Genomic DNA, 71,102 nt, shown 5'->3' with positions numbered 1-71,102 from the left:
TTGGGCATATTCTAAAAATATCACACCTGCTGGCATTTTTAGATATTTCCCATCTTAACTTGCATTTTGAACTGCTCAGCAATGAAGATTTTTGATACAAGCCAATCGACAAATTTTTAAAATAACTTTTTTTAAGGCCAAAGTAGCATATTATCTTTCCTAGACTTTTCCCTTAGATATCCGTGCTATTATTTTTATTATTATTATTATTATTATTATTATTATTATTATTATTATTATTATTATTATTCAGATGCTGCAAGTCCTGCTGCTTTCCAAATAAATGAGTACCATATAAAATGATTTACGGGTCAATACATACAGGTTGATTACCTTTGATTCTAGCAATGCATATGCTGAACAAACTGTACCAATGACATTGAGTACATGGGGTGGATGAAAGGATGGAGTGATGAACAAGATGTGTGTGTGTGATCTTCTCTTCTCCTTCTTCATAGTGACGGAGTTCATCGGGGAGGACATCCAGTCGTACCAGTCAGGCTCACACGTGGACAACCAGCCAAACTGAGCTCAGAGCATGCTCGGAGAGCGTTTGATATTCAGCATCATATTCACCATTATGCACTTGGTATTAAGGATGCATCGCTCCAGTAACATGTGATAATGACAGGGGGATTTCATTACCATGACACTGTTGTAATTATGACCACAGGTAACGGTTTTATGTGGTTTTATAAAGGGAAACTAATGTTTTTAACATGTTTTCGATATAAATTATACAAGAAAGTGCTTGGGGTTTGGTGTGTCTCATGTGTTTTTGTGTGTGCAAAAAAACTGAAAAAACTGAACACTCATACAAGGTAAATCCAGAATAGAGGGACTGAAGGAAACAGTCTTAGTCACTATGGAAAACTAAATTGTATGTTATGCAAGATGCGGTATTCTCTACAATCCTATGCCAATCCTACAAAACTAGGCCTTTTCCATTATTTATTTTTTCTTAAAAGTGTCTTTATTTAAGATTGCACCAGCAGAAACTGTAATCCATCCTGCAGTAATAACACAATTGTCTGCTCAGTTCCTGAATGTGATGGGAATCTTCTGATTAATGGCAACAGGATTTAGGATCCTGTGTTGCCAAATAGTGGCAATTATTTCCGAATTTTCTTTCTGCAATGCCAGGTTTTCTTGTAATTTGATGAAATTACTTATTAGCAGAGAAAACAACTAAAAGACTTTTGTGACGCATCAACTTAACATAATCATGCATGTTATCTCAGTAGATGTTAAGCCTGTGGCTGGTGTAAAGGTAAAGTGTTGAGACAAAAGGTAGTTTGACCTCACGAAAGGATGATGTGGCCAAGCTGTGCCTGTAAACGCTGTTTGAAAGCTTGGTATGATAAATAGTTTGTAAAATCCTTTAAAAGCCGAGCAGGTTTCTCTTGAAGAACAGTGCCACCTGGGGGGGGGGTGGGGACTCAGGACCAGGAACGCCTCGACAGTCCTAAATCAGCAACTGTTTGAGATATCACTCACTCTGCTGTAAAACTTCACACATCTTAATTTCTGCCGTGTGTAATTTTTCCACTAAAAGGAGTGTGGCTACAAGAAAGATAGACAAAAATGTTTAATTATTGCAAAACAGCAAGGGCAATAAAAATACACCAACCTAACAAAAAGACACAAAAGTAGCATCATATGTTTTCTTGACAGTTTTATGGGCCTAAATGGTTCAGTGCTACCATAAATGGGCATGTTGGAAGCTTGAGACCAAAAAAAGCTGTAATGGTAAGGGATATACGTATATATATATAGTTGGTGTAGAGCTTTGAACATCTTTTAAGAAGAACTTACTGTTAGAATCTGAAGCCATAATTCCTTCATGACATAAACTATTCCAGTTCCAGCTCCAATTTTTTTTGTTTTTGGCTGTAGTTCAGGAAAGGTAGTTACACGTGGAAAATGTATGAGAGGTAAATGGATATGGCAAAAATAATGGAGGGGAATACTCGAGGGGAAAACGCTGACCGGGATGATTAATAAATTCACCTTTGCTGCTAATATTTTATTTATTAGTCATATTTAGGAATCAAACGTTGGCACTGCCCATCGGATTTTGTGCATCTTCACACTTTGACAGTGTAAAACATTTAAAAAAATACAAACTTTTCCTTTATTTAGATACAGTCCTCTGACAATAGAAATTAAATGGTTGTATTTCATATATTGAAAAAATGTAAAAAAAAGAAAAAAGTTTAAAGACAACAGAAATTTTTTTTAATCAAGAACAACTGTGTAAATATAAAAGACAGAACAGGCATCCTGATGATCTTAACTAGTTTGCCTTGTCCCTTACTTAGGAGAAAATTATTTTCCTAAAACGTTGAGCAATGTGAAGTTTCTGTGACTTTCAATTGGTTCAACATTTCATTAAAGTCTCATAAATTCTGTCACAATCAGCAGTCATATAATAGATTTTGTCTTTAGTGTTCTCTTAATGTAATTTTAAGAAACACAACTTTATTTGTCATTACATTATCTGTGTTGCATAGTTTCACAGCCTATCAATAGACAAGCATGGTCACACTGACTTAAAGAATTTAAGTGGGTCATTTTGCCTTGCTTTCGAATTATTGATTTAAGATAGATAGATAGATTTAATCAGATAGAGCAGGGGTCTTCAACGCTTTTTAAGCCAAGGACCCCTTAACTGAGGGAGACAGACACTCAAATATTTTATAAAATGAAGTTGCATATTAAACTGGGCCTGCAATAAGGTGTAGGGCGGCCTAATGCCTTTATACATGACTTATTTTCATATAATACTAAGCTATTAAAATAGCCTAATAATTGTTGGGATGATTTTATAAATCATCCCAATACATGTGGCACAGTGAATCCTTAGGATGAACTGTATCTGTGGATGGCTCCCTTAGTGACTACAGTACCTTACCTATAGGCCAGTAAACCCTATTATCAGTTATTATATTTGCTAATAATTTGTTAGATTAATGTTAAGACTTTTGAATTTTTTTTTAAAACTTTCATAAATGAACAATAATTTGCATTAACTCAGAGGAACCCCTAGGGGTCCCAGACCCCCTGTTGAAGATCCCTGAGATACAGTAATTAAAATCCTACCTGGAGGTGCCCTTACATCATACCTTCTTCTGTTTGTATCTAGGAATGTATACTCCTCTATCCACGTCTTCTCACATCAAGTCCCTCAGAGTGTCACCAGGGGGAGGTATAATCTCAGAAATCACTCAGTTAGCTCTCTGAATGAAGTCAGCCTGACTGACACATACAGGACACATACAGTACAGCACATGCATCAGCAGCAAGTGGACCCTTTATGGAAATGCCTGCACTAGATCATAAAGAGCCTGTGGGAAAACAGAATGGACCATTATGTGTAAACCTAGCCTGTAATAGTTCTAACGCTGCCCCTACAATGCTGGTACTGACTCTGATAGTTAATGTGCTAACTTATACTAATAGGCCTACAAATAATGCTAAAAATCATATTGATGTTATGTTAACACTAATACCACTAATTCCATTACTGGCTGTGATATCAATGGTACTACTAATAATAGTACTAGTAGTGAATCACTTTAAAATCAATTATGAAATGGAGGTGAATGTAATTTTGTTTGATAAATGACATTTACCTAACCAAGAGTCTCCAGCAGTGCGTGAGGCTATGTGAGGCTTTGCTCTTGGGCCCAACGGTGCTTTGCACTAAAATGCTAATAGACATATTACAAACCTGAGGGCCAATTCAGGGTGGGTTTCGAATCATTTACAATCCCCTAATTGTCTCCATCTGTTGAAAGCCCCACTCAGGTTGACTCGGATTTCGCCCGTTGTCTTTCAGTTGTTGTTCTTTATTTAATTTCCTTCTTTTCTGTGATGTTCCCACCCCAGTATCAGCCATAACAACAACAGATAACTTCTAAAATAAAATTATAATACAATTAGGCCTACAGAAAGACATCTTCTGCTACCTTTTGTGAGAAAACTACCTTAGTAGAGGGAAGATCTCCAGAAGGATCTGCAGAGAGGATATAGAAGTGTCTGTTTTCAGTTTTCCGCCCTGTAAGAAAGGAGTTTATGCGGTTTACGTTTAAACTTCCATAAAGTGTCTCACAGGAGACAGATTAAGTGGATATTATGAGTGGATTATGTCTGTGTATTTTTGGCCAGATGCAGTGACTTCCTCACTGCTGGTTGCCTGGCAACTTCACTGTGACATTGGGAGGAACTTACTGCTCCCAGCCAATAAATAGTCCCGCCCATGACCCCCCACATAAAATCCCACCTTGTTGTCTAACTATTCAATTCAATTTTATTTATAGTATCAAATCATAACAATAGTTATCTCAAGACACTTTACAGATAGAGTAGGTCTAGACCAAACACTATGGTATACAAAGACCCAACAATTCCAGTAATTCCCCCAAGAGCAAGCATTTAGTGGCGAGGAAAAACTCCCTTTTAGGAAGAAACCTTGGCAGACCCAGGCTCTTGGTAGGCGGTGTCTGACGGTGCCGGTTGGGGGTGTGATGAACAGTGGCAATAACAGTCACAATAAAGATAATGGATCAGTGACTAGAAATAGTAGTTGTAGTAGTTCATGGCATAGCAGGGCACTGCAGGGCGTTACAGGATGCAGCAAGGCACAGCAGAGCATAGCAGGACGCAGCAGGACGCAGCAGGACGCAGCAGGACGCAGCAGGACACTGCAGGGCACCGAAGAGCGTAGCAGGGTGTCACAGGGCATAGCAGGGCGTGCAGCAGGATCACGGCGACAGCTGCAACCATGATTAATCCAAGGAAACATGCTGGGGTGAAAAAAAAAGAAGGAATAAGCTCCTCAGAGCTAGGTTAGTAACAAGCATTTCAGGGACATGGATGCACACAGATGGAAAGAGAGAGGAGCTCCGTGAAGTTCCCCTTTAAAGCCAGTGTATAACAGGAGACTGACGTGGAAAAACTATTTAGTTCCTTTACTTAGTAAAAGTACTAAAACCACACTGTAAAAATCCTCTGTTAGCTACAAGTAAAAGTCCTTTGCTGAAAATGTTACTTAAGTAAAAGTATGTAAGTTTCATCAGGAAAATGTACTTAAAGTATTAAAAGTAAAAGTACTCAATGCAGAAAAATCCTCACATTTTAGAAACTGGAAACAATCCAAACAGTTCTGTCAATCAACTAAATGTTTAAAGGTGCCCTGCCACACGTATTTCATTACTTTGTGGTAATGTCTGTAAAGTTCTACTATGGACTCTTTTTTGTGGAAAAAATGCCTGTTACCTAGTTTCAAGTCATTCTAGCGTGGTATAGAAAGCCTGCAGGAAGACTCAGCTCGATTTGTGCCAGTTCTCATTAATATTCAACGAGCTAAGCTGCTTGACTCTGATTGGCTAACAGCTAGCCAATGAGAGCCTGGCTATCAGCATCCATTACCCAGCACAACTGGGCGAGCTTGTGAATAGTAATGAGCTTAAGCAACACCACGTCAGACTGACCAGCTTTTGTAATTGTCCTGATTTCTCCGCTTATTTCTTTTCAGTGGTTAGGGCTGACAGAGGAGGTAGCAGTTCATTTTCACATTCACGACATAACATATGGACTAAAAATATTTCAAAAAATACAAGTAAAAATGGTTTTGTGTGGCATCTTTAATGGTCTAATCATTTCAGCTGGACTTGTAGACCATTATATTGTTGGGTAGTTTAATTTATAATAAAACATTGAACAGGTATTGTACTTTATGAGCTCCTAAAAGCTTGTACTTAAGTACAGTACTTGAGTAAATGTACTTAGTTACATTCCACCACTGTGTACTGGAAGCAACCACATGATGACACAGTCAAGAGTCAAAATAGGGTCAGAGAACACAAATGTGTTGAAATAAAGTGAACATATTAAGGAACAACCCAACAAAATGACTTCCCGTGTTAGTCACAGACAGCTGCACAGCTGTTTGCCATTGAGACTCCGGTGGCTTGGAAAGAGAAGAGGGAAGTATGTGTGGGAAGATGAGGAGACATGAGCCTCAGCACTGGAGGAATGGCGGGGCCAACCACATCTGTGGCTCTTATTTGGATGTGTCGCATGTTCTCAGTTAAGTATTGTGTTTTCAATCCAGGGTGCTTGTTGTTACACACTTGACTCTTGGTTGTCGAGAACAACACAATGCGCTTTACGAGTGGAAACAAGAGGCTGCGTTTGAGAACGCACTTCTTTCTATGGCCTCTTTCATTTGAAGATTGTATCAAGCTATTGTAGTGCTGATGACTTACACTCTTTGTTCTTTTTATGTGTCAAAGTGGGAAGGCCAAGAATTGATTTAGTTACTTCAGGAGAGTAGGAAGCCCCCCCCCCCCACATAGGACTTTTTGCTATACACAACAGTAGCAAAGCTTACTGGGAGATGGTGTAAAACAGACAAAAGCAGTGCAGACTAACCTCATAACAGCAGACATTGGATCTTGCCAAAATCAACTCTTAAAAGGTCAAGGAGATAAGAAAGGGACAAAAAAAAAGAAAAGAAAAGCTGGGACTCAGTCTAGAACATTTTAACTCCTGCAGCACGTGAATCAATAAAATGTGAATGGTATTACATATTTAGATAGTCCTGCTATATTATACTGTATGATACATAACCCAAATTGTGCAAAAACATTTCGGTCAAATGGAAGAAGGAAATCAGCAGGATTATACTCAGAGACAAGTTTTCTTTTGGTATCATGAATTCCAAATAAATAGTTTTCCTCCCTGAATGTTTATTGGCGTGAACCTACCTTGAACCATTCCTCCTTTTCTCTGGTGCCCCTTTCTGATCTATCTGCTCTCACGTCATCGAAGTGAATGGAGCGATTTTTATGAAATGTATATGTTCTTGTGTCTGATTAAACCTTTAGAACATTGAGGACTGAACTTTGTTCTCTGAGCTCGTACCTGCTTTCAGAATCTACTCTACAGAGGTCAAGCCAGTAGATCATGGGTGGGCAATTCATTTTCTCAGGGGGCCACATGAGAAACAGGGACTGTTGTGGAGGGCCGGACCAATAGGCTAAACTCAATTCTGCTCAATATTAATTTTCCATGAAAGGGGCACGTTCTCAAACGCCTCTTTTTTCTCTGGGCATATTAACGTCGCAGACTCCACCAAAAACTCTTTAATAAACTCCCCTTCAGAAAAGGCTTCAGGCTTACTGTTTTTGCCGATTTTGTGGGATATCACAAAGCTGGTCTTGGTAAAAAAAAGCCTTGTTGCTTTTGCAGCTTAACTAGCAAAGCTTAAGATGTCTGTGCCCGCTCTGCATCAGTCAAGTTGTTGTATTTCTCTGCGTGTTTCGTATTGTAGTTGGCGATCTGTTCTCCGCAAACTAAGCACACGGCTTTACCTTTCACTTCAGTAAATAAATACTTAGAGGTCCATGTTTGGTTAAAAAATCGGCACTCTGGATCGACCTTTCTTTCTTTCCCATGAGCTGACATTTTGTAGGGATAACAGCTCATTCACGTCCATGCTAACGTCTCTCGTTAGCTCAATTCGCGGCTTGCCGACACAGGGTTCGGATACGTTGCAGTTCTTCTTCTTTTTAATTGCGACTTGCAACCAGAGAAGAAAAAGCTGCATACGTTCGCACAAAAAAAAGCAACCAAAAAACAGCTGCCCTCAAAATAAAAGCAATGCAGTTGTATTCCATGCATGTACACTTATTTACGTTTGATTGCATACTTCCCATTGACCTCCCATTGGCCGTTTAGGGTAGCCCAAAAGGGCCGGATGTGGCCCGGGGGCCGTACAATGCCCAGGTCTGCAGTTAGGATACCGACCACAAAATAATAGGGCTGGGCGTATCGATCTAAATATTGATAGTATCGATACCAAGATGAGTATTGGTATCGGATCGATACTGTCGTGATGAGATCGATACTTTTATTGCAGTTTCACTCCCGAGTTCATGCGAGCACAGCGTCTCTCCAAGTCTGTGGGCAGTGTGCAAACAGCGTCTCTCTCTCTCTCTCTCTCTCTCTCTCTCTCTCTCTCTCTCTCTCTCCCTGCTCTGCCGGAGGCGGAGAGCGGAGAGTCAGAACAGTTATATTCATATTTATACATTGTGGCTTTTGTTTACTGATTCTGCATAACTGACTTTATTTTTCACAGATATCTGTGTGTAATGGAAGGTATTTTTACATTATACCATTACATTGTTTTATATTGTTCTAGTTAGTAAATAAAAACATTTAGATTTGCCTAAAATCTTTGTCCTGTGTTTTATCATAATCATAATCAACTAACTGAAGGCAAAATCACAATTATTCAATGATCGTGATGTTACAAGTAAAAAGTATCGGTATCAGTATCAGTATCGGTGATACTAGCCCTGTATTTATTTGGTATCGGATCGATACCAAAATTCCCAGTATCGCCCACCCCTTCAAAATAATCCTGACAGGATTGTCTCATAACAACCATGAACCACATCAACCGGGTACACAGGCTCATTAACCCTTGTGTTGCCTTCCCAGCAACCCTTTTTGTTTTTCTGGGTCAAAATTTGAAATAAAAACTTTTATCCATAACGTTTTGGTCGTCTTTTTGACACTTTTGTTGCTTTTCCCAATGTTTTCCAATATTTTGGTAATTTTTTTCAACGTTCTTGTATCAGTTCTTTTTTAGATGCTGCTGTATATAATTGAATAAAACACCCAAATTCAATGAAAGTAGTGAACTGATCATTTATTTTACCTGTGAGGAGCGTTGTATGGAACCATCCACGTTAATTGTTTTTTGACAATTTGGTTGAAAGAAAACCCAAATTTCTGACTTTCTGAAAATGGGTCAAATTTGACCCAAGGACAACAGGAGGGTTTAATGTAGCCTGAGATTTGTGAATGAATGAATAAATTTATATATTTTTTATTTTAAATCACATACCCCCAGAAAGTGCCCTTAAAATATTTACATACAAAGGCAAGAGAAAAACAAAAGGAAAGACAGCAAACATAAGTACTGAGCTGAGTTAAACAACTTCTATGTAAGCTTAATATTTCTCCTGGCCATTCGAATAATTTCATAACACTTCAGGGAAACTTATTTTACAATATGTATGAACTCTGTAAACCAAAGTAACTCTGCAAGCTCTGTTGCACATGAATACGTATGAAGTTGAGTCATGGTGTTCCTTACTTGCCAGTGGCTGGGCTTGCTATTGTAGTAGCCATGTTCCCATGTTAGAGGGTACAACCCTTCCTTAAACAAAACAAACGCCATGACATATCATTGTGTCAGAGCTGGGCGTTGTTGCCGTCTCCTTTCTTGGCCATTGATTTATAGGCGACTTAAATGTTTTCTGTGTTGCACTCTGCCCCTCAGAAGCAGTTGTCATCAGTAGTCAATCCTCCTCAGTAGTGGAAGAACTATTCAGATCCTTTACTTAAGTGAAAGTACTAATACCACACTGTAAAAATACTCTGTTACAAGTCCTGCATTGAAAATGTTACTTAAAGTCAGAGGTGGGTAGTAACGAGTTACATTTACTCCGTTACATTTACTTGAGTAAGTTTTTGAAAAAATTATACTTCCAGGAGTAGTTTTAAGTCACTATACTTTTTACTTTTACTTGAGTAGATTTGTGAAGAAGAAACTGTACTCTTACTCCGCTACATTAGGCTACAATGAGCTCGTTACTTTTCTTTTTACCTCTTTGTTATTCTACGCGTCATTGTTTTTATCCCCCCCGCGTTCGCCTCATTTTAATCAGATTTTAATGTTTTATTTTGACAGAGAGAGAGACTTCCGCTAAAGGCTCTACCACGTGGCTGTGTTTCACCAATCAAACGTAGTCGTGCAGTCTCGTCACCATACTCAATCTCATCGGCGGGACGGGTTAGTTTAGGACCGGGACACATCAGGCCGATTATCGGCCATGGGACAGTCTGGCGAGGTCAGTGACTCGAATCTGTTCGGTGTGTCCCGTGCCGTCGTCCGTCTGGGGGGCTGTCGGCGTTCATTTTGGCCGACCTGACATGTTCGGTCGGCGGCAGGGAAGTCGGGACTCACCCGGAAATGGGGAGCAGAATGAGGTGACTAGAGTCTCTCAAAATCTGACGAAAATCTTTTAAACTGACCTTTGTTGAGCTGAAATGAAGACAGATTCAGCAACTGCATGGCCTATTTCTCGCTTAAAATGTTCTCAGAAACACGTTTCAGTGAACTATTTTAGTCCAATATGAGATCGTATTCTGAACGGCCGCCATGACTGTCTGGCTTTGGATTTCCGGAGAAAACAAACCCATGTGACGCGTTCGTCCAATCAGCTGCCGGTTTTCATTTCTTGGGCAACATTACAGATTAGCGCCGCCTGCTGTTATAGAGATGTATTACGTCTCGTCGCCTCTCGTCTTTTTGGTCTGTTCTGTGGCAGTTTTTTGGACCTTGGGGACGCGACTGATCATATCGACGGGGTTTTCTGTCAACGGTCGCCCGTCGGCTATATGTGTCTACACCTTTACAATGTCAGAATCAACCATCGGCAATGCAGACACAGTTGAGGAGGAACAGCCCAGAGGCCAGATCAACAGGTCCTGGATTTCTTTCAGTTACCCGGCTTCACCTAACCTAACAACCGCAGTCCCGCAAGCTGTGTCACGACCACTGACATATATAACGGTGGTTAACAACTAGTTCAATCAACCCAGGGTTTCCCAATCTAGCGGCGCATGTTTACATAAAAGAGGCGATGTTTGCACAACATGACCAATAATAGCCACATATTTTACATAAGAAGAGCAAACTATAATTCTACATAAATATGAAGAACACAGACACGGTTTTACCATTGACATATATAAAATGGACCAATAGACCCCGTTGCTCTGGACGGAGACCAGTGAAGGCTATTAGAAGCACTTTTCCGGTGATGGCCAGCTTTACTGCGCAGCCTCCAACTGACAGAAACAACGTAAATGTGACGTGAGCAACGTGTCTGAAAGTTGGAAGTCTTCTGGTAGCTGTGCCGAGAGAAATCTCAATCATTCCCAATCTTACAGAGACGGAGAGTGTAGGTATATGTAAGGAGATAACATAGGCACAGGCTAATTATTGCTAACTAACATGCTAGTTAACATTAGTAATAAACCTAAATAGCTAACGTAAGTCGAAACTGCCTGCGAGCTTCTCCTGTACTGTACGGTAATTCCTCTACTGTGCGACAGTAAGTCACTTGGTTATGACACAATCGTTAGCCTATTTTTACAAAAGCGTCTGCTACGGAGCTATAACGTGAGGTACAAGGTAATGGAGCCTTTTATACGTTGTCGTGTTTCTTTAGAAATAAACAATGGACAAATAGAGTCTTTAAACGCTTCAGATGTAAAGTTATTTGCAGTCAAGTGACGTAAAAAAAAAATGGCGGTCAGCGGAATGCTAACAGGAGGTGATGGCCAGGTAGCAACAAAATGGCGCCATAGATGGCTCGAGTTCTGAAGCGAAGCTTACCCGCTTGGGTTTTACAGACAAAATGCAATACAGTCTCTGCTTCCTAAAACAGGAGGACAGCTGGCAAAAAAATAAAAAAATAGGCGATGCTGTAGAAGCGTAGGCTAGCCTACATCACAACTCTTATCAATATCACTTCCCCATCAGTCAGGCACAACATCTGACCATAATTACACTTGTGCTTTCCATAAGCTGTCGTTGCTTTAGCCTATTATTTCAGTTGCAACCCTGGCAGTGGAAGCGATCGTGAGAGCAAATAAAAAATATAAAAAACATAATTCAAACCGCTGTGTGCATTGGCGACACACGGCTCAAGAAGCCGACAAATAGCCGATATGTAATTCCCTCCCATTAAAATCTATATATTTCATAAATATACCCATCAGGGAATGTTAACGCGGTTGTCGGTCTCTAAATGTTTTTTTTATGAGCGCACCTCTCTCTCTCTCTCTCTCCGCGCACCGAGCTCCGCCTGATCTTCTAAGAACGGTGACGCCGTTATCAATCGAGTATTGATTGGTCAGTAGGCGGAGCCTTTACACCGGCTGATCTCTGATCTCCAACATAACCGACCATGAGTTACCACGGCCATTGAACCCGGTAACAAGTGATCCACCTTCGTGATACAGAAAACCAAATCTTACTTCGTAGTACAGGCCTCTGGCCTCATAATGAAAGCATGTTTATCTTAGTAAAAGTGCCAAACAGCAGCTACATTACCTTGTTCTAGTTCTGCCTGCAGAGCCTGGTAAAAAAAAGTATAACGGTTTGGAAATTAGTGTTACTTGTGCTTATTTATTTTTTATGTATTATTATTTTATTGATTTTATTTTTTAAGTATTTGAATTTACCTGGATTATTTTAATTTAAGCTATTTTGTAATTAATTAATTCATTTAAATTTATTTTATTGATTGGATGAACTAGGCTATAATTTGCCTAAAGATGATTATTTTGTATTTTTGTCTGTCTGATTGAATGTTTGTGTTAAAAAAAATAAACCAGACGTTACTCAACAGTTACTCAGTACTTGAGTAGTTTTTTCACCAAGTACTTTTTTACTCTTACTCAAGTAATTATTTGGATGACTACTTTTTACTTTCACTTGAGTCATATTATTCTGAAGTAACAGTACTTTTACTTGAGTACAATTTTGCTTAAAGTATTAAAAGTAAAAGTACTAAATGCAGAAAAATCCTCACATTTTAGAAACTGGAAACAATCCAAACAATTCTGTCAATCAGCTAATTGTTTAATGGTCTAATCATTTCAGCCGGACTTGTAGGCCTACATATTGTTGGGTACACTGCATGTGTTTTGTGTGCAAAAATCTTAATATCTCAACTAGTAACTAAAGCTGTTAAATTAATGTAGTGGAGTAAAAAATACAATGTTTCTCTCTGAAATGTAGCGGAGTAGAAGTATAAAGTGGCATGAAGAGAAAAGACTCAAGTAAAGTACAAGTACTTCAAATTTGTACTTAAGTACAGTCCTTGAGTAAATGTACTTAGTTACATTCCACCACTGATTCTGCCAGTCGAGGCTCTGGAGCCCTGAGATACATTCTAGACCAAGACCCTGTGCATTGCCCTGGGGTCTGCAGAGAGCTGCAGGGGGTGTGGCAGTGAAGGGAGGAGGTGGGTAAAGTAGAGAGTGGTGAGAGACAAAGTAAACAGAAAAGTATAAATAGTATGCATAGAGCAGATGCTGAGTTATACTCGGTTCACATTCAGGTCAAACAATCAGCTCTTTTTTCTTAAAGTAAATTCATTTACATCACTTCTGTGATTCTGTACATGTACATGGCACAATTAAAGATCTCTTACAGGCTCATTAGTGCCAGGCAGGTAGTGGACAGTAAAGGCCTCTTTACATTTGCCGTTTCCGACCTGTCGTGCGCCAATGTGACGTCAAAATGGTTCAGAGGTCGTGCACCACTCTATTGTTTTCAGCGGCGCACGACAAAGCGGAAACAGGAAGCATGGGCAACCGGATGCCAGGACTCTCAGAGTGACTGCAAGTCTCTCTTGTAAACTTACTGGGTTAAGATGAGTTCTTTTATGGTGAATGAAAGGCTTGATCCGACGAAGTAGGTCATCGAATCGAATCGAAACATTGACGTCAATGCTGCTGCCAGTTCTGCCGTTGTTTACCTTTTTCTTCTTCTTCTAGTCAAAATAGCAAATTCGGTAGCCTTTTCTCAGTTGCAACAGGAGAAGACTGCAACTAGTGTCGTGACCACCACGTAGTATAAACCAAGTATAAATAGTTACGGTGCTCCCATGACGTCACACTGTCGTGCGACAGGTCGGGGATGGCAAGTCTACTGAACGCTTTAGCTTGTGTAGCTCCTGGTTGGTCACAAAGGAGGTCTGATTTTTGCTTGTCTTGACAACCAAAACAATTGTATCAGCCATACTAACAACTAGTGCTGTCAAAATGAATGCCTTTTAACGCCACTAATTCTTTTGATGCTCAATAAACGCACACACCTTCTGTGATTTGGGCTTCAGGCCCTCCTTAGTTTTCATCCAGTAGTTCCAGTTCAAACCAAAGACGTTAAACTCATGGTGCCGCTAGAGGAAAAGACAGGGCATCACCAAAGTCAGTGGACTTCATCCTCTGGGGAACATGAATACTTGTACAAAACTCCATGTCATTCCATTCAGTAGTTTGTTGAGATATTTCAATCTGGACCAAAATGGTGGACCAACTGACAGATATTGCCACAGAGCTACTCCACTATGACCATGAAAGTGGGTAATCTGGCACCTTTAACCAAACCAAAACATAAAACAATACAAGCACACACACACATCTGGTTTACATGTGGTTTTATTGAAACACTGGATTATGTTTTCCTACAACACTGATGTGGTATGCACAATTGAAACATGAACAGTGGAATATAAAAAAGCTAAAGAATATAATATAACACTGACAACATCTAGAGAGAGAGAAACTTCTTTTTGGTCTCTTTCTCAGAGTATTTACGACAGCAGTACAAAAACTATAGATCCAATCGACACAAATATGAATTTAGTGGTGCGAGTTTGGCGCTAACAGATGCTTTGATAATTGGAGACACCACAAATTCAAACACGCATATAAAAAACTAATATTAAGTGCACTTTAAAGATACTTTTCGTGTTTTTAACTGCACATTCTTACATATGTTCTTTCCACATATATATTCTTGCCATTGATTGTAGCTTGCAGATACATATACATACACATATATCATAACAGGAGCAAAAAGCTAGCCCTAACGTCAAGTAAACTATTTTTCTCACAACATTGGAGCCGTGTAAAAATGATAAATGATACAATCAGCTGCTATGCATACTGTTAAGGAAAGTAAACAGTCAATTCCTTTAATGAAATCACCAAAAAACAAAATAAAAAGTCTTGGATTTCCAATTGTATGGCATTTGGATATTTTTTACAACAGAACATAATCTTGGCTCCCTACAGGTACAGGTTCTAGGCTCCCTACAGCTTTTCTAAATTTCCTCCATTAGCGGTTAAAAACAGAAATACTGATCGACAGTCTTTTTTTTCAGAACTGACATCAAATTGAACATAAATTTAAAGCAGAGCACTGGAAAATACCTTATGCCAAAAAAAATAACAAAAACATGATAACAAGCCGCCATTTTCTTTGGTTTTTCTTCATTTGTCATTACAGACTATGTTTACATGCACATAGTATTGTGGGTGTTGTATCCTATTTGAATAGCTTACTCCAGTATACATAATACATACAATAATCTTATCTTACTTTACTTATGTACACCTTTACTATACTAATCTTGTATTTTGAGTATTACAATTGGCAATGATCTGCCATTTAAATGGATACAAAGATCCAGCAACCACATTCAGATCTCTCATAATCAAGATAAGAGTCTATCCAGGTCACTGGAAGCAAGGTTGGACATTTATGAACAGTAAGCTTCAGTAATTTAAGGGAATATTGTTGTACGTGTAAACATAGCCATTGACCTCAACCTTTCCCTCTTCTCTCTCTCTATGGTCCTAAGCAGTATACTTTACAAAATCAAATTTGGCAAGTTTGCAGAGGCTAAACTGGGAGTTTGTGTGGGGAGTGTGTGGGGGGGGGGGTTTGGTTTGATTACCCAGGTTGGCCAGCTGAACTTGTCGATCTCTTTAAAAGCCATGTTCACTGCCCCCATACATTGTCTCCAGTACATCCTCGGTCAACCATTACGCATGTCGTTCTTTGGGCCATTACTACTTCTCCTACTATTTCATTGTGCCAGAACTAAAGTGGAATCAAATCCTTTAATTTTCAAATTTCAAACAACAAATGGAGTTAGATTAGATTACAATAATACAATAAACTATACCAGTTGTAGTAGAACTCTACAGTCCCTTTCCCTTGGAGCACTGTATTTGACAGCAGTTTGACAGCCTGTGAGAACCTGACAAATTCAATTTTATTTGGAGCATACTGCTGGCCGAACACCCTTTCTCTTCCCTCAAGCGCTGACAAACACCAGGCGGGAGGAGTAGATCAGGTCGGCCAGGTAAAGGATGAAGTTGACAGCTGTGAGCACAGCCACCGCCATGTACTTATCCCACGTGCACAGCCCCCGCGCGGTGCTACAATTGGAGGGCCTATTTTTGTTTCCGCCATTCTTGGGATCAAAGTTGAAAATGGGCCAGATGATGGTTGCTGATAGATAGAGGACCACGGCCAGCAGGGCGTAGGCAGACAGGAAGCGTGCAAACGGGAAGGGGAGGCAGCCGGTGCATTCGCCTATGCAGAGCAGGATGATGACCGCCGACAGGATGAAGCAGATGCAGTAGACGGACATGCAGTACTTGAGCGCGTCGTGGCGGTCGTACAGCACAGGGTCGGTGACGAAGACAAAGATGATGCAGGCCACAAAGGTCTCGCAGACTTTCAGCAGGCCCGGGGCTGTGGCCATGTAGCCAGCCACCTCGCCCGGACGCGCCTTGCTGATGCTCACCTCGGTAATGTAGGCGATGGTGGCCAGACAGGAGAACACGGTTGACACGATGCGGTAGTCGCGGATTTCACTCGGGCCAAAAGAGCCCTTGAGGTAGTAGAGGGGGAAGATGATGGAGGCGGACAGGCAGAGCAGGGCGGCGTAGCACGCAAAGGTGATAGGGAAGTTCTTCCACGAAACAGGGGCCCTGGTCTGAAGGCCGAAGAGCTCCACCAGGATGACAAGCAGAGTCCCGGCGAAACTGAAGGCCCAGCAGAAGATGCACCAGTCTCCGGTGCCGTGGTCGAGTCTGCCTCCATGCACGGCCACGGAAAAGGCCACGCAGGAGAAGATCAGGGCTGCCAACCGTGTCCATAGGAGGGGGCTGGAGTGGAGGACTACAGCCATGATGTGGTAGGTGAAGTAAGAAGCTGGAATGGTTCCTGTGAGATAGGAGTCTCTTCCTATTGGGAGTCACTTCCTTTAGATTTTTAAGGCCAGCCACTCAGAGAAGGCAGATAAATCTGTAAGAAGAAGAGACATTAAAAAGAATAAGTAAGCAAGATTTTTTAGTTCATGTCATTTTCAGTGACCTCTAGATCAGCAATATTCAACAGAGGGTCCGTGACCCCTTAGGGGATCCTCAGAGTAAGTGCATGTGGGCCGCCCAAATTATATTAAAAATGTTTCTTTTTTCAAAAATTAAAATGTGTCTGAAAATATACAATAACATGAATCCAACATATGAGTAATAGCAAAGATACATTGGCCTATTTGTGAAAAAAAACACATTTAATTTACACATTGAAGATAAGCTTACTACAGGTAAGGTAGCCACTATGGTAGCCAAACAGTTAAGCTTAAGGATTCCCCTGTGCCTTAACATGTTAAACATTAAAACATGATGTATAAATAATACATTAATATCAATTTATTTTTCATCCATTCGGCCTAGTTTAACATGCAACTTAATTTTATACAATATACTGTATGTACAATAATAGGGTGTCCCTACTCTTTCAGCTAAGGGGTCCTTAGCGTGAAAGAGCCCTGTACATAATACGACCACATGAGGGCTTAAACTGGCACTGCACTCCTACATGCCCTTTTCTGAAAACACATAATGCTGTTATTGTATTTTTATGAATGGTTGAAACAACAAGTGAAGCCATGAAAAAACTATTTAAAAACACAAACAATGAGTGCACTGTTGTCACACTCGTCACAGCACTTTAACGTCTGATCAAATCATCCGGTGAACACTCCCTTTCTTCTTCTCTGGTGCTCTCTGCCTCGTATCACGCTCTAGACTGCTTTCTCAACAGCATTCCTGCGCTGAGTGCAGACTATTTCACTCTGGCATTCCTCCATGCTCATGTCCTCTGACGGGCGTGGCGCCGCAACCTCCACTGACCCCACAGTGTGTCTGTCATCGTGCTCTGAACATGGCCCTCTTCACTTGTTCCACTCCCTCTCCCAGGGACCACATCCATGCTGCAAACCCATCTGAATATCTTAACAGGGCTTTGAATCTAGTGCTGCTGGGCCTTGACCAACTGCCACTTTGCTCGTTTGAAAGCCATGATGTCACTCTTTCTCATGGGTGGGCCAAATTAACTGGGCGGGCAAAGCAGAGAAAGGGGAGGTAACCTTTCTCCTTATGACCTTAAGGAGAAGATTCCAGATTGGCCCATCTGAGCTTTCATTTTCTCAAAGGCAGAGCAGGATACCTAGGGCTCGGTTTACACCTATCGCCATTTCTAGCCACTGGGGGACCATAGGCAGGCTGGGGGATTACATATTAATGTTAAAAAACCTCATAAAGTGACATTTTTATGACATGGGACATTTAAGGCCCTGGAAACCAATCTTACTATGAGGGATGGGATTGTGGGAACGCCTTTTTTTTTTAAATAGTTTTTTGAGTGTTAAACTCTTAATAAATAATACTTGGACTTGTTTTGTTCCAAATGTAAGGTTTGATTGTTGCTTGTTTTTTGTCAGAAATATATGATGTCATAGAAGAATAGACACCATGTTTTAAGAGACATTAAAGACAACAGAATGCGGTTCTTTTACACTGCTAGAGGTAGGGATTACTTTTATTACTACTATGAACCTAACTACTTTGTGTTTTGTAGGCTACTCTGCTTTATTGAGGTAGAGCTTCCTTCCTTCCTTCCTTCCTTCCTTCCTTCCTTTAGCTGCCTTAAGTTCTTCTTCAGTTAGTGATCTGATACTTTCAGAATGATTTTCAACCAAGCAGCATGGCTAAAAGTTAAGGCCTTGACAGCTATCTTTGGGGTACCTCCTGCACCGGTCACTCATTCCAATAGACAGTCAGATTTGATTGCTTTTGCTTCACTCATTGCCCGTACACGTATTTTGTTACACTGGAAAAGCCCCAACCGTCCTCCTGCCACATCCTGGCTGTCTGATTTGATGTCTTTTCTGGCATTAGAAAAGGTAAAATATAACCTGAGAGGCTCATCTGCCCAATTCCACACAAGATGGCAGCCTGTCATTTCCTATGTTGACACGCTTACCTCTCTGGACCCCATCTGATTGTTATCGCATCTAAGTTGTTAGTTTTCTCCTTGAAGCAGGCATCCTGACTATCCTCTCTCCTAATTTTTCGGTGTCGTTTAAATTTTTTTTTTTTTTTTTCGTTTTTTAACTTTTTAAACTTTTTACTAACTTTATTTTTTTTTTTTTTTAATGTATTTTATTTCAGTTTTTTTTTAACCGTTTTACGCGCCCCAACGTCCCTGTTAGAATAATTTACATTATCAAAGGATAGACGGAACCACTGACGTTATATCAAAGTTCATTTTTACTTGTGAACACAAGGAGGCAGTTACAGTACTCACAGCATAAGTACAGAAGTGACCTAACGAAAAGCTGTCTACAGACGCTTTTTATAATACCAAGTGAAATGTAATACAATCATGATACAGAGTCGATGTCGTCAGTTATCTGGTCAGAGTCGATGACGTCTCCCTTATCTAGTCAGGGAGTGCCTGTTCTTTCCTCAGCATCACACTGTGCTCAGACAAGGACACGCAATGGCTCCATGTTATCTTGTTTAGAGTACTCAGTATAGTATTATTCTATGCCAACAGTTTAATAATAACAAGAGAAAAAAATGTCTAACCAGGCAGCACTAGGATTAGGCAACAGTTATGGTTAGGGTTAGGGTTAGGGTCAAGGTTAGGGTTAGGTGCCTTGAAGTCAACGATCACAGCGCTGCCTGGAAGGAGACGTTGGGGTTTGTGGCTGTTGCAAGGTGGTGTTATGTTCTATGTTCTACCACACCACAAAACGGCTGGGGGGGGGAGGGAATACAAAAAACTACAAAAACACTGGAACCTGTATCTGTATTGTGTATGTGTATTTGTGCATCTCTGGTTTCCAATAAAAATACATGTAAAAGGGGCGAACTGTAGCTCACCCAGTAAGAGCGTTAGCCCCATGTTGGCTGAGTCCTGCAGCGGCGCAGGGTTCAAATTTGACCCGCTGCGTGTCATCCCCCATCTCTCTCCCCCTTTCTGGTCTATCCACTGTCATTAATGTATCTTTTTCCCCCCCAAGAGTTTGGTAGCTAATAGCTTCCTTTACTTGGTAAAGGATAAACAAATGACATCTACCCTGGAAATGTAAAACCAGCCACTGTGACCACAAGTGAAATTTAAGTGGAAAAGAGTCATAAAGTCAGCAAACCACTACTGACCATACCAAACCAACAAAGTGAGCCTGGAACAGGAAAACCACTGAGTCTGTTGGATTGAGCAATGGTGTGTTTTATTGCCTATAAAATGAATATGCTATTTCTTTTTGAGCTTGCATAGGAATATGTTTTGGCTCAAGCTCGGTTTGTCCGTTGACTTTTTTATTTTTTATTTGTTGTAGCCTATTCTCCTTCAAATTGGTTGTTTTGTCCAAAAAGAAAAGAAAGACTATATCTAAAACCCCAAATATTCAACTCAGAATGATATAAAATAAATAGAAATAGCATTTGCAAAGCTAGAAACCATTGATTCATTATGATAAATGTATTATCAAAATTGCTTTCGATGAGCTTATCAATTATTTGACTCATCTTTTCAGCTAGTTTTCCTTTGGTTTGCAGATTGACAGATTTCGACAAGGATATAACACTCAGCCTCGTGTCTTGCTCGCAATTGCATGCTCAAAGACATCGAACAAAATGGCGCCAAACTCAGCTCCAGGTTTCACAATGCCCTTTCTGAAAATGATGGGTGATGTCATGCTTTCGACCAGCCCCACAGGACCGAGAGCAGGTGTGAAATGGTTGCATTCATCTGTGCCCTTTGCAAGGCAGTGAAGGTTTTTTTTTTTCTCCAGTTGATGCAAAGTACTCAAACCACAACCTGTTGTGCAGCTGCGTGCGCTGAGATCTAATGAGGATACTGTCATTAGGACAGATATCCTATTCCTCCTCTACGATGGATTTCTATTGAACATTGGTGCATTATGGCGTCTGTAGCCTATAAAGGAGCTCTTGCTGTTTTTTTTCTGAGGGACTGATAGTTATGGCAGCGTGTGAGGCTTTCAGTGAAAACATTTTTCAGCCACAAAAAGATATTTAATGAGATAAGATGAGACATTTTCACAGTCGGAAACCTTCTGACCACACTGGCCGTCCTCCCTCCCTCCCCCCCCCCATCGCCCACTTGGCTCCACAAGCGCTGCATTCCCTGTTCCCAGTTTAAACAGAGAGACAGTTATAAACAAGGATAACAGTCCTGTTTACATTAGTCCCATTAAACACCTATAAAATAGTCAAGGCTGGGGAGGTGAAAATCTGAAATATAGCAACTGGTGGCAAGGCATGAATAGAAAGAGGGGAAACAAAAAGAAAGAGAGAAATGGAAAAAAAAAGAGACCCCTAAAACTCCTTCAGGATGACCGGCAATGGAGCCATGAGGGAGTGGAGTGGAGGGGAGGGAGGGGGGTGAAAAGAGGGAGGAACACGGGGGAAGCCCTGTGTCTCAGGCCGCAGAAGGACACATAGTTTAAACACAGTGATGGAGTGGAATAGCAGAGAAGTGACTCACCACCGGGCCCCTCTCTTTCACCACTCCTCCTTTCTCTCCCCCCCCCCTCCTCCTGCTTTTTTCTTGTAATATTTTCCAACTTACTGATGTGTTCCAGATGTGCTGCAGTCTGGCTGCTGCTGAACAACTGATAACTTTGTCATATTTGCCAAGTTCTTTCCTTTCCTCTCTTTCCCTTCCTTCCCTCCTCATAGTCTCATTTGGCAGCTATACGCCCTCTCTTTTCCATCAGTTGTCATCCTCCTCCCTCCCAGCTCAATACTCCCACTCCAGCTTTAAAGTCAGGGTACCAATTATGCTTCATGTAAACCACTCAAAATAAACGTATACAGAGGGGTCGTAATGGAAAAATCAATCCCGCCACTCCAGCCGCCATTAGGCTACTCTGCTGCTTATGGAATCGAGTCAGGAAAGAAATGGGAGAGGAAAATGGCAAAGGGGAGACAAAAAAAAAGAGAGAAAAAGAAACGAGAGCACAGTGTGGAAAAGTGTCTTTTCACAGCACAGCATGGAAAACACGACAGGATCACGCAAACAAGGGGCACTTCCCCAAATGGAAGAGGCGCCGAAAATAGGTTCACACATCAGGCCTGCACCAGGACGGCAAACAGGATGTGACCACAACATGCTCCTCTGCACAGTCACTTTTCATATGACACACACACACACCGAGATGTTCAGGAAACAAGTGTTTAGCTCAGGCAGAGAGGTCATGTGCATTGCTTGTTTGGTTGTCATGACATAACATCACTAACTTGATTTAACCTATAATTCACTTACAGGAGACCCGTGGGCCAAAGCACAAGACAAGCTCTCTTTTGCAAACCATCCCAGTGTGTGTGTGTGTGTATGTGTGTGTGTGTGTAAGTAGTAGGTTCATGTTTGGATATTATTGTGTAATCGTTGTGTTTTCTCGAAGGTTGTGGCAAAATGAACCCTAACATTTGACCTGTTACAAATCTCAATTATTCAGCATTTTCCTCCAGATTTCATTTCCTGTCAGCCTGAATGGAGAACAATCTAAAACAGCATGTAAACTATCATACAGTAGTTACAAAATCTCTCTGATGAAACACACACTGATTTTTTTTGAGGGTCATCGCCTTTTTTCTAACCCACCACACCTAGGCTTACTCGACGGAAGGGAAACTTGGATGCAGTTCTGCACTTAAATGAAGAAGTTGTTGGTGAGAACCCAAATGAAAAACCTAAAATAAAATTCAGACAAAAAAGTAGAGAGTAAAAGTCCCCATAGAGCAGTGTGTGCCAGTGTGACAGCTGCGTGTTAGGCAGAGGTTCAGTCATTGACAGTGAAGGTGGGTGTGCCGCCTGCCGCACCCTGCTCCCACCACACACACACACACACACACACACACACACACACACTACAGCCCACTAAACACAAACTGACAACAAACACAGAAATATATGTCCAAACACTTTCTTTTTCTTTAGGAAACTGGGTTGAAAATACATTTTTGAAAACAGTCTGCCATTGTGGAATGTCAAAAAAAAAATTGTAGTAGAAAATACTAAAAGAAAAAGTATTATAAAGTGTCTATAAACCCACCAAGGAGCACCCTTAGAAATAAATTTAGCCCTGTACAAGTTTTCCTTCTACTTTAGACTCTTTTTTTTTCTTCTTTTTTTTAAATATATTTCCTAACTTATTATAATGATAAGAAATAACAGGGGGGAGGGGGGGTTTCACTGTGAAGATGTCCTCAAACATGCAAATACACAAATAAACAGACCTTACCTGCCCCCCCATGAGCCCTACAGGTAAGCAAGATGCAACAAGTTACAGTTGAACGAGGCACCAGCTCGCACTATCTACCTCATTTAAACACCATCCTTCATTACCACGAAATACCCACATCAAGTCGTATTCATTTATCAAGTTTGATCTAAAAGTCGGTTACCTTTCTGATACTTGGCTGCAGATAGTCTCTGGTTTGTCCGGGACATCCAGCTGTAGACAATCTCAGATCGCAACTCCTCAGCACCGTGACTTTACCAGCAGCTCAGAACAGCAGCTCCCCGCCCAGCAAACCAAATTAGGCATCAAATGTCTGCACCGTTCTTCACATCTGTCAACTTTCCCCCTCCTCCTCCTCCTCCTCCTCCTCCTCCTCCTCCTCCTCCTGCAGCCTGCAGCCCAGGACACAGCTGACTGCTTAACACACAGAATGCTTAACACAGCAGAGAAGACATGTTATCTACATTCTCAGGGGCTGGCAGCATCGTGCAAGCGGGAAAAAAGAATAGGCTTACATGAAGCTAAATTCATGTTTTAATGAATAGCTTATCGCTCATGTAGGCTGTATGAAGATGGTTTGTTTTTTCTATCATCCACTAGAACCATGCAGATATTTTATTGTTCCGTTTTTAGAAATAAAACACACACACACACACACACATATTGGTGTGATTGGGCAACGCTATGTGTCAGTAAAACAAATATGTACTTTTTTGTAAATAATTCATAGGTATACGTGTGTTTGTGTGTGTGTGTGTGTGTGTGTGTGTGTGTGTGTGTGTGTGTGTGTGTGTGTGTGTGTGTGTGTGCGTGCGGTGCGTGCGTGTGTGTGCGCGCGCGCGCGCGTGGGGAGGGAGGTTTGAGAGTCAATTTCAGTGGGACTCAGTCCGGGGCTGTATGGATCAGTTCAATAATTTAATATATTAAAGCAAAAGCTGGTGTGTAAAAATACTTTTAGGTATATGTTTCTGCAGTGACCCTGTCCTTTCCCTAATTGTGTCAGCAAGTGAAGATGGACACCTGTCTGTCTAAACTGGACATGTTTAGGACGCTGTGTCTCAGGCTGGAGACAGGCATTATTCTGTTTAGACTATAGAAGATGCCTCCACACCTCCATCTCAAAGTTTCTTCAAACTAAGTTTCTTCTTCTTAGTAATAAGTTTAAGAACTATTTTCTTACTCGGTGTTATTATAAACACCAGCCAATCCAAACATTGTGCTCATGTGTTCAGTTTTTCGTTTTGCAGAGGTGGCATGTTGTATTCATTCAAAATCTGAACCTATAAGTACATATTTAAGGTACTTTTTCATTATTCATACTATTTCATACCACTTTATACTTCTACTCCACTAATTCAAAGGGAAGTATTTTGTTTTGGACTTGGATTGTTCATACAAAACATATATAACGAATATGATACAATAAAGAAACCCAACATTCAAATTGGCTCCACCTCAACCAAGTACAGCAGTAAATGGCTAGTACACATACACATCATTGCAGCAGTATAATTATCTACCCAAGTATAACACTCAGAGAGGCTGTTTTGTTTTGTATTGAGTCATTTTAATAGGCTACATTAATGATGATAATAGTTAGCCTACATACTTTTACCAACATTTTCAATGCAGGACTTTAACTGTATAGTCATAGTCATATAGGCCTACTGTACTTTTAATCTTAAAATGAACTCTGTCGTTTTTACATGTTCTTGTTATTATCCAAAATACAGTGCAATAAGTTTAAGTTTTTGTTTCAATAATACATAGTAGCCTATAAGTGATGAATAGAATAGAATAACGCCTATTCTTGTTCCACACAAACACACAATGTGCTATAGTCTCTCACACATAGTCCTATAGGTTTCACGGTGGAATGACATGTGGGCAATTTAAGTATGCTAAATTAAAGCAATCTTGTAAGAATGTGCATGTGAGAGCATATTTCCCTGCTTTGAAGACTTTGCCAAAACTTTGGACGTGATGAGCATGTTATGGCAAAACAATTGTTAACCTCATACCAAAATGTAACATGTCAAAATGTATGTAGCATTATGTGTTTGGTTTTTGTGATTTTTTCACCACTAGAGAGCGCCAGAGCTCAAATCAGATACGGCATTGGCCGCTACTGTTCATTGGAGCGATACGTCATGATACGCGATAATTGAAGTAAAAAATGCATGTGAATTAAACATTAGAGTGATCAATTATCATGTGGTTTATTAATTCAAAGCTTATTCGATTAAAACAGTCGTGATATAATATTATTTTTTAATCATAAGCCTATAAAAAAGTAACACAAAAAGTAACTTTTCAAAAAGTTGAAAAATCTGTGATGATGAAAATGCATTTATTTATATGCATAAATTATTAAGTGATTTGACATTTATGTCAAGCCAAAATGGGCAGAGACCAATACCGTTACATCCATGGCAGAGACTCATCTCACAAGCAGGATGATTATTATCTAGGCGGCCTGTTCGTGGTCGGGGCCTGCTGTACGTACGGCATGACGTAATAGTTTCCGCGACATTTTTACAACAGAAACGTCACTTTTCAGAGACCTCTGCTCGGTGGGTGTTTGGTTTGGAGCTTGGAGAAGGTAACATCACGATGGCGTCGGGAACAGGAGAGCCGTCCACCGGACACGATGCCGAATTGGACGAATTATTGGACAGTAGGTGTTGACATGAAGTCTTTACGTTACAGAGACCCAGTCTTTACACACACGAGTACGGGTTGTTATGTCGTTAAAACGGCTGTGATTTGGCACTGAGACCCCTCTCTCACTGTGTGTGCGCTCGGTGGCAACTCTCGTTTCCACACATTATGTCTTTGCCCTTGAATTTGTTTTAATCGAGTATTCATTAGACATAATAAAAGCAAAGCCTGTTGGTGATTTAACATGGCGGCTGAACTGTCATTGATATTGATGGTCGTCTCTGCCGTCTGAGCCTCTCTCTACTCGCCTTTTTGTAACCCGTGTATGCGTTGAATCCGTTTTTGGTTCAGTTAATGGTGTTTACTTACTGTAAACGTTACTTTAGCTGAAATAATGCAGCCTAATACGACAGGCCTGCAACAAACACGACTTTTTGTAAAAGAAGCCATGCTCAGTTTTTGTTAAAACTGTGTGAAAAGTTGATTTAACTTTGATTTTTAGAGACCGTAGTCCTGCTGCTGTTGAATTGTATTGCCTTACAATCAGATGTCCAAACCATTTATATCAATGAGGATCAACTTAATATTAGTGCAGGCTATGAGTTGTTGTTGTTGGAGTGTTGTATTATTAGTTATAGCTAAGTGAATTTAACTGCAATTGAGTGTATATTTAATTACATTGCATGCAACTTAAAATTGCAACTATGGGTTAAGTGTCTTGCTCAGGTACGCATTGGTTGATGTATTGCAGTGGGAATTGAACCTAGATCTCCCACACCAAAGGCATGTGTCATATCCACTGTGCCACTGGCACTTTTTTCCTTTTTATAAAAGGTTAAAATGACATCAGTATGTACCCATTTTGTTATCAATTAAAGTAATAAATCAACTTATAGCTGTAGTTCAATATTAATTTATGTTCTTAAAGAGAAGAGTCATGTTTTTCTAAAAACGTCCATTGGATTTCTCCATAGAAGACTGATTACACAGTATTACCAGTGAAGAAAATCCTGAGATAAAGATAAAGATACAAAGCTTTTGGACACGGTATAATTGTTTGCAATATGCTGCATGAGCAGTTTGGAAACCTTTGATGTAAATGTTTTGCCTTTTCTGCTTTCAGAGCTTAAACTAATATAGGAACAAGTAGATAATGGCACAACATTTTGTGTTTTTGAATTACTCCTTTTAAAAAAACTCTTTAAAAGTCCACTGGCGTGGTTCTAATCTAATCTTACAGGTGCGTTGGATGACTTTGACAAGACACCGGCGCCTCCAGCCCCTGAACCCGCAGCTGCTTCCTCCTCAGCCAACAGTGGTGCAGAGAAGGTCGGTTGGTCCTTGTTGGTGATGGTGCTGTTTCAGCATTCAACATCTTGTTTGGTTACATGTGCACAGATGATCTAATCACAACCTCTGCTTTTCAACTGTATATTTTGTCTTAACTAAATTGTACTTGCCATCTGGTTGCTGCTTGTGAATTAGTTTTGTATGAATCAAGGTCAAGATCAAGGAAGTTGGGGAAACTAAGAAATAAAGGGAACCCTAAACTTAGCTCTTCCCTGTTTCCTACCAAGAACGGTAAAGGGAAACGTTTGGGTATTGTGGTCTCAAGTTTTTTTTTTAGGTTCTTCAAATGCTCACCAGGACTGATAATAAACTAGGTATACTGTATGTCTAGTTTGGTTAAAGTCTCTTAATCATTTTTTTTATACAAAGTAAACTTAAAACAAAAAGTAAGGACATTTGTGTTTGGTAGATTATTTCTCTGTAACAATGCTTTTTGGCAATAAATCTTATACTGTTGGAAAGCCTGTTTAGTTCCCTTTCAAATGGTGCCCCATTTGTAAGGAACATGCATTTGTGGGATGAGAAACAGAGCTGAGTTGCACCCATGAAAAATTTGCCAAATCTTCTCTACCACTGCCAAACTCAAAGTCACTGCCATTGACTCGTTTGGTGGATTGGATGATTGAAGTTTGAAGAAACAAGACATATTGGCAATTTAACAATGTATTCATTTAACAAACAGGAGCCTCAGTAGCGTGTGGAAGAACCATACACAGCCACAACAGCCTGGCACCTCCTCCTCATGCTGGTCACCAGCCTGGTCACACGCTGCTGTGGGATGGCATCCCATTCTTCAACCAGCATTTGTCGCAAGTCAGCCAACGTGGTTGTGGTGGTCACTCTGGCACGAACAGTACGCCCAAGCTGATCCCACAAGTGTTCAATGGGGTTGAGGTCAGGACTGCTGGCAGGCCATTCCATCCTCTCCACTCCCACATTCTGGAGGTAGTCTCTGATAAACCCCGCTCTGTGGGGACGAACGTTGTCATCTTGGAGGATAGAGTTTGGTCCCAGACTGTGGAGATATGGGATGGCCACTGGTTGCAGAATCAGGCACCTGATTGTCAGCACCTGGGGGTACCAGAAGCTCAACAAGAGTCAATAGCAACAGCAAAGAAAAGCTGTTTGGCATTGTCAGAGATGATTTGGCAAATTTTTCATGGGCGCAACCCACATACTGAGCTCTGCTGCTCATCCCACAAATGTTCCTTACAAATGGGGCACCATTTGAAAGGGAACTAAACAGCATTTCCAATGGTATAAGATTTATTGCCAAAAAGCATTGTCACCACAGAGAAATAATCCACCAAACACAAATTTCCTTACTTTCTGTTTTAAGTTTATTTATTTATTGTTTATTTGTTTAAGTTTGTCTGTTATAAGTCCTTGACTTGGCCAGTTTCCTTATTCGTAGTTTTATAACTTGTTTACCTTTGCTGCTTCCAAGTGTTTCTATCAGCTGGTTGTTGGTTGTATAACCTGCACAGCTTGCAAAATTCAGACCCCAAGAAGTTCACTGCCCACCAAAAAGTACTTTTGTCAGTTGCAGCGACTGTTTTTTTTTGGGGGGGCAGTTACTCTGGCCATTTGCAACAAGAGTCTAGGAGAGACTGATCATTACACTCAATGATGGCAAAGAGATTTAGATTGAGTAGAAAAAAACATTATTTTTCTAAAAAGCAGCCTTGATTCAATTTAGTACTGACAGGCTTCCCCCATGTTGTCTAGAAGGTGCTACATGTTTTCTTATTACCTGTGTAGCCGCCCCTGCTTGAAGACTGCAAACTGTTTGAGACTCTCTTCGAGGGGGACATGGCTACCCAAGCCAAGGAGGAGTGGGAGAAGGCCATGACTGAGCTGGCCCACGAGGAGCCAGAACTACTGCAGCACTTCCATAAACTGTCGGAGGCTGCAGGCAAAGTTGGTAAGGTCTACAATTTGCATGATTTGTGGTTTTGATATGTTACTGTTTGGTCCTTTTTAGCCTAAATGTTACGTGTGCATTCTGTATAGGCACGGACACCGAGTCCCAACAAGAATTCACTTCCTGTCTTAAAGAAACCCTTCGTGGCCTGGCTAAAAATGCAGACAACCTGCAGGTGGGTAAATGAGAATCGATCAGTTCTTCTAAAGCTGTTTAGAGTGATGCAAACATAGAAGAGTTGACGGACTATGTGTATTGTTCTCTTACAGTCCTCTGGACTAGCTGGAGACGACCTCGTCAAGGCTCTAGAAGGCCTGGGATTGGACGAGGGTGGCGAAGGAGGCGGCGAGGACGGAAACATCCTTCCCATCATGCAGTCAATCATGCAGAATCTCCTCTCGAAGGAAGTGCTTTATCCATCTCTCAAAGAGATCACTGCTAAGGTGTGCAACTGTTTTTACTAGCAATCACTGTAGTCTCTAGTTCCACTAATGTCTACCATACACTAGAAGACAAGACCACAGTCTGACACCATCTCACATCTAAAGACAATTCTCTCACATCTAACGTTAAAGACTGTTGTGATATGTAAAGACTGGGGATCTTGCAGGGTCACACATTGCAAGACTACAACTAGATTGGTTTTGAATAATGTAACCAAGCTAGTTAGCTACTGCTAGCTTTAGCTGGCAACTTAAGGGAAAGTTTGCCGATTTTCTGTTCTGCCGTACATGCAGATGAATGGCGGCAGTATCCGCCGGTAAAACTCTGCTGGATGATGCGCTTTAGAACGGTTGCAAATCTGCTACTTTAGCATTTAGCGCAGCGCCATAGCAACCATAAACAACACTGACTCTAGCTGTGGGGCTGGAGGGCGCGCACCCATTGGTTGTTGACAATGTTCACATGATTTTACTTCACTACAAAGACCTAAAACTTACGATAACGTCAAACACATTTGATTTTGTCGGAACATCAAGACGGGAAAAAGACTGAGTTTTATGACCTTACGCCAAACGATTGTGACGACGGGAGCGCTCCCAACTCTAGCAAGACTCTCCAATATTGGGAATTTGTCTGCGACAGTGGAATCGCTTAAAAGGTCTTTGGTGTAAGGTCGCCGTAACAAATGTCACTCCCCCTCGCAGTACCCAGAATGGTTGGATGCCAATAAGCCAAGCCTTAGCCCAGACGACTACCAGCGCTATGAACAGCAGGCCAACATCATGGGAGAGATCTGTAAGCACTTTGAGAGGGAGGAACAGGGGGCAGCAGATAAAGAAGGGGTGTTCGAGAGCATCATGGAACTGATGCAAAAGGTAGACACACTCTGCATTTGACTGATTAACTGCTCACACTAGTGCTTACATGATGCAGATGCCAACCCTTATACAGCTTTACATTACATGCCGTAGCTTGCAAACTGTTGTATCGTTTACGTTAATGTGAATAGACTCGTTGAGAATTCAAGAAGTCATCACAGATTCAAATGTTTTTACTTCCAGCTGCAAGACCTGGGCCAACCACCCAAAGAGCTAGCAGGAGACGCGGTAAGTTTGCCACTGCTCTCAGTCAACATGAAACGGTGTACGTGTCAGTGATGGAGTACTCGAGTCTCGAGTCGATTCTCTGGACTTGTGACTCGACTTGGACTCGCGCACTGATGACTTGGACTTGGGGTCGAGGATTTATGAAATAAGACTGAAGTTGGATGAAGTTTTTGACTACTTCTATGTGTAGTAGATTGAGTATTAAAGTCCTGGACTTGGACTTGAGTCTTTTGTGAGTCGCTATTCTTTGGACTTCTCAGGAAATGATGACTTGGACTCTTCTTTGGTGACTCTGACTTGAACACTGGGGACTCAAGACTTGACTCGACAGTTGGTGACTCGACAACAACACTGTTATGTGTAGTTAGAGCTGGGCGATATGGAAAAAATCTAATATCACGATATTGTTGACCAAATACCTCGATATCGATATTGCGGCGATATTGTAGGGTTGACAATTGGTGCTTACAAAAAAATATTTACTCAATGAGATTTTTGATAAATAATCATCATTAATGTGTATATAATAACTAAGTCAGTTAAGGCAAATAATAGAAAAGCTAGAACCGTCCAGTAAATTAAAACCATTGCATCACTCTACTGTAATCCAGCCATTAAAACCAGGAAAAGATAACGCTTATGTCCTATCACGATATTACCATATTCAAAATCTAAGACGATATCCAGTCTCATATAACGATATCGATATAATATCGATATATTGCCCAGCTTTATGTGTATATGACTTTTACTAAAGAGCTCCACCCAACCCTAGCTTAACTCATTCTTCCTCTTTCTCCTTCCCCTCCAGCCTCCGGGCTTTAACTTTGATATGGAGTCCCTCAATCTCCCAGGAGGCCCCGGGGCTGGGGCAGCCGAGCAGTGCTCCATCATGTGATGAGGTAGCGTTGCGGCCCATCAGAAGCAGTGGAGCCAGAGGGTCACTCCGCGTGCGTCAGCGGCAGGCAGGGAGTGAAGGAGTGGGAAGCAAAGGTCAGGCGGGGAGTGTGACCATGACCGTCAACACCGTTCTCACTCAAGTAGAAGGTGTGTGTGTGGATACAGAAACAACTGGACGAAGCACCAAAACCAACAGAAACCACACCCACACACACATCAAACCCACTCTCTGCTCTCTAAAGTCACTGAATGCACGAATGAGAACATTTAAACATCTCTGCATTAGTTTGTCAACGGTTGCCGCAGATCCTTCCCGGTTTAGTTTTAACAGCATTCCTTTTAAAAAGAGCCACTGCGGTTCTTCATGTTGTTTTTTCAATACTGTTTAGCCTCACGGTAAAATCCACAGAACCAATTCACGGGTATAAACAGTGCCTTTGCAAAATTACTTTAAGTTGTTATTTTAGGTTTTAATATTTTGATATCATTCAGCTTAGCACTTAAGATTATAATTTTCAAATGGTGTGAATTTGCAGTATCATGACATCCCATGTTTACACCAAGTTAACGGTAATTATTTGGTAATTAATTAAACGCACACCTCTGTTTCTGTACAGGTTGTAGAGGATGTGACATAACAAGTTAACAAAAGGAACTGGAGAAAAAAAAAAGTAGTGTACATTTTGTAATTATTTATAATCTAATTAAAAAGACTAGAGAGGATTGAACACTAATGAGGAGTTCCCAGCGCCTACTCTAATTCAGTCAACTAATTTCCCCCATTTGCCCCTGTTCCCAGCTATCTGTTTGAAGTGATTGAAATGATGATTGCCGTATGCCTTTACTGTGGTAGCAGTGATCGTTATAGTGTAGCGTTACTGTGGGAAGTGCTTCCCTTGTGATTCTCCGTGTTTTTAATGTGCACAGTGTTTGGTATGGGATCCCTGCTATGAAAGGAAAACACGTGAGTGTTCAGGAGTGTTTACCTCCTGATAGCATGCTTGTATTGTGTACCCTCCATTAAAAGTACATCATGTTCCATCCAGAAAAGGCGGCAGGCAAAGCACCAAACATCACATTGTGTCCGCGAGGGGAGTAACCTATCGATAATGAATTAAAAGGTTAAAACATCACCAGCCTGATGACATGTTGGCTTTGGTTGGTGGGTTTGTTTACTCCAGCGGCCACTTGTCTCAGCTTCTACTGCCAGTGGACACATTTTTCTCGCTGTGACCATAGAGAGAGGTCTAGAAATCACACGACCATCAGCTCATCAATAAACTATAATAAAGGGGTACTGTGAAAGGATGCAGTCAGCCATGCACTGAAAAGAGATCAGATTTGCTGCTGTGGAGGTCGATAAATGGACGGGGGGGGGTTCGCTCTATTCAACTCTCAGGGCCGATGCACACGCCCAGAGCACCGTTTAAAAAATGCATCCTGTTATTTGACACCGTTTTGTTTTGTAAATACATCAAATAAAATAATGGTATAATGCAAATTATTTTGTTGTTGTGGTTATTAGCAATCATTGATTTTACATTAGTAGTAGCGAGTGAGAGAAGTACAAATATTCAGATAATTATACCTGAGTATCTGAGCATTTTTCCTATTTTATGTACTTATTAGACTAAAGTGACTACGGTAGTTACATTGCAGATTAAGACTTTACAGTCAAAACTCTGATCAGTTTATAAATGTGTGTGTGTGTGTGTGTGTGTGTGTGTGTGCGCGTGTGTGTGTGTGGCCTAAGTGCAAGGAAACAAATGTATGTTTGAAATGAGTGCATATAGCAGAGTGCAAACAAAACAAGATATATCTACTGTACATATAAATATACAGTATTTATACACATGCAATAAAAATGACGTGCGGAGATATGGTTTTAATGTGTGTATGTATTGTAACTAAGTGTAGTTAAAACTTGGTCCACCTCAACCAGCTATTGTTTGAAAGTGTCATACCATTCAGAAAGATTTTTAAATGCAGGGCTTTACTGCTTATAGAGTATTTTTTACATTGTTATACTGTTACTCATATTTTTACTTTTAGTAGAGGATCTACAGTAATACTACTAACTACTAAATTTAGGTTTTTAGCCAAAGTGGACGAAACATGCTCAGAAAAAAATGAAAATGTAAACCTCTACAATTTCATGACAGCTGCAAACTCAATCTGCTGAAGATATGAACGAAAGCCTGAGAACAGCTGAAGATATGAACGAAAGCCTGAGAACAGCTTCCAAATTGACCTTGTAGTATTTCTGTAACTGTATAAACATGGCTTTAATATACTGCAAGCTGCATGTTTTTACAGTACATGGTTTTGTTCAACCACACTGTAGAAATGTACTATTTAGATTAGTTATGCTTTGATATAGTCAAAGATCCTCCATTCTATCCATAGGCAGGGCGTGTGTCAGTTCAGTTCTATGTGTTGTAGTTCTATCTACCGCCGCCGTGGAGCTTTCTGCGTCAAATTTTCACTGCACAACTTTATTGTTCAAAACCGGAAGACAGAACGGGCTACGTGTCAGGGAAAAGGAGAATACAGCTAAATGGGCGAAGGCGATCAGGCCGCCTGAGTTAACTTGTCTGGAATATTTGAGTTGTTTTAATTGTTGGTTTGGGGTTAATTTTTGCCACGGCATTGACATTGCGACTTGTATTCTTGTCAAGTGACGATGTTAACAAAATTTGAGACGAAGTCGGCCCGTGTCAAAGGTAAGAGTTTGCCAGCTGCAGCTTAGAAGCTAACGTTAGCTAGCTGACGTTATCCGGTTGTTATTTATCCTTTTAAAGTTATGTCTGTAAATTAATCAATTTCTTGTTTTAACATGTTTATTTATCACAATATCACACATCTAAATCATTTATGTCATGTCTTGTGTTCAAATGTAGTGATGTTGAACGCCATCTCTTCGCTTCGTTAGCTAGCTCGCTATTTAGCTAGCGTTACTAACTAACGTTACAGTATTAAGCTAAACTTGACCACTTGACATGGTTTCCTTGCTGATTTCAAACCTTTATACAATCAGAGACCCGCGTACATAAAACATGAAGCAACAATTTAAAATGTACAATATCAATCGTGATAGCTACAATGATATGATGGATTGAAATAAGTCAATTAAAACAAATTAAAAACAGTCAGCGCTAAAATTAGAATTTGGACTAAGATTTAAGAAACGAGCCATTGTAATCAGAGTATCAAACTTCAAATTACACTGCAATTCATTCCAAATGTATGGTGCATATAACCTAAAAGCAGTCTTTCCCAGATCACTGTTATTAGGTCTAGGAACCTGCAGAACTAACCAATCCTGTGAGCCGGTATCATGTCTTCCAGCTTTCCAGGCAAAGAATGATGTCAGCTATAAGGGCCATTTTTGGACAATCCCTTTTTATAAATAAATAAAAACAAATGCTGACGTCTTCGGAAGAGAAGGACAACTCACTTTTTGATAAAGAATACATTTATGTGTGCCTTAGATGTTAGTAAGATGACATCTCATCGGCTGAGGTTTGATTGCCTGTTTTCAACTGATGTTATGAGATAGCTGATCAGCTGTTTTACATTTCAGGCCTAAGTTTCCATCCGAAGAGACCATGGGTTCTTGCAAGTTTGCACAACGGAGTCATCCAGCTGTGGGACTATCGCATGTGCACGCTGATTGACAAGTTTGACGAGCATGATGGTAAGGCAGTGATGTAGGCCGATGTAGTGTATAGTATATCATTATTGATTCTCCTTCCACACTGAATTCTTGATAGAAATGTGATGTAATTGATGCGCCCTTTGCCCACAGGTCCCGTCAGAGGAATTGATTTCCACAAACAGCAGCCTCTGTTTGTGTCTGGAGGAGATGATTACAAAATCAAGGTGAGCCCGCTTTTGCACTGGCATGTTGCCACGAGGAAATGTCACAAAGCTGACAGGTTTAAGCAGATAAGTTGCCCTGATGCCCACATCTTATCAAATGATCCACTCATTAGTTTTCAAGTTGAAATACTTAAAATTGATATCAGAGATGTGATGGTCTGTTGTATGGTGCCGCCATGTCTTGCTGATTGAAATAAGTATTCCATACAATTATTAGATTACATACGATATACATGTATATGCTGAGTAGATATTCCTGTTTTGACCAGGTGTGGAACTACAAGTTGAGACGCTGCCTCTTCACTCTCCTTGGACACCTTGACTACATCAGAACCACCTTCTTCCACCATGTGAGTTGTTGTGCCACTTTAAAGTTCATCTGCTTCCTATTTATTTCATCACTGATATTAAGACACAGCGTGACAAACGCTCTGTATCTTGTCATCCATGTGGAAAAAGTAAATCTGAAATGAATGAATTCATCCATCTCCCTTTCTGTAGGAGTACCCCTGGATTCTGAGCGCCTCAGATGACCAGACTATTCGCATCTGGAACTGGCAGTCCAGGACCTGCGTCTGGTAAGATGCATTGAAGTTTTTAAAACTGAGATACACTTTTTTGAAAGTTATTGTTTACCTAAACAAAATAATAATTATTAGGGATAATTGGGCATTTACATGTATTTTGATGTCATACCTTTGCATAAATCACATGGAAAATGTCAAGGAAAGCATTATAATGAGCATTGTTATTTCCCTGAAAATATTTAGACAACCTGTGTTCTAATTCAGAATGTATCCCCCTTTTATTTTTTTATTCCTCCTCATCCACAGTGTGCTCACCGGCCATAATCACTATGTGATGTGCGCCCAGTTCCACCCAGCTGAGGACCTGGTGGTGTCGGCCAGTCTGGACCAGACCGTGCGCGTGTGGGATATTTCCGGTGAGGGCCTGGGGACGGCTGGCCAGAGGACAGCGGGCTGGGTTAATGAAGGGGTGGGAGGGTAGAGTGGCACAAAGGACGAGGAAGAAGCAGGAACAGGATGACTGTCAAGTCTTGAACCACCTCTTCTTCCTCTCCTACTTGTAGGACAAATCTGTATGGGCTGTTTGCAGAAGCACCTCTCCTCCTTTCAGGAAAGACAGACAGGGGAAATAGATGTATTGTCAGAACAAATTTATAGTGTGGTATTTGTAAATGAAACCCTGCACTGTAAATAAGTGTTCTAACTGAAGAGTTTAAAGATGAGAGAGGTAGCCTATGAGATGACAAAATGGGGAGGTGTTTCTGTGGCTCTGCATGCTCTTCAAATCTTTGTATGTTATTTCTTGCTTCCTGATTCTTGTCTTCTCACTAACTAAACCATTAATTGACTCACATCTACTATCACTTTCCTACATCTCAACATGCATTAGATGTGGATCTGTAACCGTCTCCTGTCCTGTGGATATATTTGCTTTCTCATTTTCTAGCGAAGAGCATGATTGCCTTTATACATCTACATCATATAGCGTCCTAGCAGGGCGTAGGAAATGTTCCATGCACGGCATCCATTTAACATGAAAGGAAGGGTCACTTTGCACTCATACTTTCATTATAAGCCATATGACACAGTAAGTCCATACTGCTTGTCATACTGGTGTTTTACCTTTTTTTTGCATTGGTATAAAATGCATCAAGAAAAACAACCATAACTACTAACTGTTTTGCAAGCTTATCTTTTATAAACTTAAACTTTTTGAGTACTGATTATTGATTTTAAAATGTTTTTATACACCTCCTGGCATGACGTGCACGGCTGGCTCTACTACTCAAAATATAACCTGAAATAAACAGCCAGGTTTATATTTCTTGTAGCCAAAGTCCCCATATTGTTGCCAACTTCATTCCTAACCCGTAACTGTGACACGTCCGATTTTTATTAACTCTGCATGGGACTTAAATATCTGTGCAGAAACGTGCATGAGCCTCTAAGAAAAACTAAATTCATATTCCTGACATCCAACGCCCCATCAGAGCACGTCTTTACAACGCCAAGCACCACCCACCCCCATCAGCCGAGTCCACGCGCTCCCTGTGTCCACCTTATTCCATGCTCCCCCTGGAAACATCCACACCTGCACATGGGTTCCTAGTGCCATCTCTTTCCCCTCTGTGTCATCTCTCCATACTGTTGAACTACCTGTCCACCACATTGTTTTAATTGGGCAGGAATCATGAATGCAAGCTCTGTTTTCTCAATCATTTTTTCTTCCTCCTCATTTGAGTCTGGAAGGTAATCCGTATCTTTGACTGCTGTTCAGTCAAATCATGAGTAAGTGCGGTTTTCTTCTGTATGCAAGCGATTCATTAACCTAATCAAGCTAACTATAGTTTGGCTGATTGTTTCCAGACTCAAGTGGGCGGGGGGAATGAGAGAGCAGATGTTGTGTTGGTGTGTTTCGACCCTGTGTGTGTTCAGTAGTCCAACAGTTCTCCCTCTTTTATAATGTTCCTCTGTTGCCTCTCTCCTATGGTATTGCTTCGTATTTCATTATTTTAATAATTTGTACCTTGTTTGTCATGTTTTTCTTCCTCCCCTGTGTTGTGGTTGTGCCTTTTGTGTAACATGAATATGGCTCCTTCCTTGCACGCGATGCCATGAATGTTGGTTCCAGGTCTGAGGAAGAAGAACCTGTCTCCAGGCTCTGTGGAGACGGACGTGCGCGGCATCTCTGGCGTCGACTTGTTCGGTGCCTCGGATGCTGTTATTCGGATGCATATACCTTGAAGAGTTTGATATGGTAACCTGTTTTGGATAAAAATCAACCTTTTAACTACCACATTTAATAAAAAAAAAATCCTCCAATAACTAGGGCTGGGCAATATAGCCTGCCTATGGTCCCCCAGTAGCTAGAAATGGCGATAGGTGTAAACCGAGCCCTGGGTATCCTGCTCTGCCTTTGAGAAAATGAAAGCTCAGATGGGCCGATCTGGAATCTTCTCCTTATGAGGTCATAAGGAGCAAGATTACCTCCCCTTTCTCTGCTTTGCCCGCCCAGAGAATTTGCCCCACCCATGAGAGAGAGACATCATGGCTTTCAAACAAAGAGACTTCAGATACAGTATTAGGGGACCACTAAGGCCTATATAAAAGAGACTTCAGATACAGTATTAGGGGACCACTAAGGCCTATATAAAAGCATCCAAAAAGCAGCATGTCGTAGGAACTTTAAATCTAATTGTGATGATATTTTGTTAAGGCACCATTTGTCACCCGTACAATTTCGTGACAATGACGACATCGGGGTATTTGTTTTACAGTATTGTGATATTTGATTTTCTCCATATCGCCCAGCTCTCCCAATAACCCTTATAGTGGTAAGATGATGTTATGTTGGTGTAAAAATAACTTTCCACTGAAAAGCCAAAGAGAAACAAGCTTAGCATTGTAAAGAGATTTTCCAAATCGTTCATGGAAAATACCATCTAATTTAGTTAAGCTCAATGGGCGAAACTGTAGGTAAGTGTAGTAAAATATACATCACGTCCTGTGTGTTTTTGAGTTATTGCTTGGGGTCCTAGCCTTAGGAAAGAAAATGACATCGCCTGGGTTGGGTTTTAACATCAACAACAGTGGTATGTCCTTTAATTAAAGTAATGGAACATTGGGACACAACCAGGCACAGTCTCACTCATCTTTGGACTCCTTCACCTCTGATGGAATTAGCGTGAAAAAGGAATCACAATTTAAATAACTTCTACAATAAAGCTTTTTTTATGCCTTTTTTATTATCATTGTCCACTGGAGGTTAATTTGTTTTTTAGAAGTAATTTGTCACTAAATTAGATTTTATCCCAGAGAGCACCATTGGTGCTATCGTGTTCAGAAACCCTTCAGCGCTGGGCCTCAGTGGTGGCACAGCTCTTGTTGGATCTTCGTTTGGATTTGTGTGTGACGCGACTTTGTGCATCTGTGCCCAGGGTCACGACCGGGGGGTCAACTGGGCCGCCTTTCACCCCACCATGCCTCTCATTGTGTCTGGAGCCGACGACCGGCAGGTCAAGATCTGGAGAATGAACGGTAACTGGCTCAGAAATCACTAGTTTAACCTGCTGCTGCCCAGCAAGGGCCCATTATCAAAGCAGTTCAACTTTATACCCAGGATGGCACATCATCAACAACAACACAAACTATTTAAATGCATCTGCTTTTTCATCACGGCTTCCTTATGCTACTAAGTGCTTGATTTGCTACTTTAAAGCAGTAGTTTTTTTCAACAATGTGCCCCCTTTGAAATATATTTTTCCATCTTCTAAGTACCCCCCTGACCAGCACAAAACAGTTTTGGTAGAAAAAAAGCCTAGCTTTATAAAGAGGACAGTGCTGCGCTGTCTGCATCTGATTTACTAAACAACAATATTGTAACTGAAAAAGATTTTAATGCTACCAGTTATATTAAATGTTTAGAACCGCTAAATCCATTCATAATTATAGTGTATAATTATTTTAGGATTTCTGCATGACTGATGTTTATTTAATTTACCATTTTAAAAAACAAAACAAAAAAAAACCCTTACATTCCCCCTGCAGTATTCCAGAGTACCCCTAGAGGCATGCGTACCTCCATTTGAGAAGCATTGCTTGACAGCATCTGTCACCATATTCCTCTCCTACCCAGTGTTCACATTTCTCATCTCTCTTTTCACCCTTCATTATCTAATCCACACTCTCTTCCTCCCACGGTCCAGAATCCAAGGCATGGGAGCTGGATACGTGCCGCGGCCACTACAACAACGTGTCCTGTGCCGTCTTCCACCCGCGCCAGGAGCTCATCCTGTCCAACTCTGAGGACAAGAGCATCCGCGTGTGGGATATGTCCAAGAGGACCGGAGTGCAGACCTTCCGCCGGGACCACGATCGCTTCTGGGTGCTGGGGGCTCATCCAAACCTCAACCTGTTTGCTGCTGGTATGTGGTGACTCTGGTCTGCATCTGTACTAGGGCTGGGCAATATGGGAAAAATCTATATTATTTTTATTTTTTTTGGGGGGCATGTCTGCCTTTATTAGAGAGGAAAGCTGAGATATGAAAGAGGGGTGAAGACATGCAGGAAAACCGTCACAGGTCGGATTGGAACGCAGGACCTTCTGCGTCGCGGAACAAATCTCTGCACGTGTGCGCCCGCTCTACCAACTGAGCTAACCGGCCACAGAAATCGCAATATTTTTGACAAAAGACCTCAATGTCGATATTGCGAAGATATTGTAAGGTTGACGATTGGTGCTTTCACAAAATATCTTCACATTTAGATTTTTAGACAAATGACCATCATAATGTGGACATAATGACTAAGTGGTTAAAGGCAAATAATAGAACAGCTAGAACAGTCCGGTTGGTTCAGAAAATGAGTCACTTTACTGTAATGCAGCCTTTGAAACCAGGAAAAGACAAAACTTATGTAAAGATATTACGATTCTTCAAAATGTCACAATATCAATATAATATTGATATATTGCCCAGCCCTAATCTTTTAAAAAGTCATGATTTTGGTGTTGGAGTATGAAAGTTTTCAAATCATCCTGCCTCAAAGTACTCTGTGCCCTGTTTGTTAAGATGGCATTAACCGCTGACATTTTGGTTACCGCCTTACATGAAAATACATTTTCTGTGGTTTATTGCCTATCTGTATAAATGGCACCCTCCTCCTGCAGCAGAGGGACTTTTAAACGTTGTAACTAACGTGTATGTGACTATTATTCTGAAAGACTCTCTGTGTCCCCCCTCAGGTCATGACAGCGGCATGATTGTGTTCAAGCTGGAGCGTGAGCGTCCGGCCTACGCCGTGCACGGCAACATGCTGTACTACGTCAAGGACCGTTTCCTCCGCCAGCTGGACTTCAACAGCAGCAAGGACACTGCTGTCATGCAGCTGCGCAGGTAGGGTCATTACCAGCTCACCCTCATTCTGACTTGATTTTAGGATTTTTGTTATCTGGAAAGCAGTGTTTTATATATATAAAACACGTGCCATGTTTTATATATATTTGTTTGTCCTAGTGGGTCTAAGTTTCCAGTGTTCAGCATGTCTTACAACCCTGCGGAGAACGCTGTCCTGCTCTGCACTGTAAGTACTGTATCTCGCAATCACGCACACACGTTTGTTAATCCCTCATTGGTATCTACAGTACAGTCACTTAAATTCCCTTTTTTTCCATTTACATTATGTAATGCTCTTTACCTCCTGCAGAGGGCGACCAACCTGGAGAACAGCACCTATGACCTGTACTCTATTCCCAAAGAAAGTGACTCTCAGAACCCTGATGGTAAAGAAACGACTCCCTAAAGTTCTACTGTTTTTCCTCACACTTTGCCTTGTAAATGGTGAATTACTACTCAGTCATATTGTGTCTTTTTTATTTTTTAAAGTGATAATGTGTTATTAAATGTCACGTGTTGCTTGCTACTGTATCATTACTGTTACTTCTGGTGCATTTCCACTGCATGGTGGTTTAAATATACTTCACATAGCGGCAAAAGTAATACAGAATTCTGTCCATTATTTTTATTTTTTTCTTTCTTTCTCAGCACCGGAGGGGAAGAGATCCTCTGGTCTGACTGCAGTCTGGGTGGCCAGGAACAGATTTGCCGTCTTGGATCGTATGCACTCTGTAAGTCCATCTGCAGGTCTAGATAGTATGAAAATGTTTTGAGAAGGAACAGACTATTATCTTGACAAGGATTAACATGAACATTTCCCTCTACTTTTTTTTTTAGCTGCTGATCAAGAACCTGAAGAATGAAATTGTGAAGAAAGTTCAGGTGCCGAGCTGCGAGGAGATCTTCTACGCCGGGACAGGGTCATTGTTGCTGCGTGATGCCGATGGCGTCACGCTGTTCGACGTGCAGCAGAAACGCTCCCTGGCCACCGTTAAGATCGCCAAGGTCAAGTACGTGGTGTGGAGTTCTGACACCAGCCACGTGGCTCTGCTGGCTAAACACGGTGGGTAGATAAGATGGATAACTGCACGTGCACACAAGGACACTTATCACAGAGTCACAATATCTTTTATCTTATTCTGTCCTTTATACTTGTTTGTGCTGCCAGGGCTGAGGCTTGGAAACATCACTGAGACATGAGCTTTTCTGCATCAAATTGGGCTTAAAAGTCAAAGTTACTTGCACAAAGAAAGGGTTGCTGTGTGTTGTAAGGATTTAGTTTGAGGAAGATTGATTTGTGAATGTTGGTAAAAGCAGTTAATGAAAGGCTTTAGTACAGCTAAATGAATTGAGTATTGAAAATAATGCTGTCAAACAAGACGGCTAATGTCAATATGCTCTTGACGGCCAAAAGTTGAACCCAGACGTTTCTCTCTAGTGAATCTTTAAAAAGCAAGTGTAAATCTCTGTTGCTCTCTTTTTCATCCCTCAGCCATCATGATCTGCAACCGTAAGCTGGAGAGTCTGTGCAACATCCATGAGAACATCAGAGTGAAGAGTGGAGCCTGGGAAGAGAGTGGAGTCTTCATCTACACCACCTCCAACCACATCAAATACGCCCTCACCTCTGGGTATGTGCTGCTTAAAAAAAAAACAGTGTTGATTTATCCCAGTTATAACAAGTCTGTTATCAGACAGGTAAACTGCCTCCACTTTGTACAAGCCACAGCGGCAGAATCAACACTCAACCTGTTTCGCCTTCATAAGCAAAGGAGATAAGTAGAACAGCATAAGGTCTCGCTGAGATGGCAGCATAATTACTGGAAGTGTCATCAAATGAAGCGAAAATGTACCAGACTGGTGATGGGCACACATTGTTTTTCCGCACAGTGTCTTGACTGAGCTGATTTCAAAGATGAAATTTAGTTTTCTTTTTATAGTACAAAGGAAAAGCAACCAGCAGCACAGTGCTGCTGGTTGCTATTGTTTGTTCACACATTTCATTTGTTCACATATTTAACTTTTTTATATATGAAAACAAAAACTTTTCTGGTTTGTTTGCTGTATCTTCCCCAAAAAAAGGGAACCTGCAACATTAGATTTAAAGGTTTGGCAGAATGCCACACACCTCAACTGGTTATGGGGTATTTTCTGAAAACCTCTAACATCCATGCATCCTTGTCCGCTTATCCGGGTCGGGTCGTGGGGGGAGCAGCTCCAGCAGGGGACCCTAAACTTCCCTTTCCTGAGCCACATTAACCAGCTCCGACTGGGGCGTTCCCAGGCCAGGTCTTCCCTGAGGCCTCCTCCCAGCTGGACGTGCCTGGAACCTAGGGAGGCGCCCAGGGGGCATCCTTACCAGATGCCCGAACCACCTCAACTGGCTCCTTTCGACGCAAAGGAGCAGCGGCTCTACTCTGAGCTCCTCACGGATGACTGAGCTTCTCCCCCTATCTCTAAGGGAGACGCCAGCCACCCTCCTGAGGAAACCCATTTCGGCCGCTTGTACCCTGGATCTCATTCTTTCGGTCATGACTTCTGACATCTAACATGGTACTTTCATTGTGTTCCACTGTAGTGATCATGGCATCATCAGGACCCTGGACCTTCCCATCTATGTGACACGTGTGAGAGGAAACAGTGTTTACTGCCTGGACAGGGAGTGCAGGCCGCGCGTCCTCACCATTGACCCCACAGAGTACCGCTTCAAACTGGCCCTGGTCAACCGCAAATATGATGAGGTGGGTCTGGGGTCATCACGGTTTTGTGAATTATTATTATTATTATACTGTTCCTGATACTTTGCAATATTGTACTTAATGTGCAACAGTGTCAGAAGTGAACGTGGACTGCAGCAATTTTGCATTTCAAATTAACATTAACAAAATTAGCATTAACATTTTTGACCTCTTAAACTTTGTACTGGCAATTATTTATTTCCCAAATGCTGGTTCTCCAGGTGCTCCACATGGTGCGTAATGCCAAGCTGGTGGGCCAGTCCATCATTGCCTACCTGCAGAAGAAGGGTTACCCCGAGGTGGCGCTGCATTTTGTCAAAGATGAGAAGACACGCTTTAGTCTGGCTCTGGAGTGTGGAAACATCGAGGTGAGCTGCTGCTGGACTAGTCTATATCAATGGCGTTTCATTTCCGGGATTGTTCAGGGGGTGCAGGAAATGCCGCTGGATGTCAGTCACCTTCGGCTTCCTTTGTGTTGGCATTCTAAACTCTGGTGGATTTGAAGACTATGGTTAACTGCTCCTCAGATCTCTGCAGGATAAATCCAGACAGCTAGCTAGACTATCCGTCCAATCTGAGTTTTCTGTTGCACGACTAAAACAATTTTTGAACGTACACATGTTCCACCAAAACAAGTACCTTCCAGAGGCTATTTTGCAGATGCAGCGTTGCACCGTAGATTGACGATTTTGATTGGTTTAAAGAAATGCCAATAAACCAGAGCAGATTTTTCTCCCTTCCCGGAATGCTGTGTGGACTAGCCAAGCGAGATTACTGCTGGACAAACTGTATAATTAGGAACAGTTTCTTATTCATGATATGCATTATTTATTTATTTTTTTGCACATTGGCATACATGCAAACATGTTGATGATGCTGCTGCTGCTTTTCTGCTGAGCCAAAATTTGCTGTATGACAATTTCAGCTCATCAAGCTTTAGTTTGCATTCTCCTTCTGCTGTCTGGTTCACGTTTTTTTTAACATTCCTGTTTCTCGGTTCTTCCAGGTGGCTCTGGAGGCAGCCAAGGCCCTGGATGAGCGCAGCTGCTGGGAGCGTCTAGGTGAAGCAGCACTGCTGCAGGGTCACCACCAGGTTGTGGAAATGTGCTACCAGAGGACCAAGAACTTTGACAAGCTCACCTTCCTCTACCTCATCACTGGCAACTTGGCCAAGCTGCGCAAGATGATGAAGATCGGTGAGAGATGGTTCATTGAAGATTTTTCTTTGTGCCACAGATGTGGGGATTTAGTTGGAGGTTTGTGTGTCTTGTATGTCAGTGAACTAACATCTAATCTTCTTTTGTTCGTAGCTGAGATCAGGAAGGACATGAGTGGTCACTACCAGGCAGCTCTCTACCTGGGAGATGTCAGTGAGAGGGTCCGCATCCTGAAGAACTGTGGACAGAGTGAGTTACCATATCACATTGACTCCTATTTCCTCTGTTTTGTTCTTTCCACTGTTCTTTTTCAGTCGAATATGATTCATAATTGACCAGTTACCTGCAAACATCGGCCCTGGTGTCCACCTCATTGTTTAGCAATAACCGCCGTGCGTCTACGTTGTGGTGCTAGACGTGACCCAGCTTGTGCAATGTAACGAATGAGAACCACCTAAAATGACTTACAACCTCTATTTTGGCAATGTATTAGAATCAGGAAAGGGTTTATTGCCAAGTAAGTAACACTTAAAAGGAATTTGCCTTGGTGGTTGGTGCATACATAAACATATTAAACATTAATACGAAACAAACCATAAATACAGAAACAAATATATACATAATAGCTGTTTAACATGAGCAAATTGAAAAAGGAGGCTGAATGGCTTGAGTGCAGAATGTGCAAAAATGTATAGAATGGGCAGTTGTATAGTCCAGGATCTGTCTGGGGGGGGGGGGTAAATTTCTCATTTAAAGGAAATTAAACACCTACCTACCTAAAAATATTCAGACTTAAGCATCCTAACTTCCACCATGCCAAAACAGTGTTTTAAATTGTAAACCATGGAACAGGAGGCCAACAACTGTGTTTGTGTGCATGTTTCCAGAGTCTCTGGCTTACCTGACTGCCGCCACTCATGGGCTGGATGAAGAGGCTGAGGCGCTGAAGGAGACCTTTGACCCAGAAAAGGACACGGTGTGTTGAGAAAATATTCTCTGCAACATGGACCACCATGACATGCAGTTTAAAACTGAAGAAAGAAAGAAAGAAAGAAAGAGAGAAAGAAAGAAAGAAAGAAAGAAAGAAATTAAAATAATTTTCTCTTGTAGGTGCCAGAGGTTGATCCCAATGCACAGCTGCTGCAGCCTTCTCCACCCATCAACCCTCTGGACACCAACTGGCCTCTGCTCACTGTATCAAAGGGCTTCTTTGAGGGAGCCATCACAGCCAAGGGTGAGTCATCAGTCCTGACACATGCACATATAATATAAATACTTGTATACTGTGTGTGTGTGTGTGTATATGTATATGTGTATGCAAGTGTTAAAAGCCTAAATCAAATGTCTTGGGTAGGTTGTGGAAACCTGTGGCAGCTGACTTTGCCAGAGTGAGAACAGTGTGTTTCTGTTGTAGGGAAGGCCGGTCAGATGGCTGCCGACCTGGACATGGAAGCCCCAGGAGGCGAGGGCTGGGGAGACGATGCTGAGCTTCAGCTGGATGAAGGTAAATTAAGCGGAACTTCTAGAAGCTTTTATAAAACCTGACCTTGCAGTGAGCAGATTGGGTCATCCCATCACCAATACTACAACTTTGTATATAGAGCTGTAGCAATTCCACATTTTGCTGTACAATTAATTGTCTCAAACAATTGCAATTAACAATAATTGTCTCTTTCAGTTAAATTCAAAAACATTAATTTATTTAAAAAAATATTTTTAACAAATTAGTTTTTTAAAATGAATTCCAGGATACATCTTTTGGTGATTTCACTGTGATAATGTAATAACACAAATACACAGCCTATGAATTAAACCACTCCTCTTTATTATCACAAAAATCTAATTCTAACTGTATCCCCCCTTGTCATTTTTGTCATTTTTGTTTAGGGTCACGTGTATAGGGTCAAGTGCCAACAACTCCACCCAATAATCACTTATATAATTACAATTTGGCACATCCAAACTAAATCAACAATCATCATCATCAACAGTCCTACGTTAGGACCTTAGCTAATGTTAGCAATTAGTTGCGCTTAAACAAAGAAACCGTGAATATGTAAAATATTGACAATTAGACAATAATGTAATAATTGTTACAGGCCTATTTGTATAAATTAATATTTATCTTTCCTCATCTTTGTCTGTCTCTCAGATGGCTTCATGGATGCCCAGGAAGGGTTAGGGGAAGAAGGGGGAATGAAAGAGGAGGGAGGAGGCTGGGAGGTGGAGGAAGACCTGGACCTTCCTCCAGAACTGGTGAGAAGAGCTGCATCAAACAGTGTTAACACTAGACACAATAACATTGTTAATAGACCCTCCCAGGAAATGAAACTGACCAAATCCTGTCACCACTGTAGCTAATTGTTGCACTGAGAAGTTATTGTTGTGCTCTGCTACAGTATAACGATAGTGAATGTTGCAATTCCTCATTACAATGTCTGTCTCCCAACCATCAGGACATACCGACAGGTGCAGGTGGAGGAGCGGAAGATGGCTTCTTCGTCCCACCGACCAAGGGCATGAGTCCCGCACAGATGTGGTGCAACAACTCCCAGCTGCCAGTGGACCACATTCTGGCTGGCTCTTTCGAAACTGCTATGAGAGTATGTGCATAATTTTGATATTATTGTTTATTTTTTTTATGTTTTTAAAGGTCCAGTGTGTAACGTGTAACCAGTGCTTGTCCTTATTTTTCATGAATATTTACCACCACCATCACTTCCAAGTATTCCTTTTGGCTTGAAATTTTACATTTGCATGAACTGGGGTAGACATCTTGAAATACGTTAGCCGGTAAGGGACATACAGGACATACTGCTCCGCCTTTCGCGTTTTCGCTGTCACATGATAAACTCACAGCTGCTGCTAATGGGTATCATAGCTTCCCGGCCCCGGCAAGTTTGAAGAAGGAAACATGGAGGACCACAGGTATTCAAAATCCACATTTCAGGAATATGAGTCTTCTTCTTCAACCAGAAAAAGAAAAATGGATATTGAAAAGAGCAAGAGACCGGCGTCATCAGAAAAAAGCGTGAAGGCTACCGTAGCTGTAATACGTACCTTGAACTGCGTGGCGCGAGAGAGTTGATTGCAATATATGATCTCGATGCTAGATGGGAGAAATCCCCACACATTGGACCTTTTTTAAGTTTAAATGTTGTTATTTTTTAAACTCAAAGTGAGGTGTGGCCCAGCACCGTTTGGATGACAGTGTCGTTGTGTTAATTCACGCATTATGCCGGTATTAACTTTCCCCCTTCCGCACCACAGTTGCTCCACGACCAGGTAGGAGTTGTGAGCTTCACCCCCTACAAGGCGCTGTTCATGCAGACAATGTCCAGAGGCCGCACCTGTTACCTGGGGCTGCCTTCCCTGCCCTGCCTGCGTGGCCATCCCCAGAGAAACTGGAAGGTACAGCAGAAAGTTTTTATTTTAAATCCTCTCTTATTAAGAATCACAGTATGTTCCTCTAGCTGATGTGAATTAGCTTTCCATTTATTTAAATGAACTAACGGTTACTGGCTTTCCTGTTTCTAATAACATGTTTGAGTGAAAGTAAACCTACAAATACAATTACTTTTCAGGACTGTGGCGCAAAGCAAGGACTACCTGCTGTGGGCCTGCGCCTTTCCGACCTAATCGCCCGCCTGCAGCAGTGCTACCAGCTGACTACGTCTGGGCGGTTTGAGGAAGCTGTTGAGCGCTTCAGAATCATCCTGCTGTCTGTACCGCTGCTGGTGGTTGATAACAAGCAGGAGATTGCAGAGGTGAGCACCAATCCTGCTGTGAATTCCAATCAGTTAAAAGTCCAAATGCAGCACAAATTATTGCAATTTGCCATGCAAACCCATGTGGGGCTGCATGCTGCTTATTTTGCACATATACCTGAACATATTTACAAAGTTGACTTTGTTAAATGTGTAGGAGTCACCTGTATGATTGGGATCTGTGTCTGTGTTTCAGGCTCAGCAGCTGATCACAATTTGCAGAGAGTACATCGTGGGTCTGACCATGGAAACGGAGAGGAAGAAGTTGCCTAAAGAAACACTGGAGCAGCAGAAGAGGCTGTGTGAGGTAAATATCTGCGGCTTACAGACGTCGCCTCGGTTGAATCTCAAAGCTGTTGTTGTAGGCTGACCATCGGCAACATGCGTCCACAAAGTGGTAGTTATCCATACTTGGGTTTCATTCCTAAGATTAATTTTCTTGTGTGTGTGTGTTTTCCCTACAGATGGCTGCTTATTTCACCCACTGTAATCTCCAGCCAGTCCACATGGTGCTGGTGTTGCGCACAGCTCTGAACCTCTTCTTCAAACTGCGTAACTTCAAGACAGCTGCCAGCTTTGCTCGACGCCTTCTCGAGCTGGGGCCGAAGCCAGATGTTGCACAGCAGGTTGGTTGTGCGACATCCACAGCTTCATTTAGTGGGATTTTTATTGACTTTTTATTGTTTATCAGTTCTATACGGTTTTCTCATCTCTTACCACCGTGTTAAATCTCTCCCCACCATTCAGACCCGCAAGATTCTGTCAGCCTGCGAGAAGACCCTCACAGACGCCCACCAGTTGAACTACGATCCCCACAATCCGTTTGACCTGTGCGCTGCCTCTTTTGTCCCTCTGTACCGTGGACGTCCTGTTGAGAAGTGCCCTCTGTCTGGAGCCTGCTACTGCCCTACGTACAAAGGCCAGATCTGCAGAGTCACACAGGTAGGTCGGGACTATGGACCGCCATGTACAACTCCAGTCAACCTTGAAAAGCTCTTCATAATAATAATAATAGATTGCGTTTATATTATACTTTGTAAAAGCAACCTTGTTAAGAACATCGGAGTCACAAAGTTCTGAAGAGAAATATATATATATATATATATATATATACATACATACATACATACATACATACATACATACATACGCGCATGCATATATATACACACACTCTCACTCTGACATTTATGTTAAATTGTGCGTCACAAATCGTCATACCAACATATTGGAAAACAATATTGAGGGGCTTTCTGATGGTTTGTGTGGATGTCTGTAACCTCTAACCTTTAATTTCACTTTATTTTTGTAGGCGACAGAGATTGGTAAGGATGTGATCGGTCTGCGTGTGAGTCCACTACAGTTTCGTTAAGAGGATATGGGAGACAAAAAGAGAAGATAAAGACAAATGCATCCACTCACTCTGTAGAAATAATATGATTATTGACACGAGAAATGAAAGCAGATCTGTTTGCTCACAGTGATGTTAAACCTCTTTATTGCTTATAACTATCTTATTCCATGTATCACCTATCCTGCAAAAAGCTATTTCTTGTAAACGCTGCTGTCATCTCTATTGTGTGGCTTTATTAGAGTCGTAAACCTAACTGTTTTTGTTTGAAACGAATAATTCAGATCGAGCAGCACTGCTATGTGTAAATGGGGGAAAAAAATGAAAATAAAAATGCCTGTCTATCAACTGAAACATATTTGTGTGATGTGTTTTTGATGTGGTATGTGGCCACAGCTTTGTGCCCAATGCCATAGGATTATGGTTTTATTGTGTGTCTATATGTATAGATATATAAATAAAAGTAGATTAAGCATATCCAAAGTGCACCACAGGGCTGAGTCACAAGGGAAGTACAGAGTTGACTCACTCCTTAGTTGGCATTACTTTGGTCCTTTTAAATGAAATCAAGGATGGAAGGAAAGAAAAAAAGTTTATTCAATTTATTATATATACGCATGTTTTATTTTACCAGACCCGAAGCTTTAAAAATACATAAAAACTTGATTAGTCCCGGTGGAGAGATCCAGAGCTGCCATTTTGAATGAGTCCGTCTCCTTTCAGGGGAGCGGAACCAAACTGCGGAACCCGGACGTTTTCCATGTCAACACCTACTGTTGTGTTCTTCTTCTTTTTAAACCAGGAAGATGGATTTGCTGTCGAACAAATGGATCGTTAATTTGCTAGTTTGTTGTCTTTTCATCGGTAAGTTGTAGTCTAACAGTGCCCGATGTCCATCTTCACGTATTTGTTTATGAGCAGAGTGTGCTTCTGTAACAGGCGGTTAGCTTGATAGACTGCTTTGTGCTTAGAGCTAGCCGAATGCTAGGCTAGTCATCGTTAGCAAAAGCTGCCCTCTTTTGGCTTTAATCCCCGTTGCCTGGTTCTTAAATACAAGTTTCACAATGGGGTTAAGCTTTGCAAGAATTATTGACCAATTTCCATCAGCTAGAAAGTTCAGAATTAATTCCAGCACTCGGTTTTATTAAGTATTTATATTCACAGTTTGGGTCTGCCCTCCTGATATAGCTAGCTAGCTAAGCAACCCCAGCATCAGCGTGACTGCTCGTGATTCCCCGCTGCGACCGCACGGAGCTCTGGTACAGCGTCAGGCCAAATTAGAAAAAGAATTAGTGTCGTTTAATGTTGATTTTGTTGTCACCAAACACAAAGCAGATGAAGCACACATTTAATCTATTTTAGAGTGCATTGGTAAATTTGACATAGAGGGTGATGCTCTAAAATAGCACTTTGTTTAAATTAAAGCGGTTTAATGTTACTTAAACGGTTACGTTGCTGCACCGTTAGTGAAAAGGATGTAGGACCAACAGGTGAAACAAACCAAACGGCTACATTTTTGATAAAACCTGCATGTTGGCCCCAGGTGGATGAAAGTCATAACAGTGTCTGGAAAGAGTGCACCCATATCCTTCAAAGTAAATATATTTTTTCTAAATGAAATTGCCACCATTTTGAAAGGACCTGTCTGTGGTTTTCTCTTCAGATATGAGAAAAGGCCATCTGCATGTATGCAAGAGTATTTATACAAAAGGGATGTAGTCTCAAGTCTTAAATTAGGAATGTAATTTTGCCATCAGTGAGAGATAGAGGATGTGACTTTCATTGTAGGTTCTCTGAGCAATTAAAACCCACTCATCTGTGACATACATTCTGCTTTTCTTTCTTTATTATGCACTCTTGGTAGAAGCTGTACCCTAATGTTCTCATTGTGCAGTTGTTAAAGTGCTTTTTCCTTTGCAGGTGTCGGCTGTAATTCAGTGGAAAAGAAGATTTATGTGCATCTCAATTACACTGTCCCATGTGTACGACTGCTCAATGCAACCCATCAAATAGGCTGCCAGTGTGAGTAAAGCAATAGATTAAAGTGATGCTAAGTACTTGTCATGGGAATCCAACATGCATCTGGGACACTTATGACAAGTGTTACTATTGTTCACATCTTAACTGTAGAGTGTGTGTCTTTATGGCCTCTGGCTGTCTTTTATTCACATGAATTTTGAAGTGAAGTGCCTACTACACAGTCTACTAAAAGTGTATTCTGTGTGGTTGCTTGAGGCAGGAAGAATATAAAAGCAGACAAGTTGCAGATAAACCTGTTTGTGGTATACTGTTTTCATACTGCAAAAAGGCCAAGCAGCAGCAATTTTGTCTTTGCTGCGTCAAAACGTTTTGTCCTAGAACATTTCCTGTAATAGAGAAGAGGCCTGGTCGACACACATTGATTAGATAAGCTTTGAGGACATTTTTCTTTTTTAAATCTAGTACAGCTATTGTACATCATATCTGATATTGGATTTTTTTTTTTTTTTGGATTTCAGCCCATTTGTCAGGTAATGTGGGAGTGCTCCATGTGCTCGAGTCCGAGGAAAACGTGGACTGGGTCCTGCGCTCTGGTCCCAATCCTCCTTATCTGGTTATCCTGGAGTCCCCGCTCTTTACCAGGTACAGTTAGCATGTCTCACCCTGCAGAGGGAGTACTTACAGTGGTTCCTAATGAGAGTAAGGGCCAAGGTATATTCCATTGTTTTACCACTTCCAAAATCAAAAGTGGTTCTAGTTGTATCGGAACAGCTACAGTATATGAATGAAATGATAGTGAAAATAAGAGTTAGTAGTCCTTAGCATTTCATTCAACTACAGCATTTTTTTTTTTAAAAGAGTAGCAGCTGGGTATGGTGTTGACATTTATACATATGTTTATTTGGTTTATTGTCTATTGTCTATTTTGATACTATTTGTTGAATGGTCTTGATTATTGTAGTTACTGTGTCATCTTTTCTTGTTTTTTTGTCTGGGTGGGTGGTGATGACGAAGCGGGAGGGGTGTGTGTGTTTATCTTGCAAAGTTGTATGTCAAAAAATTGTTAATCACAAAAAAAGAAGTAGCAGCTGGAGGGTAACTTATAACATCAGGATATGGCAGTGAAACTCAATCAGCCATACACCGTCACAGACATGTACAGTACAGTTACTGTGGCAAATTCTGCCTGTCTAACCCTAAGGAAAGTAACTTGAACCACATTTCAAACCCATGTCTGGCCTGTATTTGTACCTGTATCGTTTACACCGCCCCGTGCCGACTGTCTGCCCGTCAGATCCATCATGATGAAGTTGAAGAACGCCTCCAGCAGGGTGGCTGGCGTTGCTGTTGTGGCGCCGAGTGCAAATCCGCTCGAGGGCGTCTCTCCACACACCACCTGTCCCAACGAAAACACAGGTGGGTGAGGGTTTGCCTGCTGAGACCTGTGTTTCAGTATTACCCCAGTTACAGAAATTAATTGTAGTTGAATGAGCCTCAGAAGTAGGCCTGCACGATTCGGGGGAAAATATGAATCACGATTTTCTAGCTTAGAATTGATATCACGATTATCTGCCACGATTTTTTTTTCTCACGAAGTGTAAGTGGCAGTACCAAACGTAGATTTTTTTTTCGCACCTATAGCACATTGTGCATCACCACAAGCCTGTAAACACAGAGGTTTCAATGAATAAAGAAAATAAAGTACATACTGGCCATTTAAGTAGAGTAGACTACCAAAAATAGTGACATATAACACATTAAACTAAATATGGCCCTGATACAGGCTCTATCTGAACTCCTTGAACATGTCTTTACATAATTAAAACATGTCAATGTCAATGTCAAAAAAATAAATAAATAAATTGAAGTCATTTAAAAATGTAATCGTGAACAGGGGTGAATCGAGATCACAATTTTATAACGATTTATCGTGCAGGTCTACTCAGAAGGCACAGCACATGAAATGACATGCTGTAGTGGGTTCAGTTTTCATGTTCTGAAGCATTTTCTGCAACATTGTAGTGTCACCATATAGTCATGTGTGACCTTAGAACACAGATTTAATTACTCATCACGTTTCTTCTTTCTTTAGTTAGTTCTGTGACACAGAGATACCTTAAATTCAAAGCTGCATGTGTGACCAGAGTTAGATTTTGAACAGGGCAGGAGTAGCTTCAGACACGCATGCAGAAGGTCATAGTACAATGCTTAAACTTCATGTTTTATTATTTTACAATGTCAAATCACATTGGACGGGGTGAGTTGCGAAGTGAGAGGAAGGAAGCTGCAGATTGTCAGTTTTTTACAACACCGTAATCTTTAGGGTTTTTTTGCCTTTTCTTTTTGCGGCGCCAGTAATAGAATTTTAAGTTTGCCGCTTGGACGTTTCTTGCACTTTGGGAGTGGTAGTTACCTTCTCCCCTGAAGTTTTTATGTACACATGGTTGTACCTTTTACTTTTTTAGCACAGAATCACATATTTCTAATCACAGCTGCTGACTCCACTCTGTGTGTTTCCCTCAGGCGTGTATACAGAAAACTACGATCCATCCTTGGCCCATTGTAACATGACCGTGTGGAACCCGTTGGGAAGCGGTTTGTCCTACGAGCAGTTCGACTTCCCCATCTTCTCTTTGAAAGACGACAATGACACTCAGGTCATACGGCAGGTAATGTGACAGGCATCGGGTGAAGTTCGCAACAAAAGCTGATATTTTGTTTGTTAATCCCGTTTGATAAAAATCACTTTGTTCTTACAGTTTTTTGTTTTTTTTTGTTCAACTTCGTTGTCCCTGCTGTCACAAAATAACTGTCTTATTATTTTCCGTTTGCCTGTGATGTTTGAGAATAGACATCATTTACAAAACAGTACAGTCGCAAAAAAAGTCTGATCTGAACTTGTCCCAATAGTGTTTGAGATTAGGCATGATCCCAATAAAGCTGTTTCAGTAGCACTTAATATCCTCATCTTTCTAAAGCCAGCATGTCGTGCTACGGCATGTTGAGACGATTTTTCAGAAGATCCCACAAATTGTATGTGACAAAAACAGGCGGATCATATTACATAGGTTTTAAACCTCTGCTTCTGATGCAGTGCAAGTGTTGTGCATATGTTTTCACAGAATGGAGATAACATTGCTGATCTCAACATGACGTGAAACTTTTGGTTTTATCTCCGCTTTTAGGGCGTTTTCACACATACCTCGTTTGGTCCGGACTTTCGGACTTTTTAGTTTGATCCGAACCAAAATTAAAGGTGTGAAACCTCCCCCGGACTATGGTCCGGATCAAAAGACCAAATTTTGGTCCGACAAAAAGAGGTGGTCTCGGTCCGGACCAAACTGAACCATGGTCCGGTTCGTTGATAGTGTGAAAGCATTTTTTGGATGGTTCGGACTTTCGGACCAAATACAGGAAGCTCTGGCAGGCTCTCCTCGTGTTACAAGACCGGGGAAGCTCCTTTAAGGAATAGCTCGGTGCTGAGAGAGAGAGAGAGAGAGAGAGAGAGAGAGAGAGAGAGAGAGAGAAGAGAAATGCGCTCAGAGCAGAGAATACATCAGCAGTTTATTTGTTAATTGGTAGTAAATGTAAAGTGTAGGTTTCAGTTTGTCTCTGAATAAATGCTCCAGAAAGAAAGTTCCCGTGTCTTGCTTCTCTACATCAAAACAAAAAGAGCTGCGGCAGTAGGGGAGAGCAGCGGTCAGTTGAATAGCCTAAACTCAGACCCAGAGAGAGGATACGAGAGGACGGGGAAGCCCGTCAACAAACCAATCAGTTATAAGTATCTGGAGACGCAGCTCACGTATGTGATGACGGCAGGACGTAGTTTTGTCACGTATAGATCTTTAGTGCGCTTGCAAAACTGCAGTGTGAAACCAAAACTTACCGGATCAAATGTATACAATGTAACAAAAACATGAACCTTGGTACGGACCTTGGTTCGGACTTTCATGTGTGAAAACGCCCTTAGTTTCCACTCACTGACTGGTGGACTTCAGATCTAATCTTGCCTGTTTTAAAAATCTTCATATTGCTCTGTGAAGGAATGTTTATGAATTTGAATGACTTTGACCAGAGGCTGAATTCACGCTACAGTTTATTTCTAGCAGTTTAAAACTTTGTGGTTGCTCCGCGTCTCAGATTAGATGTGGGTGTGTGGGGGGGAGGGGGGGTAGACGAGGGAAACTGTTCTGTAAACCAACGCGGTTTCAGGTTTGATCCCCAGATGTCAAAGTGATGAATTCAGTCGCAGACATGGTAGTTAAGACATTACTGTGCCCAAACCTGCCAGTGTGCCCTTGAGCAAAGAGCATCAGACCCAATTGTGTATGTTCCAACTTGTTCTGAGGATTGAAAGATATTTGAAAATAGCTCAAATACTATAATGTTATTGTGGCATCTGTGTCTGTGAAAAAATATAAAAAATAATATTTAAAAAATAAAAAAAGAAGCAAAACCTGCACACAAAGAAGTTTCATATGTGTATGCTTCTTTTCTCCATTCGCAGTGTTACATGGACCATAACCGCGCTGTGAACGGCAGCACTCCTCAGTACCCGCTGTGTGCCATGCAGCTCTACTCCCACATGTCCGCAGTCACCGACACGGCCACCTGCATGAGGAGAAATGACATCAACTTTAGCATCAGCCCAGGTATTTACGCAACATGAATACATAACTATACACAACAGGTTTGCATACTATTCAAACAGATTTTTCTGACTTTTTTTTTTTTTTTAAAGGCTACGTGACTTCGTCAGGAAGAAAATCTATTCACATACATGAAATAGTCAATGATTATATTGTTTCTCGACCAATTCTAACCTGAGTCCATGTTGTTTCTTGTTCTGTGTCTCCCTTCAGAGATGGTTTGTGACCCATTGGGTGACTATAATGTCTGGGCCTCCACCAGGCCTATTAACAACACAGCCAAGGGCCACAAGATGTGGGAGAGTGTGGTCATAGCAGCAGCCAGGGTGAGTTACAGCAAAGACTTCTCCTTCCTCGCTGAGCTTTACTCCTACACCAATATTTCTACTACAGTACAACAGTTGTTAGTTATTAGCATGTGTGTTCATTAACGCCGTTGACATTTCTCCAGCAGTGATCTCACTCACTTTGAAAGCCTTCCAGTATAAAAGCCATGCTAAGATTACCCTGCTGTGATGATGTGATGTAACAGTTGCAGGCAGTCTTACGGGCAGCGATTCTGTGCTTTGCTTCTTGTGTAAATATTCTTCTTACTTTGTTATTCGAGAGCTATGAGAACACAACGCATAAATGAAAGTGATAAGGTGGCACAGGAGTAGAGCTGAAGATCTTTGCCCGAACCCGGGTTCGGTCTTAATTTCTATTATTTTACACGGGCTGGGGCCTGGCTCAGACTTGCGCTTCGGGTTGCATGGTAAATGAGCGGTCAGCTGATGCGTTTTGATTAGCGTGAAAATGGATCCTGAGGAGGTGAAACGGAGGCTGGTTTCTGGAGGACTTTGTCTGTTTCTTTGTTCCAACTTCCAAGTGGCCTGTAGCCTCCGTTAGTCATGAATAAATTATGTTAAAACATGTATAAATGACTCCTTTTTTACGAAAGACAAAGGAGCTGTGTGCGTGCGGCGCAGTCTCTTTTTTTCTTTCTCTCCCTTTTCCGCCGAGTGGTGCGTGTGCCCGCTCGCGGTGTGAAGCGCGTGTCCTCGCTATTCTCCGACACTCTAATGATGCTGATAGACGGCCTTTTGTACAATCGGCTGTAAACGAGTTCGGGCTTTTAAAAAGCTGTCAATCAAAATGTACTTGTCGGGCTCGGGTCAAACTCTGTCGGGCTCGGGCCTTTTCGGGCCCTACTTTTAAGGCCCGATTACAGCTCTACACAGGAGCCTGTTTTTATGCAAAAATCGACACATCCAATGTGAGAGTTTTTCTGTTTTACTTTGCAAATTGGAAATATTTAGTTTTTAGGCTGTTGGTCAGACAAAACAAGACAGGATTTTTTTTCTTCCCCCCCCCACATTTTATTACCTGAAAGATTAATCAGTTAATTGAGAAAATAATCAGCAGATTACTTGATGATTAGTTGCAGCCCTACTCTCCTTTTTTTCAACAGGAATGCATTATACTGTTGAGACATGATGGGCTGCATTTCCTCATATTTGGTTTATGCTGTGATTAAAATTAGGTCATTGCAAGCTGAACCGAACTACTTACCTAGATCCCACCTCCTCTCCTCTCTTCTCTTCTCTGCAGTTGGACAGCAGGTCTTTTTTCTTTGAAGTTGCTCCAGGAGCAGAGAGTGGAGTCTCTGGGTTTGTCACTCTGTTGGCGGCCGCTCACGCTCTGCGAAATCCCATCCAGGTGGCCCCACCCAACCGCACCATTCTCTACACCTTTTTTCAAGGGGTCAGTCATTTCCACAGAACTGTATGCACCATTGTGCTCGACGAACATGCCACATTTAACGTTGTACTGCCAGCCTTGCTCGTGTTTTCTGTACATTTTATTTGAGTGATTTGTTTTGACTCCAGGAAACCTTTGACTACATCGGCAGTTCGAGGATGGTGTACGATATGCAGAACAATCACTTTGCCGTGGACTTGGACAATGTTCACTCAGTATTGGAGATAGGACAGGTGTGTATTGTAGACTTCCAGTAACCTTCTGTATGTATCAACTTGGACAGACCACCACATTTTAAGGGAATACTTACAAAAATGACTTAAAGGCAAGGTATTGCTTGAACTTTTGTGATACTAGCAGCAATACCATACCCGAGTTTCGGTATGACTTTAAATTGGAATCTAAACAACAACACTGCTCATCAGTCCAGCTTACTTCGGGTAGTTTTTGATGCTCAGGGGACACAATTTGGTTGGTTTGACAAACAATTAAGATCTGATACCCAACCCTACTTTAAAGAATTAAATGAATGACTTAATAAAATAACTCGCCAAACCATACTTAACTATAAAAATCTTGTTATTATAGTATCACTACATTTTCTGTATATTATGTCAAATATTTGTATGACAAATTAATTGTAGCTGCACCATAAGCCTTTTTACATTACCGCTGTGGACAGAATCGGTGAATATGTGCTTGACATTTTGTTACTCAAATGTTAAAAGGTGCACGTTATGTTTATGTGTATATGTGTCTAGTATATCAGTATGTTGAATTTGTTGACCACAGGTGGGACTTCGTGCTGACTCCAGACTGTGGCTTCACTCTGATCCTGTGTCTAGGAAGAACAGCAGTGTCAATGCAGAGGTTTGTATCTTGTATATTCACCAGCTTCCTCCCTTCTCATACAACCCCACAGGACATGTTAATCAGACATGAAAATCACTCACCTTTCGGCGAAATTCGCCGTTTTGAAACCAAAATAGGTGACCTACGTGAATCGTGTAGATTCAATGAGAAAATGTTTAAGAGGGGGGGGGGGGTTAAGTACTCGGGCCTGGTGCCCGATTTCTTGCGTATGACTATTTTAGAAAAATAAATAAATTAAAAAGTCCACATGGGATTTGTTTTAATGCAATGGATTTAACCATACGGTCTATGGATTTAACCAATCATCGAACTTCCACCAACCAATGAAACGACTTCTAGCAAATCAGATGCAAAGTAGGGCGGGTCTTTGCCGAAATGTCAGAGTGCGGTGTCGGTGTGTTCTCCGTGGTAACGCGGCTAAAAAAAGTGTAGGCAAAGTTCATCAAACTTGTAGCTTTGGTTGAGAAAGTAGTTAAAACAAATGGCGCTGGGCATGAATGGAGGACAAGAAGAAAAGGGTGGAGACGGGAAGTCGTTTGAGGGAGCCGGGTGCTTGCTTCTGCAGCGCATGTTTTGGACAGCAGCAGCGGTAATACAGTGCTTGCTACTCATTAGATGCTAGTCATAAAGCTTCGGTCCGTGCACTCTGTCATACGAGTACGTTACCGGCAACGACCGCTACTGTTAAGACTGCGACTGCGCCTTTACTGACCGACCGTGATACAAACAATACGCGTGTGCACGTTCATAGCGGAACATGATTTGTAAAAGCTATCTGAAGCCCAAACTGCCTTGACAAAGCTGTCTGTTTGGACTCAGCATGGCAGGTATTAAACATAACGGTCTTGTCCCAGAGTTTAGACGTCTAGCTATATGAAAAGCTAAACAATGCGACGTTTTTAATAAATGTAAATAAAGCAGCTAATATCAACATGGACAAAATCTTGAATGTACTAATTTGCTTTTTTGATGATAACCTGGCCAAAGTAGTACATTTTAGTTTTCACAATGATTCATTGTAGGATTATGATATTATTGCAATATGTAAATCCACATTGACTCTTTATTTAACATATGGTTGGAAGAAGTAAAAATGGATCCAAAACTTTTTAGTCTTTAAAAATTATGACTTTTATTATTGTGTAATGTCAGAAGGACTTTAACTGTTTTGCCAGTCAAATTAACTTTAATGAGTGCATATTGAAATATTATATTGTTGGTTGGCAAAAAATGCATCTCAAAATGCATCAGATTGATGCTTTAAAATATGGAATATTTTAAATTTTCTTCTGGGGGAGCATGCCCCCGGACCACCCTAGAGGGGTAATATCCTTCTCACCTTTTTCACCCCTGACCCATTTTCATGCCTGGTTAATGATCCCTACGAGGGTAAATTGTGCTAAATTGATAATGAAATAATAAATATGTAAGGGATAATGTAGAGACACATAACACATTATAACATATTTACATAAAACTACTCGGTACACGGTAGAAGCTACATTAAAAGGAGCACCCGGTTCAATACATGGTTATAAAGTGCTGTATGTGGAGGTAGCAAGCTGGCTTTAAAAAGTGGCTTTCCCTACTGATTAAGATCATTTATGATAACATGGACACACAGAATAGTAAATATAAATGTATTGTTGAATAATAAATGACAGTAGTTGAAACCTAATGAGAGGATAATTGATAAAAATGAATTACAAAACTGTATATGAAATTAAAAGTGTACTTCTGAAAACATCCTAAAACAAAAGAAATAGCTTTGAACAAATATCAGGACTAAAACAGGAACCGATGTGGAAATTCTCGAGTGCTTTTGCTATATAAAATATGGCTGCCAAAAAAAAAAGAACTACTCTACTACTACCACTATTAATTTAAATATTAGATGACTGTATCCCTTGTGTTGTCCTGCATCATCCTTGGTCAAAACTGAAAACTTTTGGCGCTTTTGTCAATGTTTTTGGTGCTTTTTTTGGCGTTTAATGCTTCTTTTCACTACCATGTATAAACACCACTAACACTGACTTATTACTACTACTACCACTACTTTTACAATTATTTTGGAATTCATAGTCAATAATAATCCTCATTTATAGGAAATCATATCTAATTTTTGAGTTACAAAAGCAGAAATTATGAATTTTTTAGACTAATAATAAAGGAAGGATAATCACAGAAGGGTATATGTCAACGTTCAGTGAGGATACTGTTTCGAAACCTAAAAAATAAAATGCTAAAGAATTTCATAAAAATAAAATATTATAATGTTAGGTTAACTTTTGATCTTTTGTTGTACTAGCGAAGTGCTTTGTATGGAATCATCCGTGTTATTTTTTGGCAATCAAAATTAGGTAGTTAAAAAGAAACCCATGGGGCGACCTCTAGCTCACCCAGTGAGAGCGTGTGCCCCATGTGGGCTGAGTCCTTTGCAGCGGCCCGGGTTCAAGTCCGACCTGTGGCCCTTTGCTGCGTGTCATCCCCCATCTCTCTCCCACCTTTCCTGTCGATCCACTGTTACCATCTAATAAAGGGAAAACGTGCCCAAAAATATTTATAAAAAAATCCATGTTTCTGATATAGACATTTAGAAAACGGCTCAAATTTGACCCGAAGACGACACAATGGTTATGAGTAGACTTGGATATAAAAGCAGAACAGAAATGAAAAAAATGAGCCCCCAATGTGTGTATTGCTGCATGTATAACATTTCCTCCACTGTTGCGTTTCAGGTGAGGAAGCTCATTGAAAGCTTGCAGTCGGCTGCCGCAGATTTGAACGTCACGGTGAACGAGACCGGTTTCTCTCAGCCACTCCCGCCCTCGTCCTTCCAGCGGTTCCTGCGAGCTCGGCCAATCCCTGGTGTCGTTATCGAGGATCACCAGTCTGCTTTCACCAACAGGTGATTTCGCTATCGTTACGCACCATTACATCTAATTATAACCGTGGCGTCTGTGTTGGCCTGTTTTGCTAATTTATTACCCCGGTTTTGTGTGCAGGTTCTACGAGAGTATGTACGATAATGCAGAATACCTGAACATATCTTACCCACCAAACCTCACGCCAGAGGAGCAGCTGGTGTTAGTCACTGACACCGCTAAGGTATTGCTATTAATCACCAATATTCACCACGTTCATGTGCGCTTGGGCACAGCAGGGAGTTGTCTCTTCATCCATCACCCTTTCTCATTGTTTGCGGACTTCTCAGTCAGTTCGTAGTAGACTTCAAACCAGACCAGACGTCAAAACTTGTCTGGCAATATTTAAGCGGCCTTCACGATGCTACTATTTAATTGACTGTTGATCATTTTAGATGTATATGTTGTTGGGAAGCAACTAATAAAGATTTTCTGTATTTCTCTTCACGTATCTTTCAGGCTCTGACTGAGGTGGCCACCATGGTTGCCCGGGCTCTGTACATACAGGCAGGAGGAGCTGCAACCCAGCTGAAAAACATCAACGCAGACCCTAACATAGTAAGATTTCATTTAGGAACTGTCCAAGGAAGGTTAAAAACATTCAAGGGCAACTGGACTTTGGGTTAAAGCTGCTCGAAGACGGTCAGTCTCTGATCCGAGAGACTGAGAGTGCGTTCAATTTGTACTCAGAAGTCGGATTTTCCGAGGTCAAAGTCGGAAACACGCCCCCTGACCTCGGGAGCTCGGACAACTTCGCAGTACCCCGAGCTCAAAATCCAACATGGCTGCCGCGTGCATCAACAGTAGTGAAAGCTGTAGTAACCTCCAGTTATGAGCACTTCTGTCTTATTTGTGTCTCACTAAATCAGTTGCACACAGTCCTGTCCATCTTCTATCTGTGGACACGTTACGCTGTTTGCATGCGCAAAAAACAGCAAAATACATCGTCAACTGCTATTGCTAACAATGGCTAACCTGGGAACAATACGATCGTAAAACCCAGCTATTTAACCTCTGTAGGGTCATCGTCAAGATGATTGATACCGCTTTGTTCATAAGTGCTCCTGGCTGTTGTAAAGACGCCAGGTATGGTCGTTGGAGCCCCCTAACCGAGGCAGAGTCTGAACGACCGTTGTTGGACGAATGTGGCTGTTAGTTTATGGGGCGTTCTTTTTGTCTTGTAGTCGCGACTAGTAGCTCGAGTGTGACGTCACATCCGTGTCGAAAAACGAATAACCGCGGCTAGGCTACTGCGCTGCTTTCTGCTCAAGACTCTACAATTGTTGTCATATAGCAACCGAGCGTCTCTAGCCAATTTCAGCTGCACAAGCTACAAAATAACTAATCAGGCGGTATTTAACTCCTAATAAGACTGTAGCGACATGCCTATAGGTAGCAGTATACAGTGCTATGTGTACGACTTCTTCATTTGGTTACAACAAAGACAAAAGTGCTTAAAATTGTAGAAAACCACAATGTTTACTACGTGTGATGCACGACGTAGCCATTTTTGAAAGTGAACTCGGGGTCCCCTGAGTTCAGACGACTTGACGAGTCGTATATACGACCTCAGGGGCGTTCTTTTTGCAACTTCCGGGTCGTAACTGCGGAAAACGACTCGTAGGTCGACTTCGGTGGACAAAACGAACGCTGGGAGACATTACAGAACAGCATTGTAAGTGGGTGATAAGTGATGTCGCAGACCTCCTCCCCTGTTAGTTGAAGGTTTCTTATTTAGGAAGTAGTAGAATATGTTTCAAGCTATCTAGCCATCTTATCTACAAGTTCACTATTCCTATTTATCTGTCCCGTCTCAACACCACAGCCTTTCTCCACCTGAAGAATTTTTCTGTACTTTATGTTATCTAAAGTCAAGGCCTAGTATACCGGAAAAGTAGTGTTTTATATCTGAATTGAAGTTGTTGAGGTCTTAAAAATATTGCTGCGTCTTCATTCACTTGTGGTGACAATTTAAGCCAGTAATGCACATTATCTTGTGACATACAAGATAATGTGCTTTTAAATAATTTGGTTTATCATTAATTCCAAGACAAACAAGGGTTTTTCTGGTGTCTTTGTGCAACTGAGCAGAAGTGACTCTCTGTTCAACATGTTTTCTGTCCCTCAGGTGACCCGGATGCTGTACGGTTTCCTCGTTCGGTCAAATAACTCCTGGTTCCAGGAACTAATCCCCTCTGACCTCATGAGCCACCTGGGTAAGTTGGGATACATCAAATCCTTTTTTTTTCTTCTTTTTTTTTAATGCTTACTAGACTACAAAAGTGGGAGAAAGTAATTGCTGTTAATAGACGGTTAATTATAGGCCCTGCTTCTCTTGAATGTGTTCTATTTTGAAGCTGAACTTGAAACTAAACTTCATTTCTTCTGTCTCATGTCTATCAGCTGACAGGCCCACAAACTTCTACGTGGGCGTGGCCCAGCAGTCCAGCGAGCCGACCCTTCTGGTCCAGTACCTGCTGGCTAACCTGACGGGTAGCCCCACCAACATCAGCCAGGACAACTGCCAGAACCAGCGAGAGGACGAGAAGGACACAGAGAGCAAACATGTCAGCACTTTTCCTTTTCATCAACTTACTTGAGATAGGTCGTTGACTCTGAGACAAATTATATCACAAGGAAAAAAACACTTGTCAAGAAATGATCTCAAATCTGTAATATTTTATGTAATTTCATGAACTAACTTGAAATTTAAAGAAAAGAGGGACAAAGGTTTAAGAAAAAAACAGGGAAGCGTGTGCCGCTGCAGCTAGTGATTATTTTCATTATCGACTAATCAGTAGAATAGTACTTCGCAAATTTCTAGAGTCAAAGATCTTCAAACTTCGTGTTGTTGGACGGACAATCCAAAATCCAGAGATATTCAATTTACTCTCATTCAAACCAAAGAGGAGCAGCATGTATTGCCATTTGAAACACGTACAAGTTTGGTATTCAGCTTGGAACATGATTCTAACAATGAATTGGTTGTTTGACAATAGTTTCAGATTGACTGATCCATTAATCTACTTAAGAAGCTAAACTCAACACCCTCAGTATATCAATAATATTGGGGGGACAACGCAAGAAATGAATGAAGTTGAAGTGACACCAACATGTGAAGTCTGGGCTTAAAAACGTAATTCTTTTTTTTACATAGAAATGCCAAAATGTCCTGCATAAGTCTCTAATGATGTTGCCTCCTCCCTTCAGATGTACTACTACATGTGGGTTCAAGGCGCGTTGCCTCCCAACAGCACAAAGAGGGAGAGTTTCTGCGTGCGCTCCACGGTCCGTCTCTCCAAAGCGCTGTCCCCAGCCTTCGACCTGCGGGAGTACACCTCCAAAGACTATTCGACGTGGACGGAGTCCCGGTGGAAGTCCATCAAAGGACGCATATTCCTGGTGGCGAGTCACGATCTGGAGGTAAACTTTCCCTTCACTCCTTAAAGACAACACATGGAATGCGGATTTAATTTACGCTTGTGCTTTATGAATTCCCTATGGTTTCTTCTAATGAAGCATTGGTTGTGCACACACTGTAGGAAGTCTGGAAAGTGGGACGCTGGCACACATTGTTCTTTCCTAGAGCAGGTAGTGGACAGAGTTAGGGCTGCTCGATTAGGGACTAATCCCGATTTATTTAACACGATTACTCATTGTCTGTTGGAACGATTTTACTTTTTAACTTAAACCTACATTGTGTAATTTTTTGAGTTGATTCTAAGCAAAAAAAACTTTTGTTCTTTCACAAATATGTGCTTATTCACGTGTAATTACTTTCACCAACTAATCAAAGTATTTTCATAAGCGTAGAATCTGCCATTTAGAATCATTCAGAATACATATGGGTGAGTCGCTCAAATGACGGCCGGCATGTTGTGCCTCCATCTTTAAAATACATTAGCCAAAGAGGGACATACCTCCGCCTTTCGCCCTCTTACACCTAGTGGCACCGTGACGAATGCCAGGGGGAGATTACTCGCCAGGGAAGCGAAAAAGAGAATTAGAACGACAATGGGACAGGCAAAGCAACAAGACCAAAGTTAATATTGGAGTGGCTAGAACAGCTGCGTGTAAACGATGGAGATGCTAAGAGCTAATTCCGGGTTTGGCCACCGTAGGAGTTAAAACGTGCTCGCAATGGGAGGGGCTAGAAAGTAATATTCAGTTGGTTGTCATATACAATTTCACCACTAGATGGGAGAAATTCTTACACAATGTAGCTTTAAAAAAACAGTGACACGAATTAACAGTGAAAACACCTTGAACTGTGAAATGTTTCCAGTTTGAAGCTTCTTCTTTCATTCAGAACTCAGGACAAAATAAGAGTTTACTCGCAAAATGTAATGTGCAGAATTAGTGTTTCTCTCGATCACGTTGTTTTAGTGATCGTTAGCAGCCCAAATCACAAAACTCACAGAGCAGCAAGTAATTACAACTGTGAAAAGTGAAAACTTTATAAAAGCAGCACACTCCCAGGCTCCGTTTCATTTTCATTTAATAATGTAAATCATTTTTGTACTATCGTTGCATTACGTCTAAGCATGGATTGAGGCCTGTTAGTGTGCCGGCTTTCATTTAAACAGTGTAGATTCCTGTGTGGCTGTTAAATGCTTGGTAAGTACAAGAGCAAACTGGGATTTCAGTTTAATCTGTCCTATTAAAAGATCATACTAGTGGTTGAGCATGTTTTGCTCATAAACTGCAAATTTGATAAATTCACAATATGATACTACTGACCATTTTTGAGACCCTTCCTTCCAGGCAGCTATAGACCTTTTTCATGTCGACATGTCATAGTAGGAAAAGCACATGTGTATTCAAAACCATTACTGATGGCTGCATTCCACTTAGGAGAGGTCCTGGTACTGTGCATGCTGACTCACTGAAATAGCTTACTGGGACTGATGGAATTGAGCCATCGTTAAGGTTATCAATTTCACCTGTGCTTTTCCTACTATGACAAGTCAAATGCTACGTTTACATGTGACCGGCTATTTTCATAAACGGACATTTCAACCTCTCAGTTTTCAGAAAAGTGTTCGTTTATATGTACCCGTGTATATATGCCGTCAATGCCGTCAAGAGCACGCCAGACCTGTAGGTGGCAGTGTAACGAGAAGCTCAAGCCGACGTTAGCCAATCAGAATCCCGACAATAGCAACAACAGCAACCAATAACGTCCTCTTTCTCTCTCTCGGCTGCCTAAACCTCCGTTTGTCTCAGTTTACATGCAAACATGCAAACAAAGTTTTCCAAAATCTCCACTTTGGCCAGAGTTTTTAGAAATAATCGTTTTCTGTGATAAAAACGGGGTTTTCGTGTAAATGAGAGGCCAAACCGCAGGAAAATATCTGCGTCTTCCCTTCGTGTAAACGGGGCCAAAATGTCTGCCGTGAAAAAGGTCCATAGCTTTTTGTTAATTTTAGCTGGCTGTGAATATCAACTTACAGAGACATGAAACCTGCTTGATAAAGGTGATGCATCACACTGAGTATCTTGTCACTTTTCTCTTTTTGTTATACTGTCACACAATGGATAGCGGAGAGCAGGACTCTTTGTTGTGGGGCTGGATACGTGCCGGTGGAAAACAATTGGCTGCCAAACAGCAACTCTTTTAATGCGGCAATGACTAAAAATGTACATCCTTCTCACAATATCCATGTTTAGTTTTTGTTTGGCTTCCGACTTAGATTTTACAACAATATCGTTTGTGAATTCTGTGCTTTTCACAGTCCGACTAACAAGTAGCGTTTCCCAGACAGCAGCAATAAAGAAACCGGAACAACAGCAACAGAGCAGACCTAACACTGACAGTGATGGATAACCTGTCTCCGATTAGGTTCAAGTCTCTGCAAGTTCATTTTCAAACTGGAATGAAGCAAAACTCTCCTCCTCTGTCAAGTTGCCATTTCAAGCCACAACGTGTGTTTGTATTAAGTTATAGCATCTTTCAAATTATTCTAATGGAATAACGTTTGTTAGGTAGAAAAATGAGGCCCGTCTGGGGAAAACTGGTGCATTTGTTTTCAGCCAGATCATCTCATTGTGGCAGCATGCATCGCTGTCTGCCAATATGTCATTTCTGAGACTACAACTGCGAGGCGCCAAAGTCAGATATGTTAATATTCTACACATGGTGGCTTAAAAGCTGCACAGATCTAATATTTTCTACTAAAAATGCATTAAAATAGTGAGTGTAATGTGAGGACCAGCAGTTCCCTTCAGCTCTGTGAAGCGCTTTAGCGTCTTTCAGCTCATTATTTTGGACGCAACTTTACTGTTTTGGTCTCAGATGATTGTGATAGGTTCAAAGAAATGCCATTAAACCAGAGCACGTTTTTCTCCCATCCCGGAATGGTGTGTGGACTAGCCAGACCTTCCTCCGCAGTGCTGTGGTGGAGAAAGGTCTGGCAATGCGAGACTAAAAAACCTGACTCTTAAAATGTGCTGATGTTGCTCTGTCTGCTAGATGTATAAATGGCTAACTGTTTGCCACATCATCATTAATAAGATGATAGCATATCAATATTGTATTTACAGCTTGCTCAACTGCCCCCAAATGGCCCAAAACATCCATTAATAGTCCTTTTTGATGTGTTGTTTTGTACTAATGGTAAAACCCCATTGAAAATAAATGATACGGATTTGCTTGGAAGCGAACCCACCGTCTGGTCCTTTTTAACTTTTCCCGAGGACTAAGTGTTCCTTTGACTCCTCCAGATGTTGACGCTGGGCGTGGGTGTCGCCGTGCTGCTAGCATCCCTGCTGCTGACGTACATCATGAGCTCGAAGGCCGACATCCTCTTCAGCTCGGGGAGGGAGCCGGCCAACGCCACCTACTGATCCAGACTGAGGCGACGCCGGCCCACGACCACCACTACTACAACTACTACTTCTATCCCCAAGCAGACACGGACGGGGCTTTTTTTTTTCTTTAAAACGCACCACAAGTAGGTACACAGACGGGTTAGATACAGCAGATACATTTTCTTTTTGACGACGACGATGACGACTCCATGTTCATGGACTCGCTCAGGTGAGGCATGGCATGAGGACTGGACCGGACTAGATTGGCCTGGATGGATCTGGACTCCTCAGGGTCCGAAAACCCTTTTCAGGCCCTGTCAGTTGAAAAGATGTTTATATTTTTTTTTTTTTGTTTGTTTGTTTGGTTTTTTTTCTTCTTCCTTTTTATTGTCAAAGAATGTTTTGTTTACTGTGTCATGGGATAGGCACTAAACATTGAGCATTATTTTGAGCGTGTGTGTGTATGATTGTGAATATGTAAATTTGAGTGTGTGTGTGCGTGCGCGTGTGTCCTAGGATTGCGATGGTATGTGCAATACTGTCTTCTCTGTCAATGTAGTTAACTTATCAATCAATTCTAATAAGAAGAAACCACTTTTTGAGTCACTGATCAAGTCGTAGAATTTAAATTTAAGGTTTTGCTAAATCTGGGAATGTGTGGTAAAGTATTTTGATAAGCTTTCGGTTCTGGGATGTTGACAAACCATCCTAAATATTTATATCGTTCAGTCCCAGTACACATATAACTACATGCGTATGTAGTTGTAGACCCACTGCAGTTTCACATATTGTGATATTTGTGTGGAGAAGAAGAATTCCGAAAGGAATCCAGCGTGGCTAACAAACTCTTTTATTTCATATCGATCAGCTGCCAAAAAAAAACTGTCAAATCCAGTCAGAAGAATCTTGTTTTGACACTAGAAATGCGCTGGTACTCTGGCTGTGCACTCTGATTTTATTTTTTTTTGGTTCGTACCTTTCTCACAAGGTTTCTTTTAATGATAACTTCTGAAAAATTGTATCAACCTGCAAGAAAGTTTTGATTTTGTTGTAAATGTGATTGCTGGAATCAATGACCAATGGTGATGCCTTGATGGAGAAATAAACATTGCTTCTTTTCCAGATCTTCTTTCATTGTCGACAGACTGCTGAAATGTTATAAATGGTGTATGGACTGCACTCAAAAAATATAATCAATCAAATACTGTGGCCTCAGTTTACTATTTTATTTCTGTGCCGACACATTTTAGCAAACAAGGCTTTATCAAAGCACCTCAAGAGTGATGTCCTCTTCCTTTCAGAGAGAATGGGTGTAACGGGGGAGCTACTACAAGGAATACTAACATAAAACAGACACTCAAATATCAGAGGTTATCTCTCAATCATTACTTTTTTCAGGGATCTACTGAAGGCTGGTTTGCCGATATGTGTCCGCACAAGAAATAAAATTGTAAGCGGAGGACAAAATACTGGCAATCTTTCTTTTATTTTATTTTTTTGGAGTTCCACAATCACAGATCATACGTTGCTATCACTGTAGCATAGCAGCTAATCACACAGAGAAAGGCTGATTGTCTGGCTTTGGATACATGACACCAGTGGTCCTCAGCCTTTTCACCTCTTGACCCCTTA

General features: G+C 41.3%; 6 protein-coding genes across 6 annotated transcripts in view; 5 read left to right on the top strand and 1 right to left on the bottom strand.

The window, feature by feature from the left end:
* Positions 1-750, top strand: part of nfatc4 (nuclear factor of activated T cells 4) — a 21,012-nt gene extending 20,262 nt beyond the window's left edge. Inside the window, exon 13 of the mRNA XM_039815973.1 lies at positions 459-750. Within this exon, the coding sequence (XP_039671907.1) occupies positions 459-529 (71 nt within the window). The 3' untranslated portion in view covers positions 530-750. The remainder of the gene's footprint in view (positions 1-458) is intronic.
* Positions 751-14,298: 13,548 nt separating this feature from the next.
* myadmb (myeloid associated differentiation marker b) lies at positions 14,299-23,597 on the bottom strand. The gene is made up of 2 exons (XM_039816013.1): positions 23,458-23,597; positions 14,299-16,981 (listed from the first exon to the last, which is right to left on the bottom strand). The coding sequence occupies exon 2, from the start codon at positions 16,863-16,865 to the stop codon at positions 15,984-15,986; it is 882 nt and encodes a 293-aa protein (XP_039671947.1). The 5' UTR covers positions 16,866-16,981; positions 23,458-23,597; the 3' UTR covers positions 14,299-15,983.
* Positions 23,598-25,837: 2,240 nt separating this feature from the next.
* Positions 25,838-33,180, top strand: pex19 (peroxisomal biogenesis factor 19). Its single transcript, XM_039816015.1, has 8 exons — positions 25,838-25,971; positions 27,196-27,284; positions 29,067-29,229; positions 29,319-29,404; positions 29,499-29,672; positions 30,378-30,548; positions 30,735-30,779; positions 31,591-33,180. The coding sequence occupies exons 1-8, from the start codon at positions 25,908-25,910 to the stop codon at positions 31,675-31,677; spliced, it is 879 nt and encodes a 292-aa protein (XP_039671949.1). The 5' UTR covers positions 25,838-25,907; the 3' UTR covers positions 31,678-33,180.
* Positions 33,181-34,186: 1,006 nt separating this feature from the next.
* On the top strand, positions 34,187-38,332 carry LOC120567697 (coatomer subunit alpha-like). Its single transcript, XM_039814665.1, has 7 exons — positions 34,187-34,402; positions 35,263-35,376; positions 35,488-35,561; positions 35,831-35,911; positions 36,063-36,139; positions 36,395-36,504; positions 38,220-38,332. The coding sequence occupies exons 1-7, from the start codon at positions 34,363-34,365 to the stop codon at positions 38,330-38,332; spliced, it is 609 nt and encodes a 202-aa protein (XP_039670599.1). The 5' UTR covers positions 34,187-34,362.
* A 1,043-nt stretch (positions 38,333-39,375) lies between these two features.
* On the top strand, positions 39,376-50,848 carry copa (COPI coat complex subunit alpha; the record flags this gene model as incomplete). Its single annotated transcript, XM_039814664.1, has 23 exons — positions 39,376-39,625; positions 40,294-40,512; positions 41,331-41,481; positions 41,602-41,668; positions 41,792-41,867; positions 42,130-42,212; positions 42,319-42,544; positions 42,974-43,112; positions 44,060-44,222; positions 44,441-44,587; positions 45,226-45,415; positions 45,530-45,625; positions 46,264-46,352; positions 46,487-46,610; positions 46,791-46,880; positions 47,529-47,632; positions 47,833-47,979; positions 48,647-48,787; positions 48,961-49,143; positions 49,340-49,450; positions 49,608-49,769; positions 49,891-50,085; positions 50,456-50,848. Coding segments are annotated over 23 exons (3,213 nt in total), but the record flags the coding sequence as incomplete, so codon positions are not given.
* Positions 50,849-51,205: 357 nt separating this feature from the next.
* ncstn (nicastrin) lies at positions 51,206-70,599 on the top strand. The gene is made up of 17 exons (XM_039815975.1): positions 51,206-51,358; positions 52,415-52,516; positions 52,993-53,116; positions 53,769-53,890; positions 54,998-55,143; positions 56,982-57,126; positions 57,337-57,449; positions 58,714-58,866; positions 58,992-59,096; positions 59,656-59,733; positions 62,475-62,644; positions 62,742-62,844; positions 63,120-63,218; positions 64,789-64,876; positions 65,064-65,227; positions 65,871-66,083; positions 69,384-70,599. Exons 1-17 carry the CDS (start codon positions 51,301-51,303, stop codon positions 69,504-69,506), a joined length of 2,106 nt encoding a protein of 701 aa, XP_039671909.1. The 5' UTR covers positions 51,206-51,300; the 3' UTR covers positions 69,507-70,599.
* Positions 70,600-71,102: the final 503 nt, after the last annotated feature.

Source organism: Perca fluviatilis, chromosome 11 (genome assembly GCF_010015445.1).
Source record: "Perca fluviatilis chromosome 11, GENO_Pfluv_1.0, whole genome shotgun sequence".
In the NCBI taxonomy this organism is placed as follows: Eukaryota; Metazoa; Chordata; class Actinopteri; order Perciformes; family Percidae; genus Perca; species Perca fluviatilis.
The sequence above is the reverse complement of the archived record's forward strand: the minus strand, read 5'-3'. Positions and strand labels throughout refer to the sequence as shown.

Coding starts and splice junctions, on each gene's coding strand:
- myadmb (XM_039816013.1), bottom strand. CDS start 16,865: ATGGCTGTAGTCCTCCACTCCAGCCCCCTCCTATGGACACGGTTGGCA.
- pex19 (XM_039816015.1), top strand. CDS start 25,908: ATGGCGTCGGGAACAGGAGAGCCGTCCACCGGACACGATGCCGAATTG. Junction 25,972..27,195: donor ATTGGACGAATTATTGGACA/GTAGGTGTTGAC, acceptor CTAATCTTACAG/GTGCGTTGGATGACTTTGAC. Junction 29,230..29,318: donor GGAGGCTGCAGGCAAAGTTG/GTAAGGTCTACA, acceptor CATTCTGTATAG/GCACGGACACCGAGTCCCAA.
- LOC120567697 (XM_039814665.1), top strand. CDS start 34,363: ATGTTAACAAAATTTGAGACGAAGTCGGCCCGTGTCAAAG. Junction 34,403..35,262: donor GAAGTCGGCCCGTGTCAAAG/GTAAGAGTTTGC, acceptor TTTACATTTCAG/GCCTAAGTTTCCATCCGAAG. Junction 35,377..35,487: donor CAAGTTTGACGAGCATGATG/GTAAGGCAGTGA, acceptor CTTTGCCCACAG/GTCCCGTCAGAGGAATTGAT.
- ncstn (XM_039815975.1), top strand. CDS start 51,301: ATGGATTTGCTGTCGAACAAATGGATCGTTAATTTGCTAGTTTGTTGT. Junction 65,228..65,870: donor AGGACACAGAGAGCAAACAT/GTCAGCACTTTT, acceptor TCCTCCCTTCAG/ATGTACTACTACATGTGGGT. Junction 66,084..69,383: donor TGGCGAGTCACGATCTGGAG/GTAAACTTTCCC, acceptor TGACTCCTCCAG/ATGTTGACGCTGGGCGTGGG.